The sequence below is a fragment of the Nicotiana tomentosiformis genome, chromosome 3 (genome assembly GCF_000390325.3).
Source record: "Nicotiana tomentosiformis chromosome 3, ASM39032v3, whole genome shotgun sequence".
NCBI classification, from domain to species: Eukaryota; Viridiplantae; Streptophyta; class Magnoliopsida; order Solanales; family Solanaceae; genus Nicotiana; species Nicotiana tomentosiformis.
This window is the reverse complement of record NC_090814.1, coordinates 76,441,167-76,513,255: the sequence shown is the minus strand read 5'-3', so window position 1 is coordinate 76,513,255 and position 72,089 is coordinate 76,441,167. Positions and strand designations below refer to the sequence as shown.

The following is a 72,089-nucleotide window of genomic DNA, read 5'->3' as shown; positions in this document are numbered from 1 at the left end:
ACATCTTCCATTTTGGGTACAAAGTTGTGCAGTTGTGGATTGAGTTGTATTGGTGTGGCATGTCAATGGGATAGTTGTGTTTAATAATATAAGGTCATTGGACCTAGAATGGGTACTATCAGGTTGGATTACGGTATATTGGGAGGATAATATTGAAAGTCGGCTTAGAAATTGATTATGGTTCTGGTTGGGACGGGAAAGCCCCATGACTTGTCGATCTAATAAGATATTATGAGATTTCACATGTTTCTTCCATTATCAGTAGTGTACGAAGGTTTAGAACGAGGTTTTGTTTGATATAGGATTTAATACTATTACCGGGTTACTTTGGAGTAGTTAATGTGATCGAAAATGGTGCTGCGAGCATGCGAGTTGTGTAGTATGTTAAGTGATTATATCTAGGGCTATGATTATGGCTTGATACAACTGGTTAAGACTCATACAGCATGTTGATGTGAGATTCAGGTCTTGAAAAGAAATTCTGAATATTGAAAATTGAATTCCAAGGTTTATGGGCTAAGGTTGAAGTTATGATTTTTAATTATGTTATGTTGTCAGGCCTATACAATTTACACAGAATAGGATGGCATGGGATCACCCCCGAGTACATGCGTGGTAAGATGGAATAGTGAGTTGATGGCATAGAAACAACTCTTAGCACGTTCGAGCACTCTTATGACTTATCGGGTTAGTTGGTTCAGGTCCGGAAGGATTTCGGAGTGAATTAGACACTTAGTCTCATAATTGAAAACTTAAATTGAAAAAGTTGACCAGATATTGACTTATATGTAAACGCCCTCAGAATTTAATTCTGATGATTTCAATAGCTCCGTATGGTAATTTTGGACTTAAGAGCGTGTCCGGAAAATTATTTGGAGGTCCATAGTAAAATTAAACTTGAAATGCCGAAAGTTGAATTTTTGGGAAGTTCGACTGGGGGTTGACTTTTTGATATCGGAGTCGAAATCTGTTTTTTAAAATTTGAATAGGTGGTTATGTCATTTATGACTTGTTTGAAAATTTTGAGATCAATCGGACGTGATTTGATAGGTTCCGGCGTCGTTTGTAGAATTTGAAAATTTCAAAGTTCATTAAGCTCGAATTGGAGCATGATTTGTGGTTTTAGCATTGTTTGATATGATTTGAGGCTTCGACTAAGTTCGTATGATGTTTTAGGACTTATGGTATATTTGGTTGAGGTCCCGAGTTGCTCGGGTGATTTTCGGATGGTTAACGGATCAAATTCGGACTTAGAAGAAAACTGAAATATTTCTGTCTCCTAGTGTGATCGCACCTGCGAGAAATTGGCCGCAGATGCGATTCTTGGTGCGCAGAAGCGGCTCCACAGGTGCGGGCGATGGAGCGTAGGTGCGGAGTTTGGGAAATCTAGTGGCTTCCGCAGAGGCAGAAATTTCACCGCGGAAGCAGTTCCGCAGATGCGGATAGAGGGGTCGCAGGTGCGAAAATCCTAGGCAGTGTACAAAATAGAGGGGTTCCGACATTTTTGACATTTTGAACTCGGATTTTGGCGATTGTTGAGCAAGAAATCACGGGGAATCTTGAGATAAGTTACTTGTGAATATTTCGACTCCATAATATTGAATTATCATCGAATAATTCGACTAGATTACGTATTTTGAGGTGTAAATCGGGAATTTGAACCTAGGGATTTCAAAATAAGATTTGAGGGTTTGGAGGTCGAGTTGAGGTCAGATTTTGGTAAAATTAGTATGGTTAGACTCGTAGTTGAATGCGATTTCAGGTCGAGTTCTGAGACGTGGGCCCCACGAGCGATATTTGGGTGAAATTTCGGATTTTGATGGAAAAATTTGTATTTTCTTATGGAATTAATTCCAATAAATTTTATTGACTGAATCGAATTAATTGTGGATAGATTCGAGGCATTTGGAGGCCAATTCACGAGGCAAAGGCATAGCGGAGTGAGAAATTATACGGTCTGAGGTAAGTAACACTTCTAAACTTGGTTCTGAGGGTATCAATCCTCGAATTTGGTATGATATAAATTGTTTGGAGGTGACACACATGATAGGTGATGAGCATGTGGACGTGCACCATATAAATTATGTCTTGAATAAATCCTGCACAGTTGTAAGATTAATGAATCGTGTTATTATCTGAATATTCTCTACGTGTTAGAGAAATTGAGCTGAGGCTCCTATTAAAGATCATGTTTAGGCTACGTGCCATTATTTTGGGACCCATAGGGTCCTGTTGCTGTTGAATTAATTGTTCAAAAAAATATATACATTTCACACTCAGTAATATTTGTCCATTGTGAGGATATTTATGGGATTGAGTTGCACGACGCAGCAGGCCATAATGGCTTTATACATTATTATTATTATATGGATCGGGGATGCCCGCCTGCAGCAGGCCTTATTGGCTTTACTATTTTATGGATCGGGGTTGCCTGCCTGCAGCAAGCCTTATTGGCTTTACTATTTTATAGATCGGGGTTGCCCGCCCACAGCAGGCCTTATTGGCTTTACTATTTTATGGATCGGGGATGCCCGCCTGCAGCAAGCCTTATTGGCTTTATTATTATACGGATCGGGATTGCCCACCTGCAGTAGGCCATATCGGCTTTATATAGCGCTTGGGCTGAAGGGCCCCCTCCGAGAGTCTGCACACACCCTAGTGAGCGCGATTGATTTATAGCGCTTGGGCTGAAGGAGCCCCTCCAGAGTCTGTACACACCCCGAGTGAGCATAGATGATTATATATATTCGGGATAGACTTCCCAGGGTATGGACTTGCCTTACTTACGATGATTATATATATATATATATATTCATGATGGATTTTCCCAGGGCATGAACTTGCCTTACTTATTTGTATTGTAATGAATTTACTTGGACATAGATCTTGTCCGTATCATTTATATTTGGGGACAAATTACCCCAGGGCTGAATTGGCCTTATACGGTACTGAGTGACTAACTGTTAGTCGATGTGTATATATATATACGGGTTGGAACACCCCTGGGCTGGATTGGCCATAAACTGCACCGAGTGACCGAATAATTTGTGACATGTATTTACATGAGGTCTTTATACTCGAATGTCATATTCCTCATATCATGCAGTATTGATCTATTTCACTTGTACTGAGTTTAACTGTTGAACTTGAAAGTATGCCTATATTTTTGTACCATTTTTTATACTGGACTGTACCTGCGGAGCTCGTCACTACTTTCAGCCCAGAGTTTAGTCTTGTTACTTATTGAGTTGGTTGTACTCATACTACACTCTGTACCTTGTGTGCAGATCCAGGTGCTTCCGGACACGGCGGCTATTAGACCTTAGTGTGTTACCAGTTGGAGACTATCAGGGTAGCTGCCTGGCATCCGCTGACCTTGTCTCTCTTTCCTTCAGTTATTGTACTATTCTATACTTTCAGATATTGGTTTTTATCAGTCAGACATTGTATTCATATTAGATGCTCATGTACTCAGTGACACCGGGTTTTGGGAGTGTTATATTTGTATTTGTGAGATTTCTTTCGCTGAATTTAATTATTTTATTTTCAAATTTAAAAGATATGGTGGTTTATTAAGATTGTGAGCTTGCCTAGTATTGAGATAGGCGCCATCACGATTGGTAAAATTTTGGGTCGTGACATTATTGCTACGATTGTTAGCAATTATAGCAAAAATGAGGAATTAGCTTTGCCAATTCAATTTTTGTTGTTAAGAAATTTTATCAATTTGTAAATAGCCATGGAATTTGAATTTTTGTGGCTATTGTTAGGTACTAGCCACGATTTTTAAATCTATGGCTAAGATTTCGTAGCTATATATGCATAATATTGTAGTGGCATCGCGCGCGGGTCCTGGGTTATTCCGGGTTAACTTTTCGATAATTAATTAAATTAATTAATTATATAATTGAAAGAAATTTTATCTAAATAGATTAATTAATCAATTGTTGACCGAATCCGATGCCGACGCCGAGCTGAGCGAGCGATGACGACGGCGCGAGGCTTACCTTCTTTTCAACCCATTTAACACCAAGAGAAATGCTTTCTTAATATAAGTACATTCCTTTTTCTTTCCACCACCAGTGAGGGACAATTGCTCTATCCAAAGCATAAGGAAACTCACTTTCCCTTCACATTTCTTCCCTCTATTTCCCATTCACCAATTTTCAATCCCAGCAATCCCCCACATGAATGAGGAATCGCTATAAGACAAAGGAATGCACGGACGAGTGTATGATTTACAAGCAAGGATTAATTGCATCTGGATAAGTAGGTTTCCCTTTGAACTTTCCATAGTGAACTTATATCGGATATACTCAGTCAATCGGTAGATTTGATATATTTGAATCGTCGAGCTTTCTTGTATACCTAGACAACATAAGTCACACAATCAACCCTTAACTATCTATGGTTCTCACGGCTGTGTTCGTTTCAGCCATGAACATTGTCTGCTTTCATGAGTGCTTAGAGAATGGGCCTTTACTTTCATTCCCCTTGAAGCGGCTTACACTTCACACTCACATAGGTGATTTCTAAACGTGTAATCCTATAGACACACCAGTGTTTTAAAAGGTGTGGGCGTAAGGCGATGTATTTTACATATGCCTCAGCAAGGAATAATCCCCGAGGCATGGGGTGTAAGCCCCATATGTATTTAATTTTTAATATTTTATAAATATTTTACATGTTTATAAATATTTAATATAATTATATATATATATATATATATATATATATATATATATATATATATATATAAAACTAGTCAAAATAATCCATTATACGCTACTTACAAGCACAAGTAACTTGAGTCTAAAAGAATAAAATTTTATATATGGAGGAGCAAAAAATATGACTAACCTGCAATTCGAACTTTGAACTTGCTGCTATGAAGGAGAATGGAGTTCTCTTTGTATTTTGTAAAATAAATTGAATATTTGTTGCTTTTGGGAGATATTGACAGACTAGCGGAAAAGATAAAGAATTGAAAAAGACCATGAATTAGGGGTTCAATTAATAAAAAGGTCTTGACTTTTAAATTTAATACATTTCAGTTCATTTTTAAAACTTTTGAGTAATTACCAAGCCGACTTTTAAAAATTTGGGTATTATATGAATGACTGATTCAAAAAATTTTGTTTTAATTTGAAAACGTCTCTAGGGCTTACGCTTCACTAAAAACGCACCTCGAACTCCTAGGCGTAACGCCCCGAATTATTGGGCGTACGCCTCTTGAGACTTTCGCCCCACACCATCGCCTCGGGGTATTTTTGGTGCACCTCGCCCCAAGGCTCGTTCCGAAAATGCCTTTTAAAACACTGAGACACATTATCTGGTCATTTCCTGCCAGACTTAGCAAATCATTAAGAAGCTTTAAGATTTATTGACTCATCAAAAAGCCTTAATGCTTTACCCTGATTTCTGAACATTGTCTTCATCACGAGAATAGGTGAGTTATTTGACAATGTTGAACCGTCATTCATAACTTTATTTGATCTCTTTGAACCTAGCTCTTGGGATCTCCAACCTTCTAGGTAGAGTTACCGCCATGGCGACTTGTCCTAGGTCTTAACCCCATTCCCTTCGATGATCTTTCAACTGCCTCTCTAGATAGGCCTTTTGTAAGTGGATCCGATACATTATCTCTTGACTTCACATAGTCAATCGTGATAACACCACTAGAGAGTAGTTGTCTAATGGTATTGTGTCTCCGTCATATGTGACGAGATTTTCCTTTATACATAACACTCCCTCCCCTACCTATTGCCATTTGACTATCACAATGTATATATATAGGTGCCAAAGGTTTGGGCCAAAATGGAATATCTTCCAAGAAATTTTAGAGCCATTCAGCTTCTTCACCGGCCTTGTCTAAAGCTATGAATTCAGATTCCATTGTAGAACGGGCGATGCATGTTTGTTTGGATGATTTCCAAGACACTGCTCCACCCCCAATTGTGAAAATATATCCACTCGTAGATTTAACTTCAGATGATCCATTGATCTAATTTGCATCACTATATCCCTCAATCATGGAGGGATATTTGTTATAATGCAGAGCATAGTCTTGGGTATATTTCAGATATCCCAAAACTAGTTTCATTGCCATCCAATGTATTTGATTGGGATTACTTGTAAAACGACTCAGTTTGCTAGTAGCATATACTATATCTGGTAGCGTACAATTCATGATATACATCAAACTTCCCAATACTCTTGCATAGTCCAGTTATGAGTCACTTTCACCATCATTCTTTTGAAGTGCATAACTTACGTCAATTGGAATCTTGGCAATCTTGAAATCCAAATACTTGAACTTGTCAAGTACTTTTTCAATGTAGTGAGAATGTGATAAAGACCTTGTGGATTTTTGTGAATTCTGATTCCTAAGATCACATCAGCAACTCCTAAGTCTTTCATGTTGAATCTGCTAGCCAACATGCGTTTGTAGCATTTATATCTGCCATATCTTTGCTCATTATTAATATGTCATCAACATATAATCAAACAATGACTTCATTACTTGGAGTATTTTTAATGTAAAAACATTTGTCACACTCGATGATTTTAAAACCATTTGCCAACATTGTTTAGTCAAATTTAGCATTGCATTGTTTGGGTATTTGTTTAAGTCCATAAAGCGACTTAATAAGTTTGCACACTTTCTTTTCTTTACCAGGAACTACAAAACCCTCAGGTTATTCTATATAAATTTCTTTCTCTAATTCTCCATTTAAGAAAGTTGTTTTAACATCCATTTGATGGATTTCAAGACCATACACGACCGTCAGTGCCACTAACACCCTAATAGATGTTATCTTCATTACTAGCAACTAAGTGTCAAAGTAATCAAGGTCTTCCTTTTGTCTATAACCTTTGAAACCAAGTCTTGCCTTATATTTGTCAATAATACCATTGACGAGTGCAAAACACATACTTAAGTTGTGCTCGCTAGTCAAAGATAATATAGTATAATATCGTATCCACATGGATTGGATTTAAACATTGTTCTCGTAGTTTCTAGCTTGATTGCTATCCAAGAAGATCAACAATTTAGATTTATATGACTAAGAATTAAAATTAACTAAGAATCTAGAGTTAATTGACTAATAACAATCGAAGCAAGGACTAAGCAAAGAAAGATATCAATTGGAGAAAATAGGATTTTGATAGGATATGTGCAAGATAATTATCTGGATTTAACTATAGATAATTCACTTCTAATGTTCAAGTGAGTCTCTCGAATTCACTTAATTATGAGTACAATTATTTAGTAGAAACTCCTCTCTCGATTAAGTCTCAACCTCGCAATATAAACCAATTTAAGCTCTGTGAAGATATGCAAGAATGCGTACTGGATTGGTCTTTAGGAAAACCTCTTTCGATTATTCTCCTAATTAGATTTAATCAATAATTCAACTAGCCTCTTTCGATTACTTAGAAGAATCTATGAACTCAACTAGCAATATAGTACAAAGATATCACAAGTTATGCCTCTTTCGATTACAAGAACAAGTGAATATAGATGCAGTAATTAAATCTTCCAAAAACGATTCAAATACATAAAAATAGAGTTATAATCCACAAACAATCATCAATACATCAAATCCATCAAAACCCAAAAGGATCTACTCCATAGACATGGAGAAGTTCTTTCACAAATGTAACTAAAGTATAGGAAAACATAAATTCAATCCAAACCCGGATCTTGAGTGAAGAAGAAATAATAAAATCCTTGTGCTTGTGTTCTTCAACTCCTCCTTAGCCTCCTTAGGTCGAAAATGTGTCAAAAGTCCCTAAAATAGTGTTTTTCCGTGTATTTAAGCCATCCCCCAATAAACCCCTGACGAAATTACCCTTTTTAGCGGAAATGGGAAGCTACTCTAACAAATTTACACTACCGCGCCGCACGCCATTTATAGGCATAATTTGCATTGTCGCGCCGCCCCATGCGACGCGACTGTGCATTTTTCTTAGAGTGAGTTCGCTTCTCCAATTTTTGATATCCGGACTTGGTCCTCGACCCCCAAACGCGATTGCAGTTTAATCTCTTGGGCTTATACTCAGACTTCAAAACTCCAAATAACTCAAATTTGCTCCGCAACATCCAAGTAACTCGGAATCACTCCTGCACGGCATAAAACATACAATAAGTGCAAAACACTACTAATTAAAGCTCAACACAAGTAAAGTGCAGTGAATTAGAGTTCAATAAGCTACTAAAATACGAGATTATAGCCTACCATCAGCCATCAACTTTCATTTTCCTCTTAAAGATCATTTCGAACCTAAAGGCTTATTTCCTAGAGGGAGATCAACTAATTCCCATGTATGGTTATCCAAAATTGATTGAATCTCACTATTGACTGCCTCTTTCCAAAATGCTGAATCAAAAGATGACATGGCTGCTTTGAAAGTTTGAGGCTCATTTTCAAGCAAGAATGTCACGAAATCTTATCCAAAGGAAGTAGATGTTCTTTGACGTTTGCTACGCCTTGGATCCTATTCACTTGGAGTATTTTCCTTTGGTTCTTCCTGTGGTCATTTAGGTTTTTCACTTGACGACTCGCATTCAGTTTTATACGGATAGATGTTTTCAAAGAATTCAGCATTATCTGATTCAATTACTGCATTAACATGAATTTTGAGATTATCAGATTTATGAACCAAAAACTGACATGCTTTACTGTTTGTAGCATATCCAATAAAAACACAATCCATAGTTTTTGGTCCGATTTTTACCATTTTGGGTAAAGGTACTTGTACCTTTGCTAAACACCCCCACACTTTGAAATATTTCAAGTTGAGTTTTTTTCCTTTCCATTTTTCATATGGAATAGATTGCATTTTGTTGTGGGGTACTCTGTTGAGTATTCGGTTAGCTGTAAGGATAGCTTCCCCCCACAAACTTTGTGGTAAGCCAGAACTTATTAATAAATCATTCATCATTTCCTTTAATGTCCGGTTTTTCCTTTCCGCAATTTCATTGGATTGAGGTGTGTAAGAGCCAGTAGTTTGATGGATAATTCCATATTCTGAACATATTTCTGCAAAAGAAGATTCGTATTCTCAACCCCTATCACTTCTAACCATTTTAATCTTCAATTGATTCTCTACTTTATTCTTGTATTGCTTAAATACTTCAATTGCTTCGTCCTTACCATTAAGCAAATAAACACAACAATATCGAGTACAATCGTCAATAAAAGTTATAAAATACTTTTTTCCACCACGAGATGGTGTTGACTTCATATCACAAATGTCAGTATGAATTAAGTCTAAACGATTTGAATTCCTTTCAACAGACTTATAAGGATATTTGACAAACTTAGATTCAGAACATATTTGACATTTAGATTAAACATACATATTATTCTTGCTTACAACAACTTTGTCAGATACAAATACACATTTGAATCCATTTTTAACAAGTAAAAAAGTTAAAACTAAATTTTTCCTAATAGTAGGAACATAAAGAACGTTGTTAGGCGTTAACACCTTGCCAGAAGTCATCTTCAGGAATATCTTTCCATAGCCCTCAATCTTGGCTGTTGCAGTATTTCCCATGGAAAACTCTTCTTCAGGAGCAGTAGTAGAGTAAGTCGCAAATGCTTCTTTGATAACACAAGCATGTCGAGTGGTTCCAGAGTCAATCCACCACTCTTTCGTATTTTCAACTAAGTTGCATTCCGAAAGCATTGGACACAAATCATCTATGTCATCATTATTATCCACTATGTTAGTCTGTCCCTTTTTCTTGTCGTTTTCTGGGAGACGACAGTCAGGGACTTTGTGACCAGCTTTTTCACAATTATAGCAGTTGCCCTTGAATTTTTTCTTGTTCCGCTCCTTAGTCTGTACAGAAGACCTCTTCCTCTTCTTACTTTTTGGAGCAACCTCTTCAGCGATATTCGCTCCCATAATCGTTAAATTTCCATGAGACTTCTTCTCAGCTATTTTGTTATCTTCTTCAATCTTGAGGTGAATAACAAGATCTTCCAACTTCATTTCTGTGCGCTTGCGCTTTAGATAATTTTTGAAATCTCTCTACGAAGGAGGCAACTTTTCAATCATTGCAGACACTTGAAATGCTTCATTCACTACCATACCTTCAGCAATAAGGTCGTAAAAAATAAGTTGAAGCTCTTGAACTTGGGTTCCAACTGTTTTGCTATCTATCATTTTATAGTCAAAAAACTTGGCAACCACAAACTTTTTCATGCATCTTAAGTCTTGTACTTCTTCTCAAGTGTATCCCATAATTCTTTCAAAATATTCATAGCACTGTAGATATTCTACAAATCATCCTCCAAAGCACTTAGCATGTAGTTTTTGCAAAGAAAATCTGTCTGTTTCCACGCCTCAACAATCATAAAATTTTTATTGTCTAGCATGTCGGCAGCAGGCACTGGAAGGTCTTCACTGGTGAATTTCTGCATATCAAGCGTGGTAAGCCAAAAGAACACCCTTTGTTGCCATCCTTTGAAGTTGTCTCCAGAAAATTTCCGTAGTTTTTCGGTTGGTGGCACAACAGTTCGGCTTGACGAAGCTATCGTCGTTGCCGTAATAGTCGCAGAAGAATTTTCATTTTCAATTGCCATTTCTCACTGTCAACAACAGAACAGTACAGTTAATGGCAAAAAAAAAAATAGTAAACAGTACTGTAACAGTACGCTTAATAAACAAAAAACGAAGTTTTTATATACTATTTCACAAGCAAACGATGAAGTTTTTATATTTTTCAAATCATTTCTGAATTTTAATACACCAATGAAGTTTTTATATCTTCAAATCAGAAATACAAAAATTCAAAAGGAGTAGAAAAACACAAAGGTTTTAATCTCGAGAAAACAGAATACAGATTAAAGTATAAAAATTAAATTCCTTAAGATTTTTATTCACTATGTATTAAACTATAATATTATAAAACAGTAAATTTCTCTAACATAAAACAGAAACAAGAAAAATAGTAGTAAGACAGAAACTGGAAATAGTTATAAACCATAATCAAAAAATAATTTTCGGAATGAAATCGAGCCCACTGAATACACAGTGTATCCTTAAGAAAATTATTCCCCTCAAGTACCCGAGGTTTGAAATTTATCCTCTCAGGATAGAACGATTTAACTCACTAGTGTATCGGTACCTAAAACTCTGATAAACTGTGAACCATTTAATGGCTGTAAATCATATTGAAATTTATTCATGCAAAAGAATAAGAAGAAGTTCAGAAAATTTTGTAAGGAAAAATTCTAGGATCAGGAGCAAATTTATAGCCATTTTCTGGCATTGTTTCTGAAAGTTTGTAACCTTTCACAAACTATAGTCAATCCCAACAATAATTATAGTCAATTTTCTTCTCTTACTTTATTTCCATCTTTAAGAACCAAGACTAGACCCCCTTTTCTCCTTAACCTTCCCACATGTTCTGCATTTTTTTTTTCTAATTTGGAGATGTTCAATAATGGACTAACAATTATGAGTAAATCAATTCTTGTATTATATGTAATTCAATTCTAAAATGGAACTAACTCATATTACTGGTGAATAAATAGTGTTTTTGGGAGAGGACAATATGCTGCATTCAAGCCTTCAACCAAATGGTGCTAGATATGGGACTTGTGACAAGAAGAAAATACGTCTTAAAAAGCACGAAGGAGAACAATCGATTATCAAGTATGTAAAGAAAGCAATATAAACTATACAGATCTTGAAGAAGGGAGAGAGATGAGTGGAAAGTTTTTTGGCTGAAAGTTCTAAGGGATATGAAGAAGGAAGAATATAAAGAGAGGAGGAAAATTAAGAAGAGAAGGACTTGGTATGAGTTCTCTGAGTGGGAAATTAACTATAGTTAAGACTAAATAGATCATGTTCGTTAAAACTATATCATGACCGTGTCAAAATATGAATGCCCCATTAAACGTTACTGGAAGAAAATTTACGAGACAGAATCTTAATAACCCATCAATTTTGGGCGAAAATTTGTGTTGGATGAGCTTTTGAGAAAAATACTTTAGAAAATATTCGTGTTAAATGTGATGTATTGGTTTTCTAAAAGCTTGTCGGTTCAGTTTTATTTAATTTTTAAGTATTGTTGCTTTGTTGATTTTTGAAAATTCTGTTATTTTCTAGAAACTAACGAGCTCAAATTCTTGCATTAACGGCAAAGTTAGCATATTCAGCCAAAGAGTGTGAATAGTCATGTTATGTTTTCTTTTTCATAGTTAATATGTGAATATGGAAGGCTGAAGTAGATAACAATGATCACGACGTCATAAGAACTCTAATTCGTAGCACTACAATTTTATAACATTTCAATACGAGAGTAATGTATAGGTAGTCGCCAAAGCAACTTAACCTGGGAAGTATTTTTAAGAAGATGATAATAATCACAACAATAACAATAACAAAAAAAAAAAAACATCCAATATGAAAATTGAAAATTCCATTTCATTCCTAGTCCTTTTTTGGTTTGTGTAGATGATTGAACAAACCATTTTGAGGGCACGAGTTTGCCTTAGTCTGTACCCTTTTGTGGCACTCCCTAGCTGCTTTTGCTTATTCTTGAAAGAAAAAGAAGTTAACTTGTCCAAAGATGTAGAACATTTGTAAAAATTTGACGCATCCTCCTATTTGGTAGCTCACATTTAATTTGTACCTATTTTAAAAAAATAATAATTAGTACCAAAAATTAGTACCCAAAGTACAAACAACTTCAGGCTTTTTCATCCTCCCCTTCTTTTAATGGTTTCAGTACCTGCGGGATTATTAACAGTACCTTTTTTAGAGAATGTTAATAAATTCCAAAATCCATTTCGCCGTCCAGTAGCGACGACTGTCTTTTTGATTGGTACCGCAGTCGCCCTTTGGTTGGGCATTGGTGCAACATTACCTATTGATAAATCCCTAACTTTAGGTCTTTTTTAAATTTTTAAATTGATTCAATTGTGAAATAACACGACATGTGTATCTAGGGAATAGTTTCTTCAAAGCGAATTCTCCCTAGATACATCTATTCAATTTAATTCTGAATTTATTTCGAATATATGATATATTAATTGTGCTAAAGATTTTCAATCTATTTTCACTAAGTAAGTCCAATAGATTTAAAACTCATTTTTTGCTAAATCAATTACGAAATATTTTTCTAAAATGCCCAATATCTGTTTTACATCTTCGCTACGAAAATGTTCAATTTTCATAAGATCTTCTTGGCTGTTATTCAAAAGGTCCAACAATGTATATATATTGGACATTTTGAGGCAATTATAGATCCTGGAAGGCAATTCTGATTGGTCAATAAAAATCGATTTCAATGCTATTTTTTTTTTATGAGTTTAGCCAATTTATCATGAAAGGTAAAAGGGGATAAAGGAACCGTGTGTTGATTATCCTGTAAATATAAGTTGTCTTCCTCCATATGTAAAAAGGGCTTCAGACCTATTTGGCCTTAAGTCTATCTTAAGTGTATTTTTTTTATTTCAGACCTATTTAACGTTAAGTGCATCTTAAGTGTAATTTTTGTGCTATAGGCTTAATTAACCTTAAGTGCATTGCACTTCAGACTTCTTTTTCTTCAACTTCAGACCCGATAAGTCTAAAGTTAATTTAAAATAGGTAGACTTGTAAATTTTTATGCAAAACGGGTATAAGTGCAATATTGACCCCAAAACTGAATACAGAGCAATGGGCTCATTAAGGAAGATGGGCCCGAGTAAGCACAATTTAGCTAGTTTGACTACGCATGCATGGCTAGTTAAGTTATGCTTTAACTAGTAGTAACAACATATATTTATGGAGAAAAATACAACACCTGTCATTTGTGTTCCTTCAATAATTGCCTGTATTCCAGAAATAGATAAGCACTTGTTTAAGCAATTGTCTCGGCGTCCTTGAATGGATGAATAACTCCAACAACTTTAGTAATGTTCTGTGAATAATAAAGCTTTTATTCCAGTCAAAGAAAGAAAATACATTAAACTATAGTTTCTAGTTCATTTAAATTGTGGTTAGTTAATGGAAACATGTTCTAGTATCAGTTCGAAGGGAGTATGTATCTCTTGGTTAACCTAATGCCTAGATTTTGGAAAATAGTTTCTTATTTTACGAGGTATTTGTCTAACACTAATTGTTTATCCTAAGTCTTAAGTTATTCCTCATTTAAATTTGGCAATTTGATGCTCATAATTCGTTCTGTTCTGCATGATTATTCTTCTCCCCTCTCCATTTGGCTCTTGAAAATAGAGATGCATTATGCATATAATTGTAACGATCCGATCAGTCATTTTGAACTTTAGCATTCCGTTCAGTGATTTGAGACTTTGAATAGCTTCATATGATGTATTATGACTTGCGTGTATGGTCGGTTTTAGTTTTCGAATGGTCCAGGATTGATTTGGAAGAATAATTCTCGATTTGGAAGATTTGAGTTGGAAGAGTTGACAAAGGTTTGTCTTTTGGGTAAACGGACTCGGAATCGAGTTTTTATGGTTCTGATAGGCTTGTATGGTGATTTTGGACTTGTACGTATGTTCAGATTCGATTTTGGATGTTCCTAGAACGATTCAACACTATTTATCGAAAGTTGGCAATTTGAAGAACTTAAGAGTTCGTAAGTTTGACCAAGAGTTGACTTTGATGTTATAGGACTCCAATTGGTGTTCCGAGACTTTGGATAGGTTTATATAGTTGAATTGAACTTGTGTGCAAAGTTTGGAAGTAATCCGAAGTGTTTAAATGTGATTCAGGCACTCTTTTGAAAAAATAAAGATTTAACAACTTAAGAGAAATTTTATTCGGTTTGAGTCTCGATTCTTTGTTGTGATATTCCCGTGGGTGTTTTGAGGCTTTGAATAAGTTTGAATAGAGGGGCTCGAGTGTGTTTTGGATCATTGGTTGAGAAACTAGTTAATTTAAGAATTTGGAGATTGACCATGGTCAATATCGGATCAAGATGATCTCTTTTCAATATTTTGAATACGCGAGCAGGTTCGTACAATATTTTATGATTGAAATACATATATGATTTGTGTTCGAAAGGTTCCGAATGAGTTTTGGGTACTAAAACAAAGATTTTCTTGTTGCTTGCTTTTTCCCTGGTGTAATAATTACGAAAATGCCATTTATGCCTCTCAAATTTTCATCATTCCTTTAAAACTTCAAAACATCATATATATATATATATATATATATATCCCTCATTTTAAGGCCAAATTGGGTGATTCAAAAGGCTATCTTGGGTGTAATCTCGCAAGGATTATGTTAGGCTTATCAAATATGAGCTTCAGGGTCATCTAGGATCTAATTCGAGCTGGAACAATTCTTGCAAAATTTACTCACTTTTCTCACAAGATTTCGGAGCTCGGATTTAGGCGATTTTGGAGGAAATTTTCACAATTTGGATTGGGGTAAGTATTTTTTACTCGGATTTGTTTATATTTCATAATTCCAACCTTGAATTTAGTGATTGTTTGATGAATCAAATTGAAAAAATTAGGGATTTTAGTCAAATATTTCTAAAACATAAATTGATGATTTGAGGATCGATTTGAGGTCAGATTTAGATGAAACACGTACATTTGGACTTGATGTTTGGCTATAATTCCATAGTTTTGTACATTATGTGCCTTGCATTTTACATGCTTTAATGATAAATTATACTTTATTTGTACATAATGGAGTCTATTTTATGTGTAGGTAAATTGGAGATGAAAGTAGAGCAAAATGGATACTTAAACATTGAAAGTGTGCTCGAGAACAGTGAAAAGGAGAGACCTGGCGAGGCCAGCCAAAGGCCAGGCTGGATCAGGCTTTAACCTGGTGAGGCCAGCCTAAGGCCAGGCTGGACCAGGATTTAGCCTGGCGAGGCCAGCCTAAGGCTAGGCTGAACCAGGCTTTAGCCTGGAGAGGCCAGCCAAATTCCAGGCGTTAGGCTCGCGATGCCAGGCCTGAGGCCAAGTCCAATCCGACTTTTGAAGACTTAATTCGTTCCGGGTTTGACTAAGACTCGGCCCACACGTTTAGGGTTTATTCTACACATATAAATAGACCTAAAAACACCACTTGGAGGGTTTTTTCAGCAGCCACATTTTTGGGCAGCTAGAGGCAAGGAGAGCTGGTGGAATCACCTCTTGGGAGTTAGAATCATCTATTTCTATATCTTTTCATCTTTAATCTGTATTTTAATTATGCAAAATATTTGGGATATTGTTACTGAGTATGAGTATCTAACTTCCTAATATAGGGTTTTGATGGAATCTATTGAAGGATGATTTTCTTGTTATGTTAATATAGATTTGCCGTAGTATTTTCTCTATTTGTTCAACTATATTATTCTTGTGGTTGATTGAAGGGCCCTCAATTAGCTGTGCCTATTTAGTATGTATTACTCGGGAGAGAGCATATTTAGGTAGTTGTTGAACAACATCACTCTTAAACGTATATGAGGGATCAATACGGAGGTTTAAAGGTGGGTTTAAGGATAACGAAATCTTGGTGTGATCTGAGTGAGCTGTGTTTAATGCTAGCTAGCGTAATTCGGGAGAATATGTCTAGTAAATTATGGTAATTACTCGGGAGAGAGTTACGACAGTTAGAGTGCTCATGAACGGTAGAGAAGATTTAGGCAAATTTATAGGAAATATTGCGGAAAGGATTTCGACAATTGGGGAAATCATACATCTAGACCTCCTTAGTCTTGTCTAGAATTTTATCCATGTTAGTTGATAATTTTACTGCTTTGTAATATTTGCTAGTTAATTAGTAAAAAGAAAAATCAAAAATTACTTGAACTTGTGTTTCTTTGCAATATTGAACAAATATAGCTAAGCCTTAGTTCTCTGTGGGATTCGACTCCGGACTTGTAAACCAGATTATATTTGCAACGACCGCTTAGTCCTTTTTATAAGGCATAGTTGGGCGTGATCAAATTTTGGCGCCGTTGCTGGGGAACTAACGGTGTAGATATAGATGTACATATTGCTAGGTTGCAAGTTTGAATTTTTTTTTCCTTTCTTGTATTTGAATTTTTTTTATTTTTGTTTTACTTGTTGATTTTAGAAACATGGCATCTTGGAATTATGACAGTTTTGATGTTGGTAATTCTACTATTGATCCTCCTTATGCATATTGTGGAGGAAACCACCCATGGTAAAATTATCAAAATATTCTTGAGAGCGAGTTATGTGCACCAACTCAATCTTATGTGTGGAATGTGTGTGATATGTGTGGTGGTCAAGATGATCACTTTCATGGTTGTGCTTATATATCTTATCCTCCCCCAACCCCTTACTTTGATGGTTCTACATTTTCATGTGAAGTGAATAAGAACAAAGAATCTTGGGAAGCTGACCTGAAGGAGATCAAAGATATGTTAAATGGCCTCATGGAACAATATGATAAGAAATTATTGCAGATACAAAGGCAAGAGACAACTATTCACAACTTGGAGGTTCAAGCTAATAAACTAATTGAACTTTGTAAAGTGCAACAAGCTTACATTGTGGATAATAGCCACGAAGAGCATGAATGGGCTACAGAAATTGCCATTATAATGGAGGAGTTGAGAGTAGAATTTGACCAAACCAACCAACTAGAATTTGATGATGCCGATGTTGTAGAAGAGATACTAGAGTCAAGCAAGGACATTGAAGATACATATTTAGTTAACTCTAGTGTCATTAGTGTTGAGGATGTAGACAGTCCCAATGTTCATGTAGTTGAACGCATTGGTCCACACTTCAAGTATTTTTCCACATTGTGTTTGGATGATGATATAGAAATAGAGTCATCCAAGCCACTTGAGGAGTCAAGGAATGAGGAACAAGGTGCCTACATTCTGAAATGCTTCTTGCCAGAAAGTCGGGAATACACATCTCATCTAAAGGCCAAGAAGTGCAGAATACTACATTGTTTTATTAGGCCAGTCAGATTCATTCCACCACCCCAGGAGCATGATCATAGAGAAGAATCAAAACTTGGGGTCCAATTCATATGTTCAAAGTGGAGGCAGAAAGTGATTCATGTCGTGCCGCGACATTAAATCAAGCGCTTGTTGGGAGGAAACCCAGCTTTACTGCTTTATTTTATTTTTTATTTTTATTTATTATTTTTGTAGTGTCGATTTTTTCTTTTCTAGGAGAATGGAAAGCAAAGCTATTGGAAGGATGCAACAGCAAACCAGATGGTTGGAACTAAGTGTGAGGTACCCGCACGAAGGACCAAGCCTAGGAGAAGTCTGAGTACCCCATGAGTGTCTAGTGCTTCGGTCTTTGGCCTACCAGGGAGTCTCTTTTACCCTCTTATTAGTTATGGTGTGCATTGGGGATAATGCACAATTTTAAGTGTGGGATGAGGAGATTGTCTAGGTGACTTTCTATGATATTTTAATTATGTTAGTTTAATTGATTATTTTTTTAGAGAATAGAAATAGAAAAGATTGGACTTTTCCTGATGATGGATCTATTAGACAATTTTCTTAAGGGATTTAAGTCAAAAAAAAAAAAGACAAAAAGATTTTATTTTGTTAGGTGGTGTAGCAATTCCCCCTTGGTTTTTCTTTGTACCGCGGTTCTTTTTCAAAGGTTTTGTTTGAACCGGGTGTAGTTAGTTTTATTTTTTTTAGGAATTAGAACCATTGTGCCATGAATTGAATTGAAGCAATATCGCTTAGCTTTGTTATGCCTTGAGAATATTTAGTACTATGGTTGTGACGCTTAGGCTCGGGTTTTGACTCTCGCAAATGTACCTTAAATCGTAGATTCCTAATTTGCTTAACTGTTTTGACTAGAATGTCGCGATGAAACTAATCCTGAGTGAGTTATGTGCCATGTATGTGTGAGGTTTTGTATGTATTCTATGCATTGCATTTGATGTCTAGAATTTGCCCCGTGTGTTTGCAAAGCGAGATAGTAGTATTGTTCAGTCTAGGAAATGATATAGGCGTTTCTTTGTTAAGCCAGATATATAAAGTTTACCCACCTAAATGTTATGTATCGTAGTTAACCCAGTTGAGCTTATAATCCTGTTTCTTTGGTAACCACATTACAAGCCGTACCCCTTTGTTTTAATCGATCATATATTTGAACCTTTTCACCTCTCATGAGCACTTGAATTGTTATGAAATTTGTAAAAGTTAAAGTTTGGGGTGGTTGGTTCGAATTTTGTGTGGAACTAATGAAATAAGGAGAAATGTGAACTGTTTTGAAAAAGTATGAGCCACTTGAATTGAAAAAGAAAGAAAAAAAATCAGCTATATTGCTGTGAAATATATTCCTTGATAGTGGTGACTCTTGATGTAATTGTGCTTAAAGAAATATGAAGTTAATATAAATTGAAGTGAAGGTGGAATGTTTGGTTTGGCATAAGTATGGGATGTGTGTTAAAGTATATGTATTGAAGTGCTTAAGGGAGGTGTAGTCACTCATATCCAAATGTATCCTACCCGACCCGCAGCCTACATTACAACCAATGAAAGTCCTATTTGATCTTAGACTTAATGAACTCGATTAGTAGAGTATTACACTACGGGCAAGCCTATGGTGCATCTTTTGTAGCATATGAATGTTATTTCTGAGAGCGAATGAATTCTTCTTATCTTGAGTTCCTACGGTCTTAAAATTTATTGTGTGTGGAACTAATCTCTTTGATTGGGTGAGGGCACATGATTCATAAAGAAAAGGTAATGTTGTTGACATCCATGTCAGAGTAAGTAAGTGAATTGTGAATAAGGCATGATATTTGTTAGTCGAATCTTGAGGCGAGTATGTCACACTTGTGTGCTTAAACTATATCAAAAATTCTTGGTGTAATGAGTAAGGAGAATTGCTTAATAACGCCGTATCAATAAGTGCAGTTTGATTGCTTGGAGACGAGCATTGTTTAAGTTTGGGGTATTGATGTGTGGCTATAATTTCATAGTTTCGTACATTATGTGCCTTGCATTTTACATGCTTTAATAATAAATTACACTTTATTTGTGCATAATGGAGTCTATTTTATGTGTAGGTGAATTGGATATGAAAGTAGAGCAAAATGGATACTTAAACGTTGAAAGTGTGCTCGAGAACAGTGAAAAAGAGAGACCTGGCGAGGCCAGCCTAAGGCCAGGCTGGACCAGGCTTTAGCATGGCGAGGCCAACCTAAGGCTAGGCTGGACCAGGCTTTAGCCTGGCGAGGCCAGCCTAAGGCCAGGCTGAACCAGGCTTTAGCCTGGTGAGGCCAGCCAAATTCCAGGCGTTAGGCTGGCGACGCCAGGCCTGAGGCCAAGTCCAATCCGACTTTTGAAGACTTAATTCATTCCGGGTTTGACTAAGACTCGTCCCACACGTTTAGGGTTTCTTCTACACATATAAATAGACCTAAAACACCACTTGGAGGGTTTTTTCAGCAGCCACGTTTTTGGGCAGCTAGAGGCAAGGAGTGCTGGTGGAATCACCTCTTGGGAGTTAGAATCATCTATTTCTATAGCTTTTCATCTTTACTCTGTATTTTAATTATGAAAAATATTTGTGTTATTGTTACTGAGTATGAGTAGCTAACTTCCTAATCTAGGGTTTTGATGGAATCTATTGAAGGATGATTTTCTTGTTATGTTAATATAGATATGCCGTAGTATTTTCTCTATTTGTTCAACTATATTATTCTTGTAGTTGATTGAAGGGCCCTCAATTAGCTGTGCCTATTTAGTATGTATTACTCGGGAGAGAATGCATATTTAGGTAGTTGTTGAACAACATCACTCCTAAACGTATATGAGGGATCAATACGGAGGTTTAAAGGTGGGTTTAGGGATAACGAAACCTTGGTGCTATCTGAGTGAGCTGTGCTTAATACTAGCTAGCGTAATTATGGAGAATATGTCTAGTAAATTGTGATAATTACTCGGGAGAGAGTTACGACAGTTAGAGTGCTCATGAGCGGTAGAGAAGATTTAGGCAAATTTATAGGAAATGTAGCGGAAAGGATTCCGACAATTGGGAAAATCATCCATCTAGACCTCCTTAGTCTAGTCTAGCATTTTATCCATGTTAGTTGATAATTTTACTGCTTTGTAATATTTGCTAGTTAATTAGTAAAAATAAAAATCAAAAATTACTTGAACTTGTGTTTCTTTGCTATATTGAACAGCTGTAGCTAAGCTTTAGTTCTCTGTGGGATTCGACTCCGGACTTGTAAACCAGATTATATTTGCAACGACCGCTTAGTCCTTTTTATAAGGCATAGTTGGGCGTGATCAAATTTTGGCGCCGTTGCCGGGGAACTAACGGTGTAGATGTAGGTGTACATATTGCTAGGGTGTAAGTTTGAATTTTTTTTTTCTTTCTTGTATTTGATTTTTATTTATTTTTGTTTTACTTGTTGATTTTAGAAACATGGCATCTTGGAATTATGATAGTTTTGATGTTGGTAATTCTACTATTGATCCTCCTTATGCATATTGTGGAGGAAACCACCCATGGAAAAATTATCAAAATATTCTTGAGAGCGAGTTATGTGCACCAACTCAATCTTATGTGTGGAATGTGTGTGATATGTGTGGTGGTCAAGATGGTCACTTTCATGCTTGTGCTTATATATCTTATCCTCCTCCAACCCCTTGCTTTGATGGTTCTACATTTTCATGTGAAGTGAATAAGAATAAAGAATCTTGGGAAGCTGACCTGAAGGAGATCAAAAATATGTTAAAAGGGCCTCATGGAACAATATGATGAGAAATTACTGCAGATACAAAGGCAAGAGACAACTATTCACAACTTGGAGGTTCAAGCTAATAAACTAATTGAACCTTGTAAAGTGCAACAAGCTTACATTGTGGATAATAGCCACGAAGAGCATGAATGGGCTACAGAAATTGCCATTATAATGGAGGAGTTGAGAGTAGAATTTGACCAAACCAACCAACTAGAATTTGATGATGCCGATGTTGTAGAAGAGATACTAGAGTCAAGCAAGGACATTGAAGATACATATTTAGTTAACTCTAGTGTCATTAGTGTTGAGGATGTAGACAGTCCCAATGTTCATGTAGTTGAACGCATTGGTCCACACTTCAAGTATTTTTTCACATTGTGTTTGGATGATGATATAGAAATAGAGTCATCCAAGCCACTTGAGGAGTCAAGGAATGAGGAACAAGGGGCCTACATTCTGAAATGCTTCTTGCCAGAAAGCGTGGAATACACATCTCATCTAAAGGCCAAGAAGTGCAGAATACTACATTGTTTTATTAGGCCAGTCAGATTCATTCCACCACCCAGGAGCATGATCATAGAGAAGAATCAAAACTTGGGGTCCAATTCATATGTTCAAAGTGGAGGCAGAAAGTGATTCGTGTCGTGCTGCGACGTTAAATCAAGCGCTTGTTGGGAGGAAACCCAGCTTTACTGCTTTATTTTATTTTTTATTTTTATTTATTATTTTTGTACTGTCGATTTTTTCTTTTCTAGGAGAATGGAAAGCAAAGCTATTGGAAGGATGCAACAGCAAACCAGATGGTTGGAACTAAGTGTGAGGTACCCGCACGAAGGACCAAGCCTGGGAGAAGTCTGAGTACCCCATGAGTTGCTAGTGCTTCGGTCTTTGGCCTACCAGGGAGTCTCTTTTACCCTCTTATTAGTTATGATGTGCATTGGGGATAATGCACAATTTTAAGTGTGGGATGAGGAGATTGTCTAGGTGACTTTCTATGCTATTTTAATTATGTTAGTTTAATTATTATTTTTTTAGAGAATAGAAATAGAAAAGATTGGACTTTTCCTGATGATGGATCTATTAGACAATTTTATTAAGGGATTTAAGTCAAAAGAAAAAAGACAAAAAGATTTTATTTTGTTAGGTAGTCTAGCAATTCCCCCTTGGTTTTTCTTTGTACCGCGGTTCTTTTTCAAGGGTTTTGTTTGAAGCGGGTGTAGTTAGTTTTATTTTTTTTTAGGAATAGGAACCATTGTGCCATGAATTGAATTGAAGCAATATCTCTTAGCTTTGTTATGCCTTGAGAATAGTTAGTACTATGGTTGTGACGCTTAGGCTCGGGTTTTGACTCTCGCAAATGTACCTTAAATCGTAGATTCCTAATTTGCTTAACTGTTTTGACTGGAATGTCGCGATGAAACTAATCCTGAGTGAGTTATGTGCCATGTATGTGTGAGGTTTTTTATGTATTCTATGCATTGCATTTGATGTCTAGAACTTGCCCCGTGTGTTTGCAAAGCGAGATAGTAGTATTGTTCAGTCTAGGAAATGATATAGGCGTTTCTTTGTTAAGCCAGATATATAAAGTTTACCCACCTAAATGTTATGTATCGTAGTTAACCCAGTTGAGCCTATAATCCTGTTTCTTTGGTAACCACATTACAAGCCATACCCCTTTGTTTTAATCGATCATATATTTGAATCTTTTCACCTCTCATGAGCACTTGAATTGTTATGAAATTTGTAAAAGTTAAAGTTTGGGGTGGTTGGTTCGGATTTTGTGTGGAACTAATGAAATAAGGAGAAATATGCACTGTTTTGAAAAAGTATGAGCCACTTGAATTGAAAAAGAAAGTAAAAAATCAGCTATATTGCTCTGAAAAATATTCCTTGATAGTGGTGACTCTTGATGTAATTGTGCTTAAAGAAATATGAAGTTAATAAAAATTGAAGTGAAGGTGGAATGTTTGGTTTGGTATAAGTATGGGATGTGTGTTAAAGTATATGTATTGAAGTGCTTAAGGGAGGTGTAGTCACTCATATCCAAATGTATCCTACCCGACCCGCAGCCTACATTACAACCAATGAAAGTCCTATTTGATCTTAGACTTAATGAACTCGATTAGTAGAGTGTTACACTACGGGCAAGCCTATGGTGCATCTTTTGTAGCATATGAATGTTATTTCTGAGAGCGAATGAATTCTTCCTATCTTGAGTTCCTACGGTCTTAAAATTTATTGTGTGTGGAACTAATCTCTTTGATTGGGTGAGGGCACATGATTCATAAAGAAAAGGTAATGTTGTTGACATCCATGTCAGAGTAAGTAAGTGAATTGTGAATAAGGCATGATATTTGTTAGTCGAATCTTGAGGCGAGGATGTCACACTTGTGTGCTTAAACTATTTCAAAAATTCTTGGTGTAATGAGTTAGGAGAATTGCTTAATAACGCCGTATCAATAAGTGCAGTTTGATTGCTTGAAGACGTGCAATGTTTAAGTGTGGGGAATTGATGTGTGGCTATAATTCCATAGTTTCGTACATTATGTGCCTTGCATTTTACATGCTTTAATAATAAATTACACTTTATTTGTGCATAATGGAGTCTATTTTATGTGTAGGTGAATTGGATATGAAAGTAGAGCAAAATAGATACTTAAACGTTGAAAGTGTGCTCGAGAACAGTGAAAAGGAGAGACCTGGCGAGGCCAGCCTAAGGCCAGGCTGGACCAGGCTTTAGCATGGCGAGGCCAACCTAAGGCCAGGCTGGACCAGGCTTTAGCCTGGCGAGGCCAGCCTAAGGCCAGGCTGAACCAGGCTTTAACCTGGCGAGGCCAGCCAAATTCCAGGCGTTAGGCTGGCGACGCCAGGCCTGTGGCCAAGTCCAATCCGACTTTTGAAGACTTAATTCGTTCCGGGTTTGACTAAGACTCGGCCCACACGTTTAGGGTTTCTTCTACACATATAAATAGACCTAAAACACCACATGGAGGGTTTTTTCAGCAGCCACGTTTTTGGGCAGCTAGAGGCAAGGAGAGCTAGTAGAATCACCTCTTGGGAGTTAGAATCATCTATTTCTATAGCTTTTCATCTTTACTCTGTATTTTAATTATGAAAAATATTTGTGATATTGTTACTGAGTATGAGTAGCTAACTTCCTAATCTAGGGTTTTGATGGAATCTATTGAAGGATGATTTTCTTGTTATGTTAATATAGATATGCCGTAGTATTTTCTCTATTTGTTCAACTATATTATTCTTGTAGTTGATTGAAGTGCCCTCAATTAGCTGTGCCTATTTAGTATGTATTACTCGGGAGAGAATGCATATTTAGGTAGTTGTTGAATAACATCACTCCTAAACGTATATGAGGGATCAATACGGAGGTTTAAAGGTGGGTTTAGGGATAACGAAACCTTGGTGCTATCTGAGTGAGCTGTGCTTAATGCTAGCTAGCGCAATTAGGGAGAATATGTCTAGTAAATTGTGATAATTACTCGGGAGAGAGTTACGACAGTTAGAGTGCTCATGAGCGGTAGAGAAGATTTAGGCAAATTTATAGGAAATTTAGCGGAAAGGATTCCGACAATTGGGAAAATCATCCATCTAGACCTCCTTAGTCTAGTTTAGCATTTTATCCATGTTAGTTGATAATTTTACTGCTTTGTAATATTTGCTAGTTAATTAGTAAAAATAAAAATCAAAAATTACTTGAACTTGTGTTTCTTTGCTATATTGAACAGCTGTAGCTAAGCTTTAGTTCTCTGTGGGATTCGACTCTGGACTTGTAAACCAGATTATATTTGCAACGACCGCGTAGTCCTTTTTATAAGGCATAGTTGGGCGTGATCAAATTTTGGCGCCGTTGCCGGGGAACTAACAGTGTAGATGTAGGTGTACATATTGCTAGGTTGCAAGTTTGAATTTTTTCTTTCTTTCTTGTATTTGATTTTTATTTATTTTTGTTTTACTTGTTGATTTTAGAAACATGGCATCTTGGAATTATGACACTTTTGATGTTGGTAATTCTACTATTGATCCTCCTTATGCATATTGTGGAGGAAACCACCCATGGAAAAATTATCAAAATATTCCTGAGAGCGAGTTATGTGCACCAACTCAATCTTATGTGTGGAATGTGTGTGATATGTGTGGTGGTCAAGATGGTCACTTTCATGCTTGTGCTTATATATCTTATCCTCCTCCAACCCCTTACTTTGATGGTTCTACATTTTCATGTGAAGTGAATAAGAACAAAGAATCTTGGGAAGCTGACCTGAAGGAGATCAAAGATATGTTAAATGGCCTCATGGAACAATATGATAAGAAATTATTGCAGATACAAAGGCAAGAGACAACTATTCACAACTTGGAGGTTCAAGCTAATAAACTAATTGAACTTTGTAAAGTGCAACAAGCTTACATTGTGGATAATAGCCACGAAGAGCATGAATGGGCTACAGAAATTGCCATTATAATGGAGGAGTTGAGAGTAGAATTTGACCAAACCAACCAACTAGAATTTGATGATGCCGATGTTGTAGAAGAGATACTAGAGTCAAGCAAGGACATTGAAGATACATATTTAGTTAACTCTAGTGTCATTAGTGTTGAGGATGTAGACAGTCCCAATGTTCATGTAGTTGAACGCATTGGTCCACACTTCAAGTATTTTTCCACATTGTGTTTGGATGATGATATAGAAATAGAGTCATCCAAGCCACTTGAGGAGTCAAGGAATGAGGAACAAGGCGCCTACATTCTGAAATGCTTCTTGCCAGAAAGTCGGGAATACACATCTCATCTAAAGGCCAAGAAGTGCAGAATACTACATTGTTTTATTAGGCCAGTCAGATTCATTCCACCACCCCAGGAGCATGATCATAGAGAAGAATCAAAACTTGGGGTCCAATTCATATGTTCAAAGTGGAGGCAGAAAGTGATTCGTGTCGTGCCGCGACGTTAAATCAAGCGCTTGTTGGGAGGAAACCCAGCTTTACTGCTTTATTTTATTTTTTATTTTTATTTATTATTTTTGTACTGTCGATTTTTTCTTTTCTAGGAGAATGGAAAGCAAAGCTATTGGAAGGATGCAACAGCAAACCAGATGGTTGGAACTAAGTGTGAGGTACCCGCACGAAGGACCAAGCCTGGGAGAAGTCTGAGTACCTCATGAGTTGCTAGTGCTTCGGTCTTTGGCCTACCAGGGAGTCTCTTTTACCCTCTTATTAGTTATGGTGTGCATTGGGGATAATACACAATTTTAAGTGTGGGATGAGGAGATTGTCTAGGTGACTTTCTATGCTATTTTAATTATGTTAGTTTAATTATTTTTTTTTTAGAGAATAGAAATAGAAAAGATTGGACTTTTCCTGATGATGGATCTATTAGACAATTTAATTAAGGGATTTAAGTCAAAAGAAAAAAGACAAAAAGATTTTATTTTGTTAGGTAGTCTAGCAATTCCCCCTTGGTTTTTCTTTGTACCGCGGTTCTTTTTCAAGGGTTTTGTTTGAAGCGGGTGTAGTTAGTTTTATTTTTTTTTAGGAATAGGAACCATTGTGCCATGAATTGAATTGAAGCAATATCTCTTAGCTTTGTTATGCCTTGAGAATAGTTAGTACTATGGTTGTGACGCTTAGGCTCGGGTTTTGACTCTCGCAAATGTACCTTAAATCGTAGATTCCTAATTTGCTTAACTGTTTTGACTGGAATGTCGCGATGAAACTAATCCTGAGTGAGTTATGTGCCATGTATGTGTGAGGTTTTGTATGTCTTCTATGCATTGCATTTGATGTCTACAACTTACCCCGTGTGTTTGCAAAGCGAGATAGTAGTATTGTTCAGTCTAGGAAATGATATAGGCGTTTCTTTGTTAAGCCAGATATATAAAGTTTACCCACCTAAATGTTATGTATCGTAGTTAACCCAGTTGAGCTTATAATCCTTTTTCTTTGGTAACCACATTACAAGCCGTACCCCTTTGTTTTAATCGATCATATATTTGAACCTTTTCACCTCTCATGAGCACTTGAATTGTTATGAAATTTGTAAAAGTTAAAGTTTGGGGTGGTTGGTTCGAATTTTGTGTGGAACTAATGAAATAAGGAGAAGTGTGAACTGTTTTGAAAAAGTATGAGCCACTTGAATTGAAAAAGAAAGAAAAAAAATCAGCTATATTGCTGTGAAAAATATTCCTTGATAGTGGTGACTCTTGATGTAATTGTACTTAAAGAAATATGAAGTTAATATAAATTGAAGTGAAGGTGGAATGTTTGGTTTGGCATAAGTATGGGATGTGTATTAAAGTATATGTATTGAAGTGCTTAAGGGAGGTGTAGTCACTCATATCCAAATGTATCCTACCCGACCCGCAGCCTACATTACAACCAATGAAAGTCCTATTTGATCTTAGACTTAATGAACTCAATTAGTAGAGTATTACACTACGGGCAAGCCTATGGTGCATCTTTTGTAGCATATGAATGTTATTTCTGAGAGCGAATGAATTCTTCCTATCTTGAGTTCCTACGGTCTTAAAATTTATTGTGTGTGGAAATAATCTCTTTGATTGGGTGAGGGCACATGATTCATAAAGAAAAGGTAATGTTGTTGACATCCATGTCAGAGTAAGTAAGTGAATTGTGAATAAGGCATGATATTTGTTAGTCGAATCTTGAGGCGAGGATGTCACACTTGTGTGCTTAAACTATTTCAAAAATTCTTGGTGTAATGAGTTAGGAGAATTGCTTAATAACGCAGTATCAATAAGTGCAGTTTGATTGCTTGAAGACGAGCAATGTTTAAGTGTGGGGTATTGATGTGTGGCTATAATTCCATAGTTTCGTACATTATGTGCCTTGCATTTTACATGCTTTAATAATAAATTACACTTTATTTGTGCATAATGGAGTCTATTTTATGTGTAGGTGAATTGGATATGAAAGTAGAGCAAAATGGATACTTAAACGTTGAAAGTGTGCTCGAGAACAGTGAAAAGGAGAGACCTGGCGAGGCCAGCCTATGGCCAGGCTGGACCAGGCTTTAGCATGGCGAGGCCAACCTAAGGCCAGGCTGGACCAGGCTTTAGCCTGGCGAGGCCAGCCTAAGGCCAGGCTGAACCAGGCTTTAGCCTGGCGAGGCCAGCCAAATTCCAGGCGTTAGGCTGGCGATGCCAGGCCTGAGGCCAAGTCCAATCCGACTTTTGAAGACTTAATTCGTTCCGGGTTTGACTAAGACTCGGCCCACACGTTTAGGGTTTCTTCTACACATATAAATAGACCTAAAACACCACTTGGAGGGTTTTTTCAGCAGCCACATTTTTGGGCAGCTAGAGGCAAGGAGAGCTAGTGGAATCACCTCTTGGGAGTTAGAATCATCTCTTTCTATATCTTTTCATCTTTACTCTGTATTTTAATTATGAAAAATATTTGTGATATTGTTACTGTGTATGAGTAGCTAACTTCCTAATCTAGGGTTTTGATGGAATCTACTGAAGGATGATTTTCTTGTTATGTTAATATAGATTTGTCGTAGTATTTTCTCTATTTGTTCAACTATATTATTCTTGTAGTTGATTGAAGGGCCCTCAATTAGCTGTGCCTATTTAGTATGTATTACTCGAGAGAGAATGCATATTTAGGTAGTTGTTGAACAACATCACTCCTAAACGTATATGAGGGATCAATACAGAGGTTTAAAGGTGGGTTTAGGGATAACGAAACCTTGGTGCTATCTGAGTGAACTGTGCTTAATGCTAGCTAGCGTAATTAGGGAGAATATGTCTGGTAAATTGTGATAATTACTCGGGAGAGAGTTACGACAGTTAGAGTGCTCATGAGCGGTAGAGAAAATTTAGGCAAATTTATAGGAAATATAGCGGAAAGGATTCCGACAATTGGGGAAATCATCCATCTAGACCTCCTTAGTCTAGTCTAGCATTTTATTCATGTTAGTTGATAATTTTACTGCTTTGTAATATTTGCTAGTTAATTAGTAAAAATAAAAATCAAAAATTACTTGAACTTGTGTTTCTTTGCTATATTGAGCAGCTGTAGCTAAGCCTTAGTTCTCTGTGGGATTCGACTCCGGACTTGTAAACCAGATTATATTTGCAACGACCGCTTAGTCCTTTTTATAAGGCATAGTTGGGCGTGATCAAATTTTGGCGCCGTTGCCAGGGAACTAACGGTGTAGATGTAGGTGTACATATCGCTAGGTTGCAAGTTTGAATTTTTTTTTTCTTTCTTGTATTTGATTTTTATTTATTTTTGTTTTACTTGTTGATTTTAGAAACATGGCATCTTGGAATTATGACAGTTTTGATGTTGGTAATTCTACTATTGATCCTCCTTATGCATATTGTGGAGGAAACCACCCATGGAAAAATTATCAAAATATTCCTGAGAGTGAGTTATGTGCACCAACTCAATCTTATGTGTGGAATGTGTGTGATATGTGTGGTGGTCAAGATGGTCACTTTCATGATTGTGCTTATATATCTTATCCTCCCCCAACCCCTTACTTTGATGGTTCTACATTTTCATGTGAAGTGAATAAGAACAAAGAATCTTGGGAAGCTGACCTGAAGGAGATCAAAGATATGTTAAAGGGCCTCATGGAACAATATGATGAGAAATTACTGCAGATACAAAGGCAAGAGACAATTATTAACAACTTGGAGGTTCAAGCTAATAAACTAATTGAACCTTGTAAAGTGCAACAAGCTTACATTGTGGATAATAGCCACGAAGAGCATGAATGGGCTACAGAAATTGCCATTATAATGGAGGAGTTGAGAGTAGAATTTGACCAAACCAACCAACTAGAATTTGATGATGCCGATGTTGTAGAAGAGATACTAGAGTCAAGCAAGGACATTGAAGATACATATTTAGTTAACTCTAGTGTCATTAGTGTTGAGGATGTAGACAGTCCCAATGTTCATGTAGTTGAACGCATTGGTCCACACTTCAAGTATTTTTCCACATTGTGTTTGGATGATGATATAGAAATAGAGTCATCCAAGCCACTTGAGGAGTCAAGGAATGAGGATCAAGGCGCCTACATTCTGAAATGCTTCTTGCCAGAAAGTCGGGAATACACATCTCATCTAAAGGCCAAGAAGTGCAGAATACTACATTGTTTTATTAGGCCAGTCAGATTCATTCCACCACGCTAGGAGCATGATCATAGAGCAGAATCAAAACTTGGGGTCCAATTCATATGTTCAAAGTGGAGGTAGAAATTGATTAGTGTCGTGCCGCGATGTTAAATCAAGCGCTTGTTGGGAGGAAACCCACCTTTACTGCTTTATTTTATTTTTTATTTTTATTTTTTATTTTTGTAGTGTCGATTTTTGCTTTTCTAGGAGCATGGAAAGCAAAGCTATTGGAAGGATGTAACAGCAAACCAGATGGTTGGAACTAAGTGTGAGGTACCCGCACGAAGGACCAAGCCTGGGAGAAGTCTGAGTACCCCATGAGTTGCTAGTGCTTCGGCCTTAACCTACCAGGGAATCTCTTTTACCCTCTTATTAGTTATGGTGTGCATTGGGGATAATACATAATTTTAAGTGTGGGATGAGGAGATTGTCTAGGTGACTCTATGCTATTTTAATTATGTTAGTTTAATTAATTTTCTTTCTAGAGAATAGAAATAGAAAAGATTGGACTTTTCCTGATGATGGATCTATTAGACAATTTTGTTGAGGGATTTAAGTCAAAAGGAAAAAGACAAAAAGATTTTATTTTGTTAGGTGGTGTAGCAATTCCCCCTTGATTTTTCTTTATACCGCGGTTCTTTTTCAAGGGTTTTGTTTGAACCGGGTGTAGTTAGTTTTTTTTTATAGGAATAGGAACCATTGTGCCATGAATTGAATTGAAGCAATATCTCTTAGCTTTGTTATGCCTTGAGAATAGTTAGTACTATGGTTGTGATGCTTAGGCTCGGGTTTTGACTCTCGCATAAGTACCTTAAATCATAGATTCCTAATTTGCTTAACTGTTTTGACTGGAATGTCGCGATGAAACCAATCCTGAGTGAGTTATGTGCCATGTATGTGTGAGGTTTTGTATGTATTCTATGCATTGCATTTGATGTCTAGAACTTGCCCCGTGTGTTTGCAAAGCGAGATAGTAGTATTGTTCAGTCTAGGAAGTGATATATGCGTTTCTTTGTTAAGCCATATATATAAAGTTTACCCACCTAAATGTTATGTATCGTAGTTAACCCTGTTGAGCTTATAATCCTGTTTCTTTGGTAACCACATTACAAGCCTTATCCCTTTGTTTTAATCTATCATATATTTGAACCTTTTCACCTATCATGAGCACTTGAATTGTTATGAATTTTATAAAAGTTAAAGTGTGGGGTGGTTAGTTCGGATTTTGTGTGGAACTAATGAAATAAGGAGAAATGTGCACTGTTTTGAAAAAGTAAGAGCCACTTGAATTGAAAAAGAAAGAAAAAAAATCAGTTATATTGCTGTGAAAAATATTCCTTGATAGTGGTGACTCTTGATGTAATTGTGCTTAAAGAAATATGGAGTTAATATAAATTGAAGTGAAGGTGGAATGTTTGGTTTGGCATAAGTATGGGATGTGTGTTAAAGTATATGTATTGAAGTGCTTAAGGGAGGTGTAGTCACTCATATCCAAATGTATCCTACCCGACCCGCAGCCTACATTACAACCAATGAAAGTCCTACTTGATCTTAGAGTGAATGAACTTGACTAGTAGAGTATTACACTACGGGCAAGCCTATGGTGCATCTTTTGTAGCATATGAATGTTATTTTTGAGAGCGAGTGAATTCTTCCTATGTTGAGTTCCTACGGTCTTAAAATTTATTATGTGTGGCACTAATCTCTTTGATTGGGTGATGGCACATGATTCATAAAGAAAAGGTAATGTTGTTGACATCCATGTCAGAGTAAGTAAGTGAATTGTGAATAAGGCATGGTATTTGTGAGTCGAATCTTGAGGCGAGGATGTCACACTTGTATGCTTAAACTATTTCAAAAATTCTTGGTGTAATGAGTTAGGAGAATTGCTTAATAAGGCTGTATCAATAAGTGTAGTTTGATTGCTTAAAGACGAGCAATGTTTAAGTGTGGGGTATTGATGTGTGGCTATAATTCCATAGTTTCGTATATTATATGCCTTGCATTTTACATGCTTTAATGATAAATTATACTTTATTTGTGCATAATGGAGTCTATTTTATGTGTAGGTGAATTGGAGATGAAAGTAGAGCAAAATGGATACTTAAACGTTGAAAGTGTGCTTGAGAATAGTAAAAAGGAGAGACCTGGCGAGGCTAGCCAAAGGCCAGGCTCGACCAGGCTTTAGTCTGGCGAGGCCAGCTTAAGGCCAGGCTTGACCAGGCTTTAGCCTGGTGAGGCCAGCCTAAGGCCAGGCTGAACCAGGCTTTAGCAAAGCCTGGCGAGGCCAGCCAAATTTCAGGCGTTAGGCTGGCGACGCCAGGCCTGAGGCCAAGTCCAATCCGACTTTTGAAGACTTAATTCGTTCTGGGTTTGACTAAGACTCGTCCCACCCGTTTAGGGTTTCTTCTACACATATAAATAGACCTAAAATACCACTTGGAGGGTTTTTTCAGCCGCCACATTTTTGGGCAGCTAGAGGCAAGGAGTGCTGGTGGAATCACCTCGTGGGAGTTAGAATCATCTATTTCTATAGCTTTTCATCTTTACTCTGTATTTTAATTATGAAAAATATTTGTGATATTGTTACTGAGTATGAGTAGCTAACTTCCTAATCTAGGGTTTTGATGGAATCTATTGAAGGATGATTTTCTTGTTATGTTAATATAGATTTGCCGTATTATTTGTTCAACTATATTATTTTTGTGGTTGATTGAAGGGCCCTCAATTAACTGTGCCTATTTAGTATGTATTACTCGGGAGAGAGTGCATATTTAGGTAGTTGTTGAACAACATCACTCCTAAACGTATATGAGGGATCAATACGGAGGTTTAAAGGTGGGTTTAGGGATAACGAAACCTTGGTGCGATTTGAGTGAGCTGTGCTTAATGCTAGCTAGCGTAATTCGGGAGAATATGTCTAGTAAATTGTGATAATTACACGGGAGAGAGTTACGTTAGTTAGAGTGCTCATGAGCGGTAGAGAATATTTAGGCAAATTTATAGGAAACGTAGCGGAAAGGATTCCGACAATTGGGGAAATCATAACTCTAGACCTCCTTAGTCTTGTCTAGAATTTTATCCATGTTAGTTGATAATTTTACTGCTTTGTAATATTTGCTAGTTAATTAGTAAAAATAAAAATCAAATCTTTATAACTAGAAAATTGCTTGAACTTGTGTTTCTTTGCAATATTGAACAGCTGTAGCTAAGCCTTAGTTCTCTGTGAGATTCGACTCCGGAGTTGTAAACCGGATTATATTTGCAACAACCGCTTAGTCCTTTTTATAAGGCATAGTTGGGCGTGATCAGGACTCCTATTGGAATGAGTGTTCATAATTTGTGAGTTTTGTGGGGTTCTGGGGTGTGGGCCTAGAGTTAACTTTTCAATTTTAGTTAAAGATCGAATCTTTATTATTTAGAGCCGTTTCCTATGGCTTTTATATATGATATTAAGTTATTTTTGCTAGATTCGAGCCGTCCGGATGTTGAGTTGCGCGGGAAGAGTTTTTTAGAGTGTTGATTTGCGCGGGAAGGGCTTATTAATTTCATTAGAATTGTCTTGACCGTTATTTGACTTATCCTAGCTTGTTAGAATTTGTGTCATCACAACTAAATGGATTTTGGGTCATGACAATAATTGATAAAAAAAACAAGGGTTCATCACCAGGTTCCCTTTGTTCGGATAGTCTCCAATTGGTGACCAAAGATTTGTCTGATTGAATAGAACAGCGTGATGACAATGCAAAACTTGAATGAATTGAAGCTGGACATTTTCTTGACTCGTATTGCCAAATTCATCATTTTGATAGTTGCAAAAAGTAATTTGACAATTAAGTACACAAAAGAAACTATTTTCTAGTGAAAACAACTGCTGAAAATACAGGGACTTTACCGCAACATTTTTTTTATTATCCTCCCCAAACAAAATGCTAGTTAATATTTGGCAAGCTGAACTATATAGATGCTAGCCATGTGATCACAATTGGGCTTCTTACTTTGTGTGCCCCATCTTTCCAAATCAGGGATCCAAATTCAGGTGCTTTTTGACGAGATTTTGTCTCGAAAATCACCTTGTAAGATAGTTTCTGGTGTTTGCTGGTGAAATTCAATCTTGATGGCTCAACCTTCACGACTGCACCTTTGAACGACGAGACTCTAACATGGTAATTCGAAATTGGAGAGCCCACATTGGTGGCTGTTCTGTGAAGGGTCAGCGTTGAAACTTTTGCGTCTTCAGGAAAAACTGCAGATATGGCTGGGTAGTTCAAGTCCCCTGGATTAGCAAGCGAGTGGTGGCAAGTCCTGTTTGAAAACCTGGCAAAAACCATTAGCTGTGAAGGGCTGAGTTGTTGTGTGCATAGGAATTCGAAGTAATCCTGCGCCCCTATGTCATAAACCAAACCAGGATCAACAGCTTTCCTCGGATTTATGTGTCCTGCACCATGGTCATATGGGGTCGAAGGAGTAGCTGTCGAGGAATCTTTTAGAGAGTTATAAGTGTTATCATGAACATAAGCTGTTGTCATAAGTGCAGATTTAATTGCTGCAGGACTCCAATCCGGATGCCTAGCCTTGAGCAAAGCAGCAATGCCACTTACATGTGGACATGACATTGAAGTTCCAGACAATATGTTGAAATTCGTCCTTCGTTGATCGGTTGGCAAACTAGATGGACCTAATGCACCAGTCCAAGCTGCAAGAATATTCACACCTGGTGCCACCATATCTGGCTTTAGAATCTCCAATGTTAGGAAATTAGGCCCTCTTGACGAAAATGCAGCAACCACTGGAGAAGGCCTGATCCCTAATTTAGTACCAAGAAATTTCAAAGTGGCAGTGGCATTTCGACCTGAAGCGTAATGCTTGATCAATTTTCCTTCCGTTTCACCAACTGCTACTGCCGGAATAAGGTGACTATCTGCAACCAGCTCTTCCCCATTAGCTGCAGTGTTTGTCAAAATCATTCCTATACCTCCAGCATCTTTCACTACTTGTCCTTTTTGAACCCGAGGACTAATTCCTCTGTCACATATCACAATTTTCCCAGCAACTTCCGAACCATCTAAACTACCCTCTAAACACAATGAACTCGGCATGGGGCTGCTCGAATTATTTCCTAAGTAAATTAAACTATACTGCTTTTCTGTTGAAAGATTCCTCTTACCTTTATACAGTGAAGCTCCAGTTATAACTTTACCTGTCCCGAACTTAACCGTTGCTGGAAAATCTCTGTCCATAGTGCTGGCTCCTACTGTAGTAATCCATGGCGAAACATTTGTAAGACTAATTGGATCAGGCCCACCATTTCCTGCTGAACACGAAACAAATACCCCTTTCTCCATAGCCCCAAAAGCTGCAATTGACAAACTGTCACGATTATAAGACGAAACGCCACCACCTAATGAGATTGACAGAACATTTACTCCGTCCGCAACAGCTTGATCAACTGCAGACAGTATATCTGAGCTGAAACACCCACCCACCCAGCAAACCTTGTAAGCTGCAATCCTTGCACCTGGAGCCATTCCTCGCGCAGTGCCATAAGCGTAACCCAAAAGATTGGCGCCGCGGACTACAGAACCAGCAACTGTGCCAGCTGTATGAGTGCCATGTCCATCTTGATCTCGTGCTGATTTGTACTCACCTCTTTCATTTATTTTACCAGATGCTGCTTCATATCCACGGTAAAATACTCTAGCACCAACAATCTTTTTACTGCAGTGATGTTTTTCAAAACCTCGCCCTGTTTCACATGCACCTTTCCAGTGAGCTGGAATCGGTGTCATGCCGGTATCATTGAAGCTTGGGCTTTCTGGCCAAATTCCAGTGTCAAGCACACCTACAATTACATTGTGGTCTGCTAATTTATCAGACCACAACTTGCTGCTGTCCTCACGGTCAAGTCCAAGGAACAGAGGACTTCTAGTTGTATGTAACTGATATTTAGTCTCAGGAAAAACAGCTAAAACACCATGTTGTGCTCGTAATTTGTTTATCTCTTCTTCACTGAGCTGAGCAGCAACTCCGTGGAAAGCAGTCTGGTAGCTGTAAAGAATTCTCTCTTCTTCTTCCCCAGCAGTTGCTGATTTTACAAGTGATGAGTACCATTTCACATGGTCAATAAATACATCTGGCTTTGCCCATTTATCTATTTGGATGATGTAAGTTTTCTTAGTATTTGGGATGTTACTAGTTGTACATATGGCAAAGTTGGCGGCAAGACAAACTGATAATAGGAAAAACAAGCATTTCATTAGTATTCCAGCCATCCTCTCGGAAGAGGAGGAGAATGGGGGAGAATGGAGAAGAAAGATATATGAGTAATGTTTCTAAGAGTCACGTCGGTGTGTTAGATATTGAACATATTTTGCAGAAAAGGTGGTCCTTTAAGATGTCTTCTTGTGCAGGTAATAAAGAAGGTGGTTGTTTTCATGAATGCATGGTTTTCTACTTTTCATTGAGAAGTGAGAGCTGGCTGAGGTGGGCTAAAGTTAAATAGTTATGGTCCATGACTTGCCATGATTTATAAAACAATGTCCCGTTATACTTTATGTTTGCTTCAAAATATATTATTTATCATGTTATTAATAAAATTGAGTTGAGATTATATATTAATTAATTATTATTAAGTGATAATAATTTATTTAAAGACGCATGTAATATATTTATTGAATTTGAGTGTGCAAGATTTTTCATATCATATACCTTCTCGTCTCTGTCCCAAGTTAGTTATTATGGTTTGCTTTTTGACATGATTGTTTTTTAATATTCAAAATAATGACTTGATTAAATAAACCTATTTCAGTTACAAAAATTTGGAACGGGGGAAGTATCTGGCTAGTGTCCCTTGGTTTCAACTTTTTCATCCAAAGGTTAGTTTATTATACTCAGAGGTCTGAGATCGTAGATCCCCATTATATTCAACTGGGACCCAAAAAATGTTTTAACCTCACGTACGTAGTAACTATAGGACAGCAGATTTTGCATAATTTTGGTGTCGTTCGACACTTATTGCCTCTCCAAAAGCACGAAATCTAGTCAAAGAAAAGGCAAGTGTGTTGAAAGTAATTAGTCCTTGTAAATAATGCCTGCAAGATATCTATGTGAGGTAGGAGTACTATCTATTTTATTATTTGTTGATCAAAAGAGGAAGAGAAGTAAATAAATTCATAGTTGTTTCACCTTTTTCTTACTTTCTGAAAGCTACTTTTGCTTTTCATATTAGGTATTTCTTTAATGTCCCATCTTTAATTGGCCACTCTTACCAAATGGAATATACAGTCACTGTTTTGATAATTATGCTGACCGTAACTCGTTGTGTTGCTTTATAGGATTTAGGCATATATTATGTGTTAATACTTTGATATTCATGTGAGTATTATAGTTCCCGTTAATGAAAAAAAAAGTTACTTTGATTTTTCCTTTCTTTGTGCTTTCCTTTAGTTACATTTTATGTCCTAAGTTGAAGAAGAACTTAGAACTAGTCATATATTTGAAACTAAATATCTATAGGCCCGTTTAAATATAAATAATAATTTAATATTTGAAACATTAAAGATCAGTATTTGCATTGATTTATAAAACTATGTGATATATTTGTTAAATAATAAAACTTATTTAAAATATTTCAAAAATAATACTCCCTCCATTTCAATTTATGTGAACCTGTTTGACTGGTCACGAAGTTTAAGAATAAATGAAGACTTTTGGAATTTTTAGTCCTAAACAAGTCAAAAAAGGGCTCAGATTATTTGTGTGGTTATAAAAGCTTCTCATTAAGGATAAAATTGTAAGTTTAAGTAAAATTATTTTCAAATTTGGAAAAGATCATTCTTTTTGGAACGGACGAAAAAGTAAATAAGTTCACATAAACTGGAACAGAGGGAGTAATAAGTTTACTCATGAACATTGAACTTTTTTGTTCAAGTGAAATTCACCTAATAGCCCAATTTCAACTTTCAAATAGTACTCCCTTTTAACTTATACTACCATTTGGCAGTGAGTGCAAGAAAATTATTGTACAGATGCAAATAGCTGGACTGAAATGATGAAACTACCCTCACCCTCAATCATCGTCGTCATCTGCCCCGAATCCAATGTAAAGAATAACCGTTGCAGTAAATTAGAACACTAATTTTCCCCTTAAGACTCATCTGTCTAGGGTCGGATAGGATCTAATCTTTCGACTACGGGAACTCATAATTTTTAATATAAAGTATGAATTTATACGTAAAATTTACTATAATCTCAACAATTATTAAATTTGAACCATAATTTTAACAATATTATGAATTCAATAATAAAATTTTAAAAACTGAACCTATTAAATTTAAATAAGTATAACACATTCTCTCTCTATAATTAGTAAGAGAGTGGGTGGATAGGTGTGACAGACGAAGAAAGTAAATAAGAGCATTCAAAGCCATGCTACTATGGGCTTCGTGACTTCTTAAAGCAACCAAAAATGGTCTCCAAATTTTGACTATTTTTCCCTCTGAATCAGTAACCAACCCCACATCAAACTGCAGGCCACTCTTGTTTAGTTTCGATTTATACAATTAAGAATGGATCTGGATACAAACGCTCCATTTTTTTCAGAAAAGAAAAAAAAAAGGGAATTTGGGTAGGAAGGAAAACATGTTGAACTTAAACAAAATAACGTGTTATTTGTACATCATGTCCCTTTACAATTTTAAATTTAAGAAAATAATTTTTTTAGATCTTTTATGTGTAAAAATAAATCTCTTATGTGTAAAAAAAGAGATATGATCATAAAACTAAAAATAAATTTATAAAGATCCAAAAAGAAGTAACAACTCTAGTAAGTAATAAGTTACCTTTTCATTCTCCGATATAAACCCACACTTTAATAATGAGAATTATAGAACGAATAATTTATATTTATTTATGCACGTATAAGTTAAAAGGATGTTGGTGTTAGGTCTTGGATTTAGCTAGCTTTAGGATCGCTTTTCCCAAGATTGATTAATTATGTAACGGGCACTAAACATAAAGTGATACGAGTAGGAGATATGATGAATGTCGATATCAACTTTTATTTTCAAATAAGACTATAAAGGTGACAACTTGATAACAATAAAGTTAAAAAATTAAAGTAGGGTAAGAATTTGAAAAGTAAATGCTTAGACAATAATTATAAGGAAATTTAATAACTAAAATTAAAAAATACAGAAACTTAAAAATATGAAAATTCAAAGAAAAGATCCAAGAACTTTTAAGAATACAAATTTTATCAACCTTGACAAGATCCAAACAATAATGTCTTAATTTATGGAAGAAAGCAAACGTCTTTACTTGAAAAAACGAATCAAATAATAAATTCACATCTTGACCATTATAAGATTTTTTTTTGTTGTGCTCTTTTTTAAATTCAAATAAAATCCTAAGTAATACAAAATAAATTCACATTTAACCTTTTCTGAGTTCAGGAGTCAAGGTTATCACTGCTTCAACTTTCATGCACTTATCTACTCGCGAATCTACTCAAAGGCAAACCATTATTCCCAAAACCAAGGATTCATTCCAAAAATTCAGTTTTTGGCATAACACATTGAGGAAAAGTTGGCTATATTCTAAGGGCTCGTTTGACATGTGGGAGAAGGGATAATTAATTCCAGAATTAAATTTGAGATAGTTTATCCCAGGTTTGATTGAGATAAAATTACGGTACAATTAATTCCGGGATTAATTATTCTAGAATTATAGTATTTTTTTATCCCTATGGGGAAGTGAGATAATAATTCCGAGATAATTTATTCTGAAATAACTAATCTTGAAATAATAATCCCCACATAATTAATTCTAGGATAATTTGTTTCATAACCAAAAGACCCTTAAGGGAACAAAAAGAGAAGCCAAAATACAAAATTAAATACACTTACCAACAAAAAGAAAAGAAAAAGAAAAAAAGAGAGGTTAATATGCATTGCTTATCAGAAATTTGATTATAACCCATGTATAATGTACTTGGGACTCACATCAATTCACATGGTTAAGGGGTATCTATGAATTGTCTCAGCCCATGGACCTTTTTGGGCTTCCCCATAAATGGGCCTATTACATTCCCAAATTAGACTAGTGCACTTAGTCCCAGTTCCCATCCCAAGCAACCATATTTTGTCACCCTTTTTCACCTTTTCCTTAGCCTCTATGTATGCCAATTCATACCACAATGAAGAAGAAGATTGGTTCCCAAATCTATGTAATGTCATTAAAGCAGGTTCCATATCACTCTGTCCAAGGTTTAACCCTTTTCCCATTTCCTTTATCACTGGCTTTCCTGATGTTGGCAAGCAAAAATGTTGTATCACTGACTTAAAATTAGGCACGTAAATTTCAGTCGATTTGTCTACAAACATCTTTCTCAAAAGTGAAACACCGAACCATATTTTCTCAGTGAAAGGCAGCATTTGCGAACCAAGAGTCGTTATGTTTGTTCGAAGAGTTTCTCCTGCAGCTTGCAATAAGTCCCTCTTAAGTGTAACCCCAGTAAATCCATTCGAGTCCTCTTCGCGATAAGCAGAAAAATAGGCCTTATCATTAAATGCTCTTTGACTTCTTAGAGTTTTAAGAAGCTTATATTTTGCTGTTTTTTTCGCTTCTTTTTTGTTGGAAATTAAAATCCCAGCAGCACCCATACGAAAGAGACAATTAAGAACCAACATAGATCGTTCTTTTCCAGGATACCAACCTGTGGATAAGATTTCTGTACTAAGAATAATGGCATTGGAATTCTTGTGAGTTTTCAGTATGTTTTGAGCCATGTCAATAGCTAATGCACTAGCACTACAACCCATGCCACTAATTGTATAACTTTTGATGTCTTCTCTCATGGAAAACTTGTTTACAATTATGGAAGAAAGAGAGGGAGCAGGGCAAAATCCACTGCAGTTAACGATTAAAACATCGATATCTTGTGGGGAGAGATTGGTTTTGGCTAAAAGGTCTTCAAATACAGTGAAGAGTGACATGTGGACTTCTTCTATGGCTTCTTGATGGCCTGATTTAGGTGGAATATAATGAATTGCAGGAGGTAAATATGTCTCTTCACTTTGTCCTGAATGACTAAGGACTTTAGACATGAAATTTATGCTCTCTTTATCCAAAAAATCCATCATTTGAGCATGTTCGATAAAGGCTGCGTGGGGAACTCTACAGGAATTTGGTGGCTTTAGACATGAATAATCGACTAAGTATACTGGTAAAGTCCTTGATTTGAAGATGTAAAAGAAGAGATAGCACGTAAAAACCACAACATGAAAGGTGTTGAGTTCTGCCTTTAGCAGAATAAGTAGAGATTCTATTGTAAAAAAGATTAAAAGACAGAGAAGTTTTGGAAGCTCCATAAAAGCTATATTGAGAATGGAGTTAGGGCTGTAGAGATAATGAACATGTTAAGTTGAAGGGGATTATATTGGGAGAGCCAAATGTTTGCATGAGGCAATATAATATTGGAAAACGTCGTCCCAACTAATTTACATTGCAGTAATATTGAATATACCAAATCTTGAAGTTGAATAGGTCTTAACGTTTTTTAATAAATGCAAATGAGGTACGACTCTGCAATATCAAGTAAACCTACAGTGTTATTGTTGACTTGTAAATCTCGCTATACTTTTCTACTGATTTGAATTCAACGGCTGCCTAGATCACTGTTTTTATGTTTCATAAGTTTAACTTTTAAATACTGATCACTCTCAGCTCAGGTATTTATTCATAATAAATAAATATAATAACGTGTAAAAATAAGGCAAATAACCTTCTGCAGCAAATAAATTTCATTGATAGTATAATGTTTTATTATATAATTAGTGAATATAAGTTAAATAATCATGTGATGTCTCTGACTAGCTAGCCACGGCCATGAGAAGATACGTAGCAAGTTCTGCGATGCAAGTTGGTCAAAAGCAATGAGCAGAGGCAGATGCAGTGTATCATTATCGGGTTCAACTGAATTCAATATTTTTGACGTGGAGCATAAATTTGTATGTAAAAATTTATTAATATAGCAATATATAGTAATATGAACCCATAACTTTAAAAAGACAATGAGTTCAATACTAAAATTTTTAAAAGTTAATCGCATAAATTTAAATTATAGATCCGCCCTCGAGGAAGAGTAAAGAGGTGATTAAAGTTGGTTTTGGTCAAAGTGGGGTAGGTTGAGTACGAGTACAAGTATAGAGATACTGTCATTTCACTTGTTTGTGAGAAAATAAAAGATGTATAGTGAAAGTGAAAGAATTTTTTAGGTAAAGTTTTCTAATCTCTATAAACTTGGCCTAAATATATAAGTACTACTGCTATATCTTTTTTAAAGCTTTCAGACTAGACTAAACTTTTGACTGTACCTCAAAGTTTCCCAACTTAAAAATATAACAATGCAAAGCAAAGGATCAATTAAGGCAAATGATGAGAATTCTAGAATATTTAGTAATATAAAGAAGGTGATTCTTTCTGAAATGGTATGGAGTTGTTGTGTTAAACAAACTATTGAAAGACTAATTCAAAGTTGAAGTAGGAAAATAAAATTGTTTAGAATTTGATATTAGTTTATTTTATGTACGGAGAAGTGCAAAAATTATATAGATCTTTCAAGGATTTATCATAAATGATTTTCCTTCACAAACAACACATGTTAGCAAGTTGAAGGCCATGTTGCCCTTTCTTTCAAAATTCCTTTTAATGGCTTAGCATCATTACATCTAATGATCAGATCAGGATGACAGCAGTAACGTAACAAGCATGGAATTAAAACCGACAACAAGGCATGGGCGATGACTTTAGAATGCTTGCCTGTGATTGAATATAAGAATTGCACCATGTCAAATAAAGAGTCCGGAATCAAAATGTGATTTTTTTGGACTCAAAAAACTAAAATATGTGGAAAAAAAATCGGTGACCATAATATATATAACGTCATTTTATAAGGCGCTATACCTTAACGGCCGTTTGCCCAGTTAAGTATAGCGCCCTTTTTTAAGGCGTTATATACATAACGCCCTAACTTACCGCACTATATATATTATGTGGCTCACCAATGATTCTTCTGGGCTTAACTGACATAGCAATAATTCAACTGGGTATAGCGCCCATATTTAAGGCGCTATACCTCAAATAATTGGACCCACGGACTGATTTTTGCCTTATTTAAAAAGGTTAAGGATTTTATAAAAATCCATTCATAAATATTCTCAAGTCTTCTGAAATATTTTTTCGTTAAGTTATTTTGCATTTGTCATAATGTCTGAAGAGCGAAGAATTAGGGTTTCATTATATTGGGGGGAGAGTGGGGGGTGAGGTTGTGATAGCGAATAACTCAGTAAGCTATAGTTTATCTCCACAATGTCATGTTAAGTTGCCACTTACAATGGAGTACGATACATTGGTATTGTTGTTATGTAAAAAATGAGTGAGAGCAAACGTTCGGTGAATATAAAAGTAACCGAAAGATATTTGTATTCTGTCACTCCGCAATGGGTTGCTTGTTATGCTGAGTTTAACATTGAAGACGATGAAACTCTGAGAGATTTTTTGAGGACTCTGAATGAATATCGGGAATTTCTTGTGATGAAAGTGTTGGAAATGTACGCGAAGGCTTAAGACGTTCGCAATAATGAGGTTGCGCAAAGTAAGGATATCCCTCAGTCATCGGGTGGATATTTTGGAGCAGTTTTAGCCGAACAGGTTCCGGGTGAAAAAGTTTGGCCTGATCTAAACTTATCTCCATGGGCGAATGAGGAGCGAGGAAATGATTTCTCCCCTATTTTACATAATCTACAAGCCGAGTGGTAAACTTCAATTTTCCTTTATGTTACGATATTTATTTTTGATGTATTAAATTTGTATTAACACTCATATATTCCACAGGGTGTACCGGCCAGATATGAATTTTGCAAGTTATGAACCAATGCCCAATTGGAATATACCTAGTTTTGGTGTGTTGGATCATGGTGGTCCATCCGGGAGTCATCACCAACAGGATAATGTCCATCATGGGATATCAATACATTATAATTTGTAAGTGAAGTGATAAAGATATATGTAAAGTTTGGATCAATTTGAGTAACTCATTATTTTGTTGGTTGTGCAGTGAAAACGATCAACTTGAAGGTCATGTTCTTACTCAATTGCCCGAAGATGACATATTTAATCGGGATCTGGCAGATGCGCAAAGTCAGAAAGAGAATAGTGATTATGACAACAATGCCGATAAGTCTGGAGATGACACACCCTTCCCTGATGAGGGTGATGATGAGGAGGAAGAGAATGCTGAACCTGATTTGACGAGAGAGCATGCTCCACCTCCCGTTAGACCAAGAGTGTACGAGTCCCACGTGCCGTTTCATTCAAGGGAGATTCCCTACCTTGATCTTTTGCCAAGTATGTCGGATGTGGATGCCCTCACAAGGGATATTGACAAAATTAGGACAGCAATGTGGGATGAATTTAGAGCAACGATGCTATTAAAGGGCATGCTTTTTCCTGATAAAGCGCGCCTAAGCAGGGCGGTGCGAATGTACAGCGTAAAAGAGTGTCGTGAGATCACGGTAGCAGAGTCATCTTCGGATGTATACAAGGTTATTTGCCGTAGATAGTTTACGGGTTGTAATTGGATGCTGCATGCGAGGAAGAGAAAAACAAATATGTGGGGTGTGAGTAAATATATTGGCACCCACAATTGTGAAATGGACACATTCAGTGGGAATCATTTTAACTTGAATGTTAACTTGATTTCTCTTATCTTGATTCCACACATTGAAGTGTTCATAAAGTACAATATCAAAGAGTGTATAATATCTGTCCACCAGGAATATGGGTGTTTCATTACCAAAAGAAAGGCATTTCTCGGGTGCAAACGTGCATTTGAAATTATTTATAGTAGCTGGGATAAGTCCTTTGCATCTCTACCCAGGTACATGTCCGCATTGTAAATCTTTAACCCCGGGATAGTTGTTGAATGGAAGCTTGAGCGGAGTCCGGGAATACCAGAACATATATTCAGATATGTATTCTGGGCATTTAAACCATCAATTGATGGTTTTGTGCATTGCTGGCCAATAATATCCATAGACGGCACTCATGTCTATGTAAAGTATGATATTAAGTTGTTGATTATTGTTGTAGTAGATGCTAATGGAAGTATATTTTCCCTAACTTTTGTTATTTGTGCCAATGAAAGCCAAGAGACGTGGACACTATTTTTGAACCACTTGAAGGAGCACATTGTTAGACAACGTTCGGGTATTTGTCTAATATCTGATCAGCATGGCGGTATTTTAAGTTCTGTATAGAATTTGCCTGCATGGCAGGAACCATATGCCTACCATCGTTACTGTGTGAGACACCTGAAGGCCAATTTCCAGAAGACACATCCCAACAAGGATTTGTATGATTTAATGTGGATGGTTGCAACAGATCACCAAGAGTGTAAATTTAGGAGGTGTATGGAATCGATCAGGCAGGAAGGCCAAGGAGCCTATCGTTGGTTGATACGACATGAGCTTGACAAGTGGACTTTGCATGCGGATAGTGGCAGAAGATGTAGAATTCTGACTACAAATGTGTCAGAGTCTTTCAACGGGTTATTGAAGTCTGCACGTGGATTGCATGTCACTACCATGGTGCGGATATCGTTCAAGTAGATGGCGGAGAGGTTTGTTGAAAGGGCTAGAGGTGCATCGTCATTGATGGAAATGGGTGTTGAATTTATGCCAATACCAATGAAAAGATTTGAGAAATACAGGAGGCGAGCACATTGGCATTCATATTTACAGTATTGCAACGAGCGAAATATTTTTGAAGTTCGCACTGCTATCCATCAAAATCGGGGGAATAATACACACACTGTAAATGAAGCCGAAAGGTTATGCTCTTGTGAAAAATAGTCCATCTACCACATGCCGTGCTCACATGCCATGAAGTACTTTCAACATACAGGTTTCATGGCAATCAGCTACATTGATAAAGAATATAGTATTGCCGTATACTTAAACATCTATAGTGGACAGTTGCAGCCAGTGGGTGCTGAGCATTATTGGCCGCCAGAACCATTTAAAATAGTGTGTAATAAGGAGTATTTGTGTCAACGACAAGTGCAAAAAAGAATGCGTATACGGAACCAAATTGATGTTGGTGATACCATTTATGCGCATAAATGTGGCATATGCTCGCAAACAGGACACGACCTTCGTAAATGCCCTTCAACTGGTTTGGGTAGTGATAGTAATTCAGCTCCCGGTGGAAGTTCATGCAATAAGCCCAATTATCAAGGATACCCGTAGTGTTGTATTTCAATAATTTGTTGTAATAAGTGTATGTACATGTTCATCTTGCAGAATGTATGAAATAAAATTATGTTTCCATTGGTGTTAAGTCTTATTGATATTTAGTATTGATACTTTAGTACAACAATTTAACATACAACCCAAGAAAAAATATAATTGTCATTCGCCATTATCGTCATTGTCTGACACTATTTCATTGTCACCGTCTTCATCTTCTCCGTCCCAACATCGTGTACGTACACTTCGGGACCGAGGGCATCGTAATCTACGCCTCATTTGACACACATTTCTCGCATTTCATCGCTATTATCAAGAAGACCACTTGTTTGATTTTTACAATAATATGGGACTCCTACGTCTAACGTCTATGGTAGAAACTTAGGTAGTTACTCCCACTCGATAACTGTTGGAAAAATAGGATAATCATTTTCTCTATGCATTTTATCATTTTCTAATAAATCCCAGTACTGAGCCTCCATTCCTCCCAGGAAGTTAAGATCATCCATTGCATGATGAACAACTAGTGCCTTTTCCATCTCTAGAATCTCCTTCATCAAATGTCGAATCACTTCTGGTTCATCTTTGTGTGTGTTTATTTGGAAGGTTGCAGATAGTGCTTGTGGCACAACAAGCCCATGCCAGCGACATAGTACTTCGTAATCACACCGTTTTGAGTAAAGGGGAACCCATTGTAGTTTTTCGCCCCAAATTCGCATACCTTCAGGCTTTGTAGAATGTGATTCGCCCTCAATAATGTACCATGTAACTTTGAGATTAGTGTGTATATTGATAAGTTTATTTTCCAAGGTACGCAGAACACTATACCACTTGTCATCAACCAAGTCAGTATAGCAACCTAGCATATATTTTTCAAGATAGGGATCGATAGTGTTAAGACGTATTCCATGTGGATCTGTTGAACTACCTTCACCCTTTTGCCTCTTTTTGAACAACTTGTTAAATGTTAGTGGCATTTTTTAAATGGATGTTGTAATGTTTATTCAAAAGGTCTTTGAAATATAGATGACTTGGTTCAGTTTAAAAAGCTATTTTATACCCGAAAGAATTATTATCACGCAAAATATAGCACGGTGAAATACCACGTTATGTGTATCGTCTTGTCGACCTGAAAAAGTTATTGTTCTGCAAAAGCTATCTTCTGGAAATGATATTTTATACCCGAAAGAATCATTATCACGCGAAACATAGCACGGTGAAATACCACATTATGTGTATTATCTTGTCGACCTGAAAAAGTTTTTGTTCTGCAAAAGCTATCTTCTGGAAATGATGTATTGTACCCGAAAGAATTATTATCATGCGAAACATAGCGCGGTGGAATACCACGTTATGTGTATTGTTTTGTCGACCTGAAAAAGTTGTTGTTCTGCAAAAGCTATCTTCTGAAAATGTTGTATTGTACCCTAAAGAATTATTAACACGCGAAACATAGCGCGGTGAAATATCACGTTGTGTGTATTGTCTTGTCAACCTGAAAAAGTTGTTGTTCTGCAAAAGCTATCTTCTGGAAATGATGTATTGTACCCGAAAGAATCATTATCACGCGAAACATAGCGCAGTGGAATACCACGTTATGTGTATTGTTTTGTCGACCTAAAAAAGTTGTTGTTCTGCAAAAGCTGTCTTCTGGAAATGCTGTATTGTACCCTTAAGAATAATGGGCGACAGTGACTAAACAAATACATGTATGTGTTGAGTGTATTATTTTATCTTTATGCTTTCCGTGTTGTAGTATTAAAATAATAAAGAACCCGAGAAATAAAAACATAATGCGCATATAATGTAAACTATAAATAATGTTGCTATTATTTACTGAATGTCATATGTACATAAAATCAAAAAAAGTCAATGTATCCCACAGCATGTATGCTTTAAAGAAGTCATTGGCCTGAGGCGCATCCCATCCCGCCCGGCTACACTATCAGGATCATCCTCATCACGTCGCCTCTTTATCGGAGGATGCACTGTAGCATGATCGTCAGCAAGGCTGGCAGGTTCGGTAGAAGAGGTCGTCGGTCCAGTAGTAACCTACAAAATAATAAGATATTTTAGTATATGAAATATATATTTGTAATGTACGTGTTAGCTAAAAAAATTTAAATTGTCTTACCATGGTCTCGGCGGGCTCCCGAATATAATCATCCGTCTCAGGCATGTCAGTATCGCATAAAGTGGCCTCCGTCTCAGGCATGTCAGTATAACTAATCAATGAGATAAAAATAAATATAAATAATGGTAATACAAACTAACCAAATCCTTTGAAAGATCCCTCGATGATGAGCCATAACTCAGTCGACGCCTACTATCCAAGAAAAGTCGGGTAACACTGCGGTACCGGCCCATATACTCATGCTCACCATCCAAATAGACCACATTTTAGTTCCAGACTCAATATTTGAGGCCCAGTAGCACCAAGGAATCCAATGTTCTTGTGTTCATGATGAGAAAATTTTTTCAATTTATCATTCAACAGATCTGTTATTTTATATGCTAGTTTATTATTTTATATGTTAGTTTATTATTTTATATGTTTGTTTGTTACTCACCTATTTTTGACTATAATAAAATTAAATAATTAATTATTGATTTAATTATTAAATATTCATATAACAATACTTAGTTTGACAAATATTATTGTTTTCTCATATTATTTTCTTACGTTTGTTGACTAGAATTGGAGAAAGATTGTGTTTGAACTATCAGCTTTTTTGAGATATTTTTGGGTTTAACAGGTACTTAAATGATTAATTTCAATAACTACAAAGATACTACGCTAAAGGGCATTACATTTTACTACGCTAAAAGGGCGCTACATTACAAATACGAGCACTACATTAGGGCACAAGACACCACTACAGGGAACTAAAGTCACGTATTCATATATGTACAACAATAACATATAAATAAGATTAATTATTCCTAAAATAATAATTTATTTATTTTACTAGTCTTTTAGCAAATAAATAATCTAAACCGGATAAAAATAACAAATTAATTTAATGACAAAACAATCAAGAAAAAAATATATACCACATTAAAAAGTAACTCATTAACATTTTTTTAAGCAAATAATAATAATTTCTCTATTTTACTAATTTTTTTAGCACACTAATAATATAATCCGGATAAATCGCAAAACAATCACGAAATAACATAGAACACAGTAAAAACAACTAATAGACATTTTTATACATAAATTTTAACATAAAATAAATCGAAATACCTCGATTTAAAATTTTTGGAAAGTTGAAGATTTGGTGATTTGTAGCCGAAACAAGCAACCCACTACGAGATAACGCCTTAGATACGATGTTGGATCGAGAATCTACACTTTTTGTGGGACCGGTGAGCTGCACTCTAGCTTTTTTTGGTTAATAATGGGGGATCGTTCTGCTTTGCTGGGAAAGGGGAATGGACGATTATTTATGTAAGTCTAGCGCTTTAGGTAAGGGCGTTATACTATAGCGCCTTAAGTTAGACGCTATATATTCCCGCCCGTTTAAGTTCAAATATAACGCCTTAAAAAAGGGTGCTATACTTAACTGGGCAAACAGTCGTTAAGTTATAGCACCTTATAAAAGGGCGTTATATATATTATGGTCATCAACTTTTTTTTTCACACATTTTGATTCTTTGAATTTAAAAGAATCTCATTTTGATTCTGAACTCCCAAACAAATGGTGGTTGCTGGTCAGTGCTGTGTAAAATTAGTTGAGGTGCGCGACCCTCGTAATAAAAGGTGGTTGCTGGTTAGGAATTGAAGTCAACTAGTTGGGAAAACCAAGTTGCTGCATTGTTCTCGAGGAGTCAATAATACTACAGGAAACATCCCTACTTCTCTGTTGGATGTCAGAATTAGAGCTTTTTCCCCATTCCTCTTATCATTTCCTTTTACAGCTCCCTTGCATTCAATGTCTTCAACAAGAAGCTTTTTTGGTCAACGTTCTTCTATATTTATCCCTTTGAGAAACCAATCAGCGTTTCTATTTGTGGCACTCCTAATGTCAACCTATTATTTTTATTCCTTTAGTAATGAACAAAAGTTTCCTGTTTCTTTTTCTTTTTATTTATCCTTTATTTACAAGTAGTATAATGCATGTCAGTAATACCCCAATTAAAAGCCCCGTCAACCTCCTTTAATTTAAGACTCTTCTGTATCATGAAAAAATGAGAACTGGATTCTTTAAAATAAAATGAAAAAAAACATATGCATGTTCGATACTTGTTCTTGGCATTTGCCTATTTTTCTAATTAAGGTCTTCAGTGGCTCCTTCAATAATGTAATAGAATGAAACCGAAGCGACAACCTAAATTACCAACTTGTGCTGGAGCAACAGCTCATGGAACCGTACACGAGCTGATGACACAATAAATGGTTATGTTTAATAAAAGCTGGAACATACCGGCCTGGTCGAGAAATGAAAATTTATTCTAAAATATGCTTGACCGCCTCGTAGATTTGAGCATGATGTCCCTTTTAAATTCTACTATATAAAATAAAAAAAATAAAAAAACAGTCTGGTGCAGTAAACTTCCACTACGCGCGGGGTTAGGGGAAGAGCCGGACCACAAGGGTCTATTGTACGCAGCCTTACCCTACATGCATTTCTGTAATAGGTTGTTTTCACGGCTCGAACCCGTTGCCTCCTGGTCTAATGGCAACAACTTTATCAGTTACGACAAGACTCCCATTCACTATATTATACCATATATTTGCAATTTCTTTCTCTAAAGTTTCTACTATTAGGTACATAGGGGAAGGAAAAATGGAGTGCGAAGTTACACAATAACAACTATTGTGTGAAAAGCTCCTAACTCGTATCACTAAACTATAAATGCTAATCCTTACTATTTGAAAGTTTAACAACTTGACATGTTATTGTTAATACATCACATCACAATCATAACACAGAAGTGGACAAACATTTGTGAGAAATTGTCGTCGCATATTAAAGTTACTTATAAGCAATCCCCGAACGAGGAATTAAGGACAAACAAAAGCACTCTCTGTCGTAGAAATTACTCTCATCGTGTTAGGCTTCACGTATAAGGAATCGATATTAAAATCCCAAATCCACCAACTTATTATATTGTGCAAGTGATTAAGGAGCATCTTAAAACCGTACTATTTACCTTTTCATGTAACTCCGCAACTCATACCAGACGTGATGTTATTTCAACGCGACCTGATAACTAAAAGCTTTAATCTTACTCAAACTATACCTAATTAAACAATTGAAGCTTACCCTATTGACCAACTGGAGACACATGCTTTGTTTGCATATACATGGAGTCATGGACTACATAAATCGACTATTAAATTGTGATATTTTAAGATCTTTGAAGAAAAAGAAAGAAAAACATGATCATGGATTTAGAAGATAGTGTCGGAGTTAATATTCTAAATAGATTTTGAAGTAGACCATGGATGATATCTGTTAGGATCGAAATAATTATGATTATACCAAAAGAGACACAAATATTTAACGTGATTCAATCAATTGACCTACGTTCACGGGCGAAGATGAGCAATTCTCTATATAAAATGAGAGTACGAAATATCGAGAGAACAATCTCATAAAGAGACAAACACAAGTGGAGGCTAACACTTGTCCCGAAATTCTCCCCAAACAAGACTCTCAAACCCCATATGACTACATTGTGGTTGCTGCTGAATGACAAGGAATGATCCTCAATTTATAAAAGCCCAAACCTTTTTCTTCCTTCTAAAAAAAAAAAGAAAGAAAACCCCAGTATAGTAAATATGTTACTCTTTTCTTCAAGAGATAGAAAAACCAAATATGGTAAGAAAATCAGGACAAACACTTAACAATTCTCTCCCTTGGCATGAATTTTCTGACAAAATAAACTTGATCCACCTTCGTCACATAACCTTCAATAGGTCACATCTCCATATCTCCACCACGAAGTTTGTCTCAACGTGAGTTATACTCCGATAAAATATCTCAGACAAATATCATAATTATCGTCAAATAGGCTGCGACTAGAACTAAACCGGCAAGATGAACTCCGTTCTCATACCACTTGTTAAAATCGAAATAATCAGATGTCATGTGGAAGCTAACAAAGCAAACCTTGAACGATGATAAATCAGACAACAAAAGAGAAATATACCAAAAAAGACACAAACATTTAACGTGGTTCAGTCAATTGAGCTACGTCCACGGGCGGAGATGAGCAATCACTATATAAAAAGATAGTACGAAATATTGAGAGAGCAACCTCACAAAGAGGCAAATACAAGTGGCAGGCTAACACTGTCAGAAAATTTTCCCCTAAACAAGACTCTCAAACCACATATGGCTATATTGTGGATGCTGCTGAATGAGAAAGAAAGATCTTCAATTTATAGAAGTCCAAATCTTTTCCTCTAAGAAAAGGAACTAGCCAAATATGAGAGATTTATAATTTTCTTCGAAAAAAAAGAAAAATCCAATTATGATTAATGCGTTGCCCTTTCCTTCAAGAGATAGAAAAACCAAATATGGTAAGAACAGTGGTATCATAGCTTTGGTTATATATTTGATTTTTTAAGGAATGTAGGCGAATATGAGCAAGATGGTATATTTAAATAGGAGCAATTATAATATTAGGAGAAACAAGATAAAAGATTTGTTGTTCGTGAAGAAGATGCATCTACCCATTTTTGCCATAAACCCGAGACTATATCTAATGAAATTTAGAATTTCGAGCACGAGCAAGTAAGTGGATATATACGACAATGGATTGAAGATAATGTCCGCAACCATATTTTGAATGAGACACATACGAGATCATTGTGGGAAAAGTTAGAGACTTTTTATCCTTCAAAAACTAGGAACAACAAGTTGTTCCTGCTAAAGCAACTGATGACCTTTAAATACAAGGAGAACAGTCCTACCCTTGATCATATAAATAATTTTCAGGGCGTCCTTGATCAGCTGTCTGAAATGGGAGTTAATTTTGATGATGAGATATAAGGACTTTGGCTTCTTAATACTATGCCAGATTCTTGAAAAACTCTTCATGTTTCTTTGACAAATTCAGCTCCTGGGGGTAAGGGACCATGGAATATTCCAAGAGTGGTGTATTGAACGAGGAAGTAAGGAGAAAATCGCAGGGTTCATTTTTGCAAGTAGATACTTTGGTTATAGAAGATCGGGGGAGAGATAGAATAAAAGGTTCGAGGAGCAGAGGTAAAAGCGGAAGTAAGTAAATGACCAAATATCAGAATTATTCGTGCAACCATGGTGGCAAGAAAGGACATATCAAAAGACTATGCCACAAGTTGAAGCAAGACACTAGAGAATGAAAGAAAGTTAAAAATAGCGAGAGCAACGTTGCTGCTATTATTCGAGATGACCTTCTTTTTGCTTATGATAAAAACGTCATCAATTTGGTATCCCATGAGACGAGCTGGATAGTAGATTCTGGAGCTATCTCACATGTCACATCAAGAACAAATTTTTTCTCATCTTATACTCCAGTTGACTCTGGAGTGTTAAAGATGGGCAATGTAAGTGAGGTTAAGGTCTTCGGCGTTGGCACAGTTTGTTTAAAAACTAATGGTTCAACGTTAGTTCTCCAGAATATCAAACATGTTCCAGACTTTCCTTTTAATTTGATCTCCGCATGAAGATTAGATGATGAAGGTTACCATAATGCCCTCTTTAATGGCCAATGAAAGCTCAATCAGGGCTCATTAGTAGTGGATCAAAGAGTCAAGTCTTTTCATTTATATGTGACACAGGGCTCTAATCTTAGTGACTTCATAAATCTTGTGGAAAGTGACACTTTATCAGAATTGTGGACGTACTTGAAGACATAGTTGCACCTTGTCTAGAGGGAGAGTTTGTTGGGCCCATGCCTATATTGTCCAGCCAAAGACCCAATGATTTAATTCTATTTCTTTTGATTTTCATTCCTATTCAGAATTGGATTCGACTTTTATTCCTATTTAGAGTTGGTTATGGCTTTAAGAGAAAGTAGCACTCATTATCTATAAATAGAGCAACCTTGGAGATTTTTTTTTACGCTCATTGGTATAAGCCTTTGAAAGACTTTAGCACATAAGAGTGATTTTTGAAAGAGCTTCCATCAAGATAGAAGGGAGAAGAACAAGTGTTCGTTTTGTTGCAGATTTTGTTTCGACCAGCCATCTTCAAATCACGTTTTTCGATTCGTTCACATTTGATCGAGATGAAATCTTGATCTTTGATTTGAATGGTGGAGATCGAATTTGGAGGCCTTTGCATCCGATTTCGAGCCCCGAACATGAGCTCCGTTTTGTGAATTCTCCTATTTCTTCAATTGATTTTACTACAACATTCGTTGCTAAATACAAAAATTTTCGTAGCTAAATACTTTAGCTATAATATTTTTTTCCGTAGCATGCGTAGGAAAATATAGCGTAACTAAAAGTTAGCTACAAACTTTAACGTTTCATGGCTAAGGATTAATATATATTGCTACAAGAAAATTTATAATGTGACTATATTGATAAAACTTTTGCCACGAAAAATTTATATTTGTAGCTATTGAGTTTATTCTTTTGCTACAAAAAAATAACTTTATAGCTATCTTTTATACTAGCCACAAAGGGATATATTGAGGCAAAAGATGTAATGTGTTTTGCCACAAAAAATTTAATATGTAGTTGTGCTCACATATTAGCAACGGAGTGTAGTATTTATGTTTAGCTACGAATTCAAAATTTTGTAGCAATAAATCATCACCAATATTCATGATTAATTTTTTATATATATTTTATTTTCTGACTAGATTTTCTATTACGTTTTAATTAGTGATGAAAAATTAATTTATTAGTGACAATAAATGCTTCCATTGCAAATGCGTTACTATTTTGTTTTTACCTCACTAGATATTTTTAATTTTTTTAAATATTCCATATCCATGCATAGTTTGTTTTATTAAAACTAGAAACATAATAAGCTTTGGATATCACTTACTTCATACAAACTAACATGAATAATTTCAAAAGTTAATTCCAAAATATACAATTATATATCTAAATTTGATGCATCCTCAATATACAACTATTCTACAAGAGACACAATAAATCTGTAGAATAAAAACTAGCTAATGGGAGGCTAGACAATAAGTTCCACATCAAAAAAACAAATTCTAAGTGATTGATCATGTGATTGAAAATGTCGTCACTCGATCCTTGATCTTCTTGCATTCAAGAATTAAAATGCACCCTGTAAATTCAAAAGAAACAACAATTAGCACAAAAATGATTAGCAAACCCAAAGAAAATTATAATACAAAGATCAAGTTTACTTTGTAAAAATGCTACTAATAGAATTTCAAGAAGAAAAAATTATGTCTTGATATTCTTTTACAAGAATTTTTAACAAATAACAAAAGGGAAAAACCCAAAGCAACAACACAAGTAAACGAACATGTACACCTTTTAAAGAATTTCTTAAGGAATTTTCATCCCAACATTACAACCTTATTATTTTTAAGTTCTCACGCAATATTTATAACAAATAAGATATAATATTTATCAAATTGTTGGGATAACCTGCAAAATTTAACCCAAAAACCTAAGTCAAATAGATATGATGAGAATCAAAAACCTTAAAATATAGAGATATGAATATAACTCGAAATAGAGAATGGCATCAATTTAAATGAAGAAGAAATGGTAAAGCGGGAGGAGGGGGTGGCGGCTGAGAGGGGGAGGATATGAAGTTAGGTTTTGGTTTGTCTTTGGCATTGCTTTACTTTTTCTTATATACTACACTATTGTTGCTTCTTTTTTTTTTTTTTTACTTCTTACTTAAATCAAAATACAAAGTACTACTTTTTCGGTGATGTAGGCAAATCTAAAAAACAAATAAATTAAATAACAAAACAAATATGTGTAAGAAAATTGCCTATAGAATTAACATTAGGCAAGATAGCAAAAAACAACTATTTGCATAAAAAAATATTCTTTACATTTTTTTCTGTCCTATGTGATTTTTTTTAGAACTAATATATCCTTATATTTCAATTATATTAGCTTCTTAATTTTTAGTTTTTTAATTATATTAATGATAATTATTAAAATAATATTATACCATTAAATCAATAACTTTTAAACTTATTTAAATTGAATATAATTAGTGGTCAACGTAGATACATACAAATATAATAGCTTTTAAAATATGCTAGATTCATATATTAAAATTTAATTAAATATTATTGCATACTTATTTGATTATATTTGAAACTCACAAGTAATTATTGAATTATAATATACTAATTAGTTTTGTTTTACACTCTTATATCAATGATATTGAATTCTTTACCCATTTCAAATAAAATTAATAATATCAAAATTTTGTAATAAAATATAAAATACTAGTCACAAGAGAGACATGATCCCCTTCCGAATCATATTAATTTCTCATTCTTGGATTTGATGTATAATTTGATTTATGATCATCAATAAGTTATTAAAATAGTAAAAGACTATATCATTATAAAGTAATTTATTCTCTACATTAAATATGTATAATTTACTATACAATATAAGTGGTACAAGCTTATAGTTGTTTAAATTCTACTATATAATTAGTTATTCACACATTAATTAGATATAATTCCATTATTTTTTAATTATATTTGAAGCTTACAAGTAATACTTTGTTTGTTTTTAATTGTGATACACTAGTTAGTTTTGCTATACACTCTTATAGCGACCATATTAAATTTTTAACATTTTTTAAATAAAAATTAATAATATTAAAATTATGTAAGTAATATAAAATAATAGTCATAAGAGAGGTCTTCCCTTTCGAATCATATTAAAATCTCAACTTTAGATTCACTATATAATTTAATTTATGATAATTAATAAGTTATTGAGATAGTAATGGACCATATCATTATAATCTATTATTGTATAGATTAATATAAATAATTTTCTATTATGTAAGTGTTACAACATTATGGTTGTTAAATTCTACTATTGTAACGACTCGGCCGACCGTTTTGAGTATTATAATCAAATTCCTCCATTTACTGCTCAATTTATATTTTACAGTCATTTTATGACTTACCGAATTAGTTGGATTGGGTCCGAAAGAAATTCGGAGTGAAATGAGACACTTAGTCTCATAATTAAAATTTTTAAGTTAGAAAAGTTGACCAGATATTGACTTATGTGTAAACGACCTCGGATTCGAATTCTGAAAATTTCAATAGATCCGTGTGGTAATTTTGAACTTAGGAGCGTGTCCGGAAATTATTTGGAGGTCCGTAGTAGAATTAGGCTTGAAATGGCGAAAGTCGAATTTTTGGAAAGTTTGACCCGGGGGTTGAATTTTTTATATCGGGGTCGGAATCCAATTCTGAAAATTTTCATAGCTCCATTATGTCATTTATGACTTGTGTGCAAAATTTTAGGTCAATCGGAATTGATTTGATAGGTTTCGGTATCGAATGTAGAAGTTGGAAATTCTTAAGTTCCTTAAGCTTGAATTGGGGTATGATTTATGGTTTTAGCATTGTTTGTTATGATTTGAGGTTTTGACTAAGTCCGTATGAAGTTATAGGACTTGTTTGTATAATTTGACGGGTCCCGAGGGGCTTGGATGTATTTTATTTTAGGATCATTGGTTGAGAGACTAGTAAGGTTAAGAAATTTGAGAGTTTGACCATGGTCAATATCGGGTCAAGATGACCTCTTTTCAGTGTTTTGAGTGCGCGGGCAGGTCCGTAGCATGGTTTATGATTGAAATTCATATATGGTTTGTGTTCGGAAGGTTTCGAATAGTTAACGGATCAAAAATTGGACTTAAACAGCTGCTGCAATTTTTATTCTGCTGCAGGACCGAAGGCCGAGGGCCTGGCCGAGGACCGGAGGCTGAGGACCGAAGGCCGAGGATCGAAGGCCGAGGACCAAAGGCCGAGGGCCTGGACAGAACTGTAAGTTATAAAGCAGGGGACTTCGTCCCATTTTCCATTTTTGTCAAATTGGAGCTTGAGGAGAGGCGATTTTTGGGAGATTTTCAGAAAATAACATCGGGGTAAGTGTTCTTAATTCAGTTATGGTTAGATTACCCGAATTCATAATTTGTTTTCATCATTTAATTAGTGTTTTGAGATTGAAATTTGAAAAAATTATAAAAATCTCATAGAAACGAATTTTTGAGATTTCGGTGTCGATTAGGAGTTGGATTTGAGTGAAACTGGTATGGTTGAACTTGTAATTGAATGGGTTGTCGGATTTTGTGAGTTTCGTCAGATTCCAAGATGTGGACCTCAAGGGCTTTTTTGAATTAAAATTCAGATTTTTATGGAAAATTAGAATTTTCTTATGGAATTAATTCCAATAAATTTTATTGACTGAATCGAATTATTTGTGGTTAGATTCGGGGCATTTGGAGGCCAATTCACGAGGCAAAAGCTTAGCGGAATAAGAATTTCACGGTCTGAGGTAAGTAACTCTGGTCCTAAGGGTATGAAACCCCGGATTTTTATATATGTGATTATTTTGGAGGTGACGCACATGCTAGGTGACGAGCGTGGGGGCGTGCACCGAGGAGATTGTGACTTGGTCCGTCCTATGAAACTGTAAAGTTAAATAACTTGTTGTTAGCTATATGCTCTCTATGTATTGAAGAAATTTGACTATAAATCATGTTAGAAATCATGCTTAGGTTATGTGATAGTATTGTTGAGACCCACAGAGGTCGCGTACTTATTGAATTATTCGCTAATTGTTGTCTTGTATTCAATCATGATTTTACTTGCGTATCATACCTCAGCCCTTCTTGATTTTGTTGATACGCTATGTTATCTTTGTTTGGGCTGATCTTTGTGATTTTCGAGAGCCGAGAGACTAGAGATGTTGAGGACTGAGTAAGGTCGAGGGCCTGTCGGTGAGGTAAGGATACTATGGCATGTGAGTTGTCCGTGCAGGATATTATAGCACGTGAGTTGTTTGTGAAGCACATGAGTTGTCCGTGCGAATTATAGCGCTTGGGCTATAGGAGCCCCTCCGGAGTCTGTACACCCGTAGTGAGCGCGAGTACCCATTGAGTGTGAGTACTGAGGGCTGGGAGCCCAGTAAGTGATTGTTGTACTAAGAGGTTGTTCTTGCTTTTCATTTGTTGTTGCACTTAGTTGCTATCTGTCATTGTTGTGAAATTTTCTGAAAGATTTTATATCCGCAATACATGAACTTGAACTGCATAGAATTGATTTGACTTAAAATGCTGGATTTGAAAGAATGTTTATTCTTTGCTGGAATTACTGAAAATGAACTATAACTGTGTAGCTCGTCACTATTTTCAGTTCCTTATTTATTATTGTTACTTACTGAGTTGGTTGTACTAATAATACACCCTGCACTTCGTGTGCAGATCCAAGTATTTCCAGACATAGCGGGTATTGATTCTTTTGCGCAGTTGATTTTTCCGGAGATTCTGAGGTAGTTGCGGTGTATTGCAGACTTTGTCTCTCCTTCACTATCTCCTTGTTTACTGTATTTGGTCTCAGACAATCATAGACCGTATTTTCCAGACTTTTAATCATATTAGATGCTCATGTACTCAGTGACACCAGGTTTTGAGAGTATTTATATTTATACTTGTGAGATATCTTCCGCTGAATTTAATCATTCTCTTTTCAAATTTAAAAGAATACGTGGTTTATTGAGATTGTCGGCTTGCCTAGTATTGAGATAGGCGCCATCACGACGGGTGAGATTTTAGATCGTGACAACTATATAATTGATTATTTCATCATTAATTAGATATACTTTCATTATTTTTATTTATAATTGGAACTTATAAAATACACATATTTAATAAGAAATATAATATAATTAGTTTTCCAATGAACTTAGAAATTAACCATATTAAATTAGTAATTCTAAATGTATCTAAATATATGAAAATTACATAAAATTTTACATGGACAATAATGTTAGTGATAGATAATTAAATATTATGTTCTATCTATGTAATTGTTAAGGTAACTATTTTTTTTTGGGTAATTTGAAGCAAGAATATTCATTTAGCTACACTATTTTATTTTAGGTAATTTTATGTGGCTAAAAAATTACTATTGCTATAGCAAGTTTTAACTTGTGGAAATAAAAAATAATTAGCTGCTACATTTTATCTCAAAAATAAATTCGTGGCTCTATCATCTTATCATGCAAATAATTGTAGCTATTAAACCAATCGTTGCCACGGTAATTTAGTACTTGAAGAAACAAATATTTGTTTAGCAATAATATTTTATTTTAGATAACTTGTTGTCGCTAAAAGGTTATTATTGCTACGATAAGTTTTAACTCGTATTTAAAATTATTATTTGCTACGAAATTATGTTTTAGCAATAACTCAGTGGCTATATCATTTAATATTGCCACAATTTTTTGATAACTTGAAGCAAAAATAAGTATTTAGCTACTATTTTCTGCTTCAAATAATCCATTATGGCTAAAAGATTACTATTGCTACAGTACCTTTTATCATGTGGCAAAAAATTATGATTAGCTACGAAATTTTATTGTTGTTATTTAGGTAATTATTGCTACGATTGTTAGCAATTATAGCAAAAATGAGGAATTAGCTTTACCAATTTAATTTTTATGGCTAAGAAATTTTATAAATTTGTAAATAGCCATGGAATTTGAATTTTTGTGGCTATTGTTAGTTACTAGCTACGATTTTTAAATTTATAGCTAAGATTTCGTAGTTATATATATGCATAATGTTGTAGTGTTTGTTGTTGCTCTTGTTACTATTGTTTCTCCGTGTTTGACACTCGTTGTGTAGCTAATTTAGAAAACTTTTATAACACTTTTATTGTTATAGTGGAGCCTTTTGAATATTTGTGATCCCGTAATTTTTACCTTTTATTTGAAGGATTTTTCACGTAAAAATTTGATATTCTTTATCTTTTTTAATTCTGAATTTGCCTCTTCCTCGACATAATAATATCTAAGAAGTGAGAAGATTGTTTTTCCACCAAATATATGGCAAAATTAAGTTGAATTGAAGAAGAAACTAATGACTGTATGCATATGAGTTCGTTCTTCGCTGCAGAAGTTCAAGGATGAAGTCTAGTCTAGGAAACAAGATAAATTGTATGACCTTAGCACCCTATTTCTTCGCAAAACATACTTTAGCATGGGGTGAGCACGGGGGAGCTAGCCTTTATGATACGGGTTCAGTGGAACCCAGTAAATTTTGACCAAATTCTGTATTTATTTTTAAAAAATATTGAATTATATATAAATTATTGATTAATAACCTAGTAACTAAAAAAAATTAGAATAATGAACGCACAAATTTCAAATTCTGGCTCCGCATCTGGAGTGAGCTAGGGTCTTCGAGTCTTACTTAAAATACAGGGGGCTCCTTCTAATTTCTTGAAAGAGCTATTTCGAGCTCTTTTCACACTATACGTATTGTTGTCCCATTTGTATTCCACTCTCTCTCACACACACACAAACACACGAAAAAAAAATAATTAAGGATTAGAACATACTATGTGCCACAGTCCACACACACAAAAAAGAAAATCCTTAATATGTGCATCAATTTTTACGTTACATCCTGATCCTGATCCGACCCTCTCTTTTTTCCGAATTGCCACCCTAATGTATATACTATTTTCTTTAATGTGCCTCCTACTGTTTACAAAATCTTAAACAATTAATTAGAGGGGCAAAATAGACGTAGTATAATTCTTGAAAGAATCACAATTAGAACAAAGAAGGAACGCTTGTTATAAGCCAGATGTAGTTTGATAAGATCCCCTTTAACTGACGCGTAAGAATATGACTACGATATATGTTTTTAGATGAAAAATAAGGTGGAGATGCAGCGGAAAGAGAATAGAGAGATGAAAGAGAAAAAAAGAGATGAAAGATATTGTTGCAATTTTTTTGCTAATGTGACAATGCTAAAATATCCTTGAATTGTATCACACTTTCTGTCTGACATTTTTTGCTTTTTTAGATTTAAACTTCATTATTTTGATTGTGTATTTGGATATAAAATTTTTAAGTTTTTAGAAATAAAATTTATATATTTTAAAACTACGTAAAAAATACTATAAGTCATACAATTAATAACTCAAATTATTTAAAAGACATATGAAAAAATTGCGACAAAAAAATAATTTGTTTAACTCTCAAAATCTGAACACCGTCATATAAATTAAGACAGGGAAGTATTTTAATTTTGCCCATTCAAAATGAAGTGTATTATTATTTGCAAAGGATCAATGTGCAGATAAAAATTTGTGCCAAACTTATGAGGCAAATCAGAAAAGAAGGGCGTGAATGAAAAAAAAAATGATACATACATAAGAAGGCATATCTTCCGGGGAAAAAATGGTATGGTGCAACCCGGAAAATGATCAATATATTAGGAGTTTATAACGCAGAGAGCTCAGAACTCAATTAAAATTAACCTTTTTAGGGTCACCTTTTAAATTTAGATCCTGATAAGAAAAATCCAAAAAGAATAACTTTCGGCCAGAATTTTAAACATGTTGGTTAGAATTTTGGGAAGTGATATCACCCAAACTCACACCACTAATTTAGGTTACGAGGCGGTCGATGCAATAATAAAAATCCAACGCGAGTCGGGATCGATTCCACAGGGAGCTTGATGTGGGATTAGGTATATACATAGTGTGAATGTATGACGTGCCTAAGATTACACTTTCACATTTTCAATTGTTGTTTCTACTTCTACTTTTATGCTAATACTTGTAATTGTAAAGCTAAGAGACAATGTTTTTTGTTTTGGTTGTTTTTCAAGTTATAAAAGATCTAGGGTTGCGATTTCTGCCTAGTTGGTTACCTAACGGATTTAGAGCTTTAGGGTATGTTTGGTTGATCGGGATACAATATAGCAATCAAGCGCAATTACTCACTCTATACCTCTCGGTAGTTTGATTGATTTTGCCCAATTTGGCTTTCTCAAGTCCAAATGGGTATCTCACGAAACAAGTGATAAATGCTCAAGTCGGGTCTTACTATCTCTAGATTCGACCCTTTAATTGGGTTATCAATTTCTTGAGTTCACACCAATTTCTTGTTAGCCAAGTTTTTCTAGACTTAGTCTCACTTTCTCAAGTATAGACTAAGTCAATTAGGCATGAATCAATATTTGCAACCATCAATTCTCAAATTCAAGCAAGAACTAGGCTAAATATCATATACCCAATCATAAATAAGCCCTAAATCAATTACCCATTAATTATCCATACTAGGGTTGGGTCACAACCCTAGCTAAGAGTTTAGCTACTCATGGAAAATGAAGAAATTAAAGAAGAAACTAAGATAAAATGCATAATAATTGATTAAGGAAAGAAAATCTAATGATTAAATGCTAAACTAGTACAAAGTTACCCAATACAGTAAATAAAAACGGCTCTAAGTGTTCAGGTGTACCAAACTTAACCTAAAAATGACAAAAAGATCTATTTATATCCAGCTGAAAATATCTGATAAAATTGCCCCTGCGAAGGTTGTGCGGCCGTAAATTCTGTGTGCGGTCCGCACTTTGATACTGGCTGGTCAAGTTGGCTTTATGCGGTCGCATAAAAGTGAGATGTGGCCGCACTTCCTCTAATTGTGCGGACCACATATTTCTGAGTGCGGCTGCACTCTTGCTCTTGGACTGGATCTGGGCTTCATTCTGCGGACCGCACATTTATGAATGCTGCCGCACAATAATAGTGCGGGCAACACATCTTCAAGCTCCCAAACTACAAGTCTCTAAATCTAGTCTTCTGCGGCCACACAATAATTGTGCGGTCCACAATCTGTGAAGAAATTCTACCAGTGCATCTTCAGAGTTTGCGGCCGCACACAATATTGTGCGGTCCGCACTGTAGCCTTTTTGCCTTGTTTTGGTTCTTGTATAATTTTACTCTTTTTTGAGTTGATTTTCACTTCTTTGGCTCGTTTCCCAATATTCCTATAAGAAAGCACATTTCATTAGTTCTCGGGAATACCTTTAAGCATTTTTGAACTAAAACGTAAGTAAAAGAGAGCAAATAAGCGGTCAAAATCCCTACTTATCAACTCCCCCAAACTTAAGCTTTTGCTTGTCCTCAAGCAATTAAGGCAAGTTCCCACCTCCACTAGAAAAAGGCTATTTCAGCTGGCCTAAGTTGAATCAAACACAAATCAATTGGGACTAACAATTACCCACACACTTATGAATCATTAACAAGCCTATGATTTGAATGTTAAAGCACAAATGGCTCTAATGTGACACTTGATCATCAAGGGTTGACTTTGTTTATCAAGGAAGCTCGCACTTTCATGCAGGTCACTGTGGATCCCAAACTCCTCCTCCTATACTCTCTGGAAGCTCATCTCATTCACGAATGAAGAATTCAATTCAATGACTCGAGAAAGATTCGCTCATCACTCTCAGAAGAATGTCACAAGCCCGACTTAAGTACCATATGCTTGCCCCTCATGTATATCACCACTAATGTAAGCTTGCTCAACTTGAAATCACGTAGGGCTTTTTCGGCATATAATGAAGGTTTTTGGACTAATGATAGAAATATCATAATGGAATTGGTTCATCTTTCTTTTATCACTTCATATTCTCTTTTTAGCTCCTACTTTGTCGACTCTTTGAGTCATTTTCTTGTCTCTTAAGGGGATTAGAGAGACTTGACATCACTCTTTCTTTGTCATGCTATTCATACTTTCCTTCTTTGTTTTCTCCATGCTTTGACCATATATGAAACTATCCACATGAGTTTTAAGCACATATTAAGCACATTTGATATTTTTAGGCCTAAAAATAACTAAACTAATCAAATAAAACAAAAACAAAAATTAAGAAAAATGAAAAATAAATCTAACATGGATTGAACATACCAGTAATGAATGATGCAGATGAGAAACTAACTTCATGAACTGAGTGTGATTTGTGAACTATTTTGTGATGCACCGTGTTTTCTTAGGGCCTAGGGATTCAGAGAGCATAAAGTGTGAATAGTGTTGAAAAGCCCTATTTATAGTTTGACCAAGTTGATCAAAAAGTTAGCTGAGTGCGGCCGCACAATTTTGAGTGCGGTCCGTACTCTTTACCTGCTCTTTGAACTAAACTTCTGCGGTCCGCACAAAAGTGAGTGCGGCCACATAAATTTGTGCGGTTTGCACAATTTTGTGTGCGGCCGCATTTTGGCCAATTTTCTGCAAATCCAAACTTCAGAGAGTTCATGGTTTTGGGTCTCCAGTGGTGCGGTCGCACAAAGAATTGTGTGGCCGTAGAGCCTTCTCTACGGTTGCAATCATTTTTGTAAGGTTCACACAATTTTGGTGCGGTCTGCATAATTTCAACACTTGGCCAATTTTTTCAATTATAGTCCCTACAATGCACACTCATTCCTGCAATTCACTTCAAAACCAGTTAGCTCAATACAAAACCTATCTAAAAAGGAAGAAAATGAAAAAAATGAAAAGAAACATGGGTTGCCTCCTAAGAAGCGCCTGATTTAACGTCGCGGCATGACGCAAGTTACCATCAATCACTTGAAATGAATCAATGCCACAACGTGGCCATCATCAACCTTACCAAGATAATGTTTCAATTGGTGACCATTGAGTCTAAACACTTCATCATTCTTGTTCTTCAAGTCTAATGTACCAAAAGGTATCACATGTACAACCTCAAATGGACCACTCCACTTGGACCTCAACTTTTCCGGAAACATCTGCAACCAATAATTGAACAATACCACAAGATTAACTTCTTTGAACTCCTTGTTCCAGATATACTTATCATGGAGGTACTTCATCTTGTCCTTGTACAAGGACGAACTTGAATATGCATGGAACCAGAATTCATCAAGCTCATTCAATTGTGCCACCCTTAAGTTGGCGGCGACATCCCATTCAAGATTAAGCTTCTTCAATTCCCACATCGCCTTGTGCTCAAGTTCCACCGGTAGGTGACAAGCTTTTCCGAACACTAACCGATACGGAGACATACCAATCAGTGTTTTGTAAGCCGTCCTATAAGCCCAAAGAGCATTATCAAGTTTCTTTGACCAATCCGTCCGATGGCATTCACGGTCTTTGACAAAATACTCTTGATCTCCTAGTTAAAAACTTCAACTTGCTCGCTTGCTTGAGGATGATAGGGGGTCGACACTTTGTGAGTAACACCATACTTTGTAAGTAAGGTATCAAAAGCTTTGTTGCAAAAGTGCGATCCCCCATCATAATAATGGCCCTTGGAATACCAAACCTTGTGAAGATGTTCTTTTTCAAAAATGCCACAACATTCCGAGCTTCATTTTTGGGCAAAGCCACGGTTTCAACCCATTTTGACACATAATCCATAGCTACCAATATGTAAGTGTTCCCACAAGAGCTCGTGAACGGACCCATGAAATCAATACCCCACACATCAAAAATGTCAATCTCCAAGATGGTGGTGAGGGGCATCTCATTTTTCGTAGAAATCCCACCGTCCCTTTGACATTCATCACAACGCTTGACGAGATAGCTAGCATCCTTGAAAAGAGCAGGCCAATAGAATCCACAACTCAACACTTTTGTTTCCGTTCTAGCTCCACTATGGTGACTACTATATGGCGAAGAGTGGCAAGCCTCAAGAATTTCCATTTGTTCCTCCTCCGGTACACATCGTCGAATCACACCATCGGTACAAATCCAGAAGAGATAAGGCTCATCCCAATAATAGTCAAGGCAATCCCGTTTGAGCTTCTTCCTTTGGTTTGAAGAGACCTCATTCGGTACAATGCCACTCATAAGATAATTGGATAAGTCGGCGAACCATGGAATCCCGGTCATAGAAATGGGTAGGAGTTGCTCGTCGGGAAATGAATCATTTATCTCAAGGCCATCATGTGGCCTCCCCTCCTCCTCCAAACGAGACAAGTGGTCCGCCACTTAGTTTTCACTACCTTTGCGGTTTCGAATCTCTAGATCAAACTCTTGCTAAAGAAGCACCCACCGCATTAGTCTTGCTTTAGAATCTTTCTTGCTCATCAAATATCGAAGCGCTGCATGATCGATGTGAACAATGACTTTTGTACCCATCAAGTACCGACAGAACTTCTCCATAGCAAAAACAATAGCAAGGAGCTCTTTTTCGGTCATTGTGTAGTTGACTTGGGCATCATTCATGGTCTTACTAGCATAGTAGACCGGATGGAAGATTTTTTTGATATGTTTCCCTAACACCGCTCCAACCGCCACATCACTTGCATCACACATGAGCTCAAAAGGTAAGCTCCAATCTGGTGCGGTGATAATAGGAGTAGTAGTCAACTTAAACTTGAGCAATTCGAATGCCTTCATACAATCTTCGTTGAAATGGAACTTGGTATCCTTCTCCAAAAGATTGCACAAGGGGTTTACCACCTTAGAAAAGTCCTTGATGAATCGGCGATAGAACCCCGCATGACCCAAAAAGCTCCTCACTCTCTTCACGGATGTAGGGGAGTTTGGAGATCACCTCAATTTTGGCCTTATCGACCTTAATACCATGCTTTGAAATTTTGTGGCCGAGGACTATGCCTTCCTCGACCATGAAGTGACATTTCTCCCAATTCAAAACCAAGTTTGTTTCCTCACATCTTGCCAATACCCTGTCCAAGTTGTCCAAGCACTCATCAAAAGAATTCCCCACCACGAAAAAGTCATCCATGAAGACCTCAAGAAATTCCTCCACCATATCGGTGAAGATGGCCATCATACACCGTTGAAGAGTTGTCGGTGCATTGTATAACCCAAATGGCATCCGCGAGAATGCGAAAGTACCATAGGGACAAGTGAAAGTAGTCTTCTCTTGGTCCTCAGGAGCAATAAGAATTTGATTGTAGCCAGAGTATCTATCAAGGAAACAATAAAAAGCACGTCCGGCCAACCGATCAAGCATTTGATCAAGAAATGAAAGTGGAAAATGATCTTTCCGAGTGACTTTGTTGAGCTTCCTATAGTCCACGAAAACTCTCTACCTGGTGACCGTCCTTGTGGGGGTCAACTCGTTCTTGTCATTTGTTACCACAATCATGCCCCCTTTCTTTGGGACACATTGCACCGGAGAGGTCCACGAGCTATCGGAAATGGGGTAAACAACCTCAGAATCAAACCATTTAATGATCTCCTTCTTTACTACCTCTTGCATTTCTTCATTTAATCTTCTTTGATGTTCAATAGAGGGTTTGGCATCCTCCTCTAAAATAATCTTGTGCATGCAAAAGGCGGGGCTTATACCTCGAATATCCGCCAATGTCCATCCTATAGCTTTCTTCCTTTTTTGAAGTACTGCCAAAGTAGAATCTACCTGCACGTTAGTCAAGAAAGAGGAAAGAATAACAGGTAAAGTAGAACATGGTCCAAGAAACTCATACCTGATATGTGAATGAAAAGGCTTTAACTCCAAAGTGGGAGGCTCCTCAATTGAGGGCTTTATTGGATGAGTCTTCCAGTTCTCAAGATCTAAGGACAATTTTTGGGGTTCATAGGTGTATGACCCCATTCCTTGAAAAGCATTTACACATTCCACAAAGCCTTCCTTCTCATCATCATCATGATTAAGCAATATGGCTTCCCAGGTATCATCAACATTCATCACGACACTAGCATCATCAACAATCACTCCGGTCACTAAGTCCACAAACGAACAAACTTCATTGCTATTCGGTTGTCTCATAGATTTGCACACATGAAAAACCACCTTTTCATCGCCCACCCGGAAAGTGAGCTCACCGGCTTCCACTTCAACAAGAGCATTCCCCGTTGCAAGGAAAGGTCTACCCAAGATAATAGGCACCTCATAGTCAACCTCGCAATCAAGAATCACAAAGTCCACCGGAAGGATGAACTTATCAACACGAACCAACAAATCATAAATAATACCCAATGGTCTCTTCATAGTCCGATCCGCCATTTGCAACCTCATAGATATGGGTCTTGGTTGCCCAATTCCCAAAGTTTTGAACACCGAGTAGGGTATCAGTTTGGTACTTTCCCCTAAATCACACAGAGCTTTGGCAAAGTCGACGCTCCCAATAGTGCAAGGGATTGTAAAAGCGTCGGGATCTTCCAATTTCGAAGCCATTGAGTGCATAATAGCACTCACTTGATGTATCATCTTGATAGTCTCACAATTCATTGATCTTTACTTTGTCACCAAATCCTTTATGAACTTTGCATAACCTGGCATTAATTCCAATGCCTAAACCAACAACACATTAATGGATAAACTCTTCATCATGTTAATAAACTTTTTGAATTGGTTCTCACTATTTTGCTTGGTGAGCCTTTGAGGGTATGGAGGAGGATTCCTTGGCATTGGTGCCTTGGCCTTTGGCACTACCAGTTCCGGTATGTCAATCACATGCTCTCTAGATGGGTTCACTTCTTCTTGGGTCTCCTCCACACTTTCGTCAATATCTATCCTCACTTCTTCATTAGCTTGAACCACATTGCTAGGAGTCTCATCTTCTTGAACCAATACATCATCATCCACAATTCTTCTTTGAGTTGAGGTGGTTACATATCCACCTCTTCCACTCCTTGTGGTTACATCCATGGAATGTCCCGTGTTGTTCCCACCCTTCAGGTTCACCACCGTATCACTAGGTAGTGTCGCCTTAGGACGAGTGTTTAAAGCTTGTGAGATTTGCCCCAATTGAACTTCTAAATTGTGTATTGAAGTGTTGTGGGAGGCTAATTGAGCACCGGAGTCGGCATTTTTCTCCATCATTTATTTGAACATATTTTCAATCCGTCCTATTTCATTGTTGGAAGAACTAGAACCTTGAGACGGATAAGGAGGTGGGTTGCTTGGTTGTTGATACATCAGGGGCCTTTGAAAGCCCGACCCCCGATTCCCTTGGTTATTATTATTCCAACCCCCTTGGTTGTTGCCACCCCAATTGCCTTGATTATTGCCTCCCCAATTGCCTTGGTTACCTTGATTATTCCAATTTCCTTGATTATTGTTATTCCCCCAATTACCTTGATTGTTGTTACCACCACTCCAATTGCCTTGGTGGCCTTGATTGTTCCAATTTCCTTGATTTCCTTGTGATTTCCATTGTTATTGATGTTAGCCTTGAACATTGTTTCTTTGGCTTTGATAATTGTTGATATATTGGACTTCTTCTTCTTTCTCATTGTACGAATCACCTTGGTCATACCCACTATTATCTTGCACAAATTGTTCTGGACGGCTTTGCACTTGTTGACCTTTTTGTCGTCTCTTTTTCATCATCATATTCACACCTTCCATCGCATTCACTTGCTTCGGCCCTTGAATTTGTTGAAGCTGAGCTTTGGCTAATTGATTCATTATGGTCGTCAACTCGGCAATAGCTTGCCCATGATCATGTCGGCCTCGCCTATTTGCTTGAGGTTCGGGATGAACCTCATCAACTTGATCACCGTCCACTTCCTCCCCCAATGGCAAATACCCGAGAGGCTCATTGTTGAGAGCCATTCTTGTACCTATGATCAATTCAAAAATAAAATTAGTAACTCAGAAAGGAAAAGAAGACAAATCACACACAAACCTAGATATATAACTAAATCCGCTTAGTCTCCCCGGCAACAACGCCAAAAGTTGATATCCCCAAAAAACATACCACTAATTTAGGTTTCCAGGCGGTCGATGTAATAATAAAAATCCAACGCGAGTCAGGATCGATTCCACATGGATCTTGATGTGGGATTAGGTATATACCTAGTGTGAATGTATGACGTGCCTAAGATTACACTTCCACATTTTCAATTGTTGTTTCTACTTCTACTTTTACGCTAATGCTTGTAATTGTAAAGCTAAGAGACAATGTTTTTGGTTTTGGTTGTTTTTCACGTTATAAAAGATCTAGGGTTGCGACTTCCGCCTAGT

General features: G+C 36.2%; 3 protein-coding genes and 2 long non-coding RNA genes across 5 annotated transcripts; all 5 read right to left on the bottom strand.

Moving 5' to 3' along the window:
* Nucleotides 1–34,549: 34,549 nt before the first annotated feature.
* Nucleotides 34,550–37,337, bottom strand: LOC104106798 (subtilisin-like protease SBT1.3). The gene has a single exon (XM_009615430.4). The coding sequence runs from the start codon at nt 37,123–37,125 to the stop codon at nt 34,810–34,812; it is 2,316 nt and encodes a 771-aa protein (XP_009613725.1). The 5' UTR covers nt 37,126–37,337; the 3' UTR covers nt 34,550–34,809.
* Nucleotides 37,338–40,798: 3,461 nt separating this feature from the next.
* LOC104106799 (3-ketoacyl-CoA synthase 5-like) lies at nt 40,799–42,352 on the bottom strand. Its single transcript, XM_009615431.4, has one exon. It carries the CDS (start codon nt 42,220–42,222, stop codon nt 40,861–40,863), a length of 1,362 nt encoding a protein of 453 aa, XP_009613726.1. The 5' UTR covers nt 42,223–42,352; the 3' UTR covers nt 40,799–40,860.
* A 6,615-nt stretch (nt 42,353–48,967) lies between these two features.
* Nucleotides 48,968–49,390, bottom strand: LOC138908769 (uncharacterized). Its single transcript, XR_011415168.1, has 2 exons — nt 49,295–49,390; nt 48,968–49,212 (listed from the first exon to the last, which is right to left on the bottom strand). It is a non-coding gene; the product is annotated as an uncharacterized lncRNA (long non-coding RNA).
* A 6,779-nt stretch (nt 49,391–56,169) lies between these two features.
* Nucleotides 56,170–56,976, bottom strand: LOC138908768 (uncharacterized). The gene is made up of 2 exons (XR_011415167.1): nt 56,790–56,976; nt 56,170–56,405 (listed from the first exon to the last, which is right to left on the bottom strand). It is a non-coding gene; the product is annotated as an uncharacterized lncRNA (long non-coding RNA).
* A 9,753-nt stretch (nt 56,977–66,729) lies between these two features.
* Nucleotides 66,730–67,831, bottom strand: LOC138908042 (uncharacterized). Its single transcript, XM_070198678.1, has 2 exons — nt 67,447–67,831; nt 66,730–67,172 (listed from the first exon to the last, which is right to left on the bottom strand). Exons 1-2 carry the CDS (start codon nt 67,829–67,831, stop codon nt 66,730–66,732), a joined length of 828 nt encoding a protein of 275 aa, XP_070054779.1.
* Nucleotides 67,832–72,089: the final 4,258 nt, after the last annotated feature.

What these genes read in the sequence shown, in the direction of transcription:
- LOC104106798 (XM_009615430.4), bottom strand. Translation starts at nt 37,125, where the DNA reads ATGGCTGGAATACTAATGAAATGCTTGTTTTTCCTATTATCAGTTTGT.
- LOC104106799 (XM_009615431.4), bottom strand. Translation starts at nt 42,222, where the DNA reads ATGGAGCTTCCAAAACTTCTCTGTCTTTTAATCTTTTTTACAATAGAA.
- LOC138908042 (XM_070198678.1), bottom strand. Translation starts at nt 67,831, where the DNA reads ATGGAAATTCTTGAGGCTTGCCACTCTTCGCCATATAGTAGTCACCAT. An exon ending in GAACATCTTCACAAGGTTTG is followed by an intron (nt 67,173 to 67,446) that starts GTATTCCAAGGG and finishes CGTATCGGTTAG; the next exon opens with TGTTCGGAAAAGCTTGTCAC.